This window comes from Cebus imitator, unplaced genomic scaffold, assembly GCF_001604975.1.
Source record: "Cebus imitator isolate Cc_AM_T3 unplaced genomic scaffold, Cebus_imitator-1.0 Scaffold78, whole genome shotgun sequence".
NCBI classification, from domain to species: Eukaryota; Metazoa; Chordata; class Mammalia; order Primates; family Cebidae; genus Cebus; species Cebus imitator.
The window spans coordinates 754,431-810,098 of record NW_016107393.1 but is presented as its reverse complement, the minus strand read 5'-3'; the positions used below and the strand labels follow the sequence as shown (position 1 = coordinate 810,098).

The following is a 55,668-nucleotide window of genomic DNA, read 5'->3' as shown; positions in this document are numbered from 1 at the left end:
TGAACCCAGGAGGCGGAGGTTGCGGTGAGCCGAGATCGCGCCATTGCACTCCAGCCTGGGTAGCAAGAGCGAAACTCCGTCTCAAAAAAAAAAAGAACTTTAAAATAAAACCAAAGAACCCAAACAAACTTTGAATAAATAGAAAGGCATACATGGGTAGGAAAAATAATAATTGTTCTAATGTAATATCTCCCTAAGTTAATTTAACATTTTAACACAATTCTAATAAAAAATACTATTTTTTTCCTCTTTCGAATTTGACAAGAGAGTTCTCAAATGTTTATGTGTGAGGGAGAATGTCGAAGGGTTAGCTCTACCAGTTATTAAAGCAGATTATAAAGCCTCAGTGGTTAAAACAATGTGGGACTAGTTCATACATGGACATACAGATCAATAGAACAGATGAAAATGTTCTGATATAAACCCAGATACACATAGGAAATAGTATAAAGGTGACATTGAAAATCACTAGGGAAAAGAGAGACTGACTATTCAATATATGGTATTGAACTAGTTGTAACAAGTCAGCCTAGTTCTAGGCAGGCTGTAACTAGGTAGCCATCTGGAATAAAACTGGATCTATACTTTACACTATACACTAAATTACAAAGACAACATATATTTAAATGTGAAAAACCAAACTGAAATTACTAGAGGAAAACTATGAGAAAATGTCTTTATAACCTTGGAAGGTCTTTGTAAATGTGACTTAAAATATATAAGCCATTAAAAAATTGATCAATTATGTAAAAATGAAAAAAAAATCTGTGTGGCAAAGAAACAAAATCACCATAATCAAAGTTAAAAGATGAATGACAAACTGGGTAGAGTGTTTTCAACTCATATCACAAAGTACTAATATCACTTATATATAAAGCATTACTAGAAATAAGATTTTAAAAATCAACAACCCAATAGAAAAATAGGCAGTAATATGAATATGTTTATCAGATTTTCAAAAATCTAAAAGTATGACAATCTAACTTATGGTATTATAAATTGGTACAGCTCCATGAAGGGTAATTTGGCAAGATCTGTCAGTCTTTTAAGTGTACATGTCCTTGACCCAAGAGACACTTTTAAATGACTTTATCCTGTGAATATACTTGACACATAAAATGACCTATTATTAATAATTAGATTTATCTAATCATTTCATTATATATATATATATCATAACATCACATTGTATCCCATATATATGTGTGTGTATATATATATATAAAATTATCATTTGTCAGTTAAAATAAAATTTTAAAAATCATTTAAAAAACAGCCGGGCACAGTGGTTCACGCCTGTAATCCCAGCATTTTGGGAGGCCAGTGTGAGCAGATCACCTGAGATCAGGAGTTCGAGACCAGCCCGGCCAACATGGCAAAACCCCATCTCTACTAATAATACAAAAATTAGCCAGGTGTAGTGGCGCACGCCTGTATTCCCAGCTACTCAGGAGGCTGAGGCATGAGAATCACTTAAGCTGAGGAGGTGGAGGTTGTGGTGAGCCGAGATAACACCATTGCACTCCAGCCTGGGTGACAGAGTAAAACTGTGTCTCCAAAAAATAATAATCATAAAATAAAAATAGTCATTAAAAAATAACCTAGGTCAGGGTTACTTATTGCAGCATTACTTGTAATAACAAGATTAGAAACAATCCAGTATTCCTCAATATGAAACTAGTTAAATAAATCATCATGCATCCATGTAATCAAATATTATTCAGTGGTTAGAAAGAAATATATAGAGAATGAGAATGCACCACATAGTATATTATTAATAAAAGTGCAGACCTCCAAGACATTTTTAATGAAAACCACAAGATGTAGAACCATATGCACTATTTGCTACTTTTTGTGTAAAAAATGAAAGAATAGAGCATATATTTGCTTATATATATATACATGAGTATATATATATACAGAGTATATATTACAGTATTATATGATAATAATTAGTATATGTAGAGTATATATTTGCTTATATATGAGTATATATAGATAGTATATATTACAGTATATAAATACAATAGTATTTAGTATATAGAAAGCGTATATTTGCTTATATAGATATATGTTTTGGGGGTGAAAAAGTGAGGAGATTTAGTGAATGGGAGATAGAGTAGGAAGATTAAGTTTTTGCTTTTCTATTTTTTAAATATTCAAATCGTAAGGATTAAATATTAGATATATAAAAAGTGCTTATTAAAAAATCAAACAATACAGAAACATGTAAGGTAAGAAGTAATGTTCCCCTATCCTTAAACCAGCCACTCAAAGAAAACCAATACGAATAGTCTTTTATATACCTTACAGGATTTAGTCATTGAGAAACAGGAGGCTTCAAAAAATTATGTACTGTATTAGGCAAGGAAAGCATTAGTTTCTGGCTCATGGCAGCCATGTTGTCCTGGCACTGCCAAATCCACTTAGACCACATATAAGCAGCTGACATCAATGCTGATCTCCTGCCGCTGGTCCACAGTGAGCAGCTGGGTTTACATAGCACACCCAATCCTCCGGGAGTTCAGTCATATGTAAAATAAGAAGTTAGAAATAATTCTGAATTTGAAAAGTGAATGGAATTTTAAAAGTGAATGGTAGAGGCCATTAACTCTACTGAATTACGTATTGTGGTAGATTTCAAATTAAGATATTAACATTTTAATAAATGAAAATGCTCGTGCAATCTGCAAATTCTTGGCAATAGTACCACAGAATTCAGCCAGTAAGGGCTCCTAAGTTACAAACATAGAGTCCCAAAGAACACTAAGAATTATTCTTGATTTTCCACTGCTCTTATTAAAAATATATTCTAGATGGAGACTGCTGGTCCACTAGTGCAATAAAGCAAGTCTCACATTACTGAGACCTCGTCACAATCCTGTTCCTTTGCCTCAGAAAATTCCTTGATAAGTAGAATATGAATGCTATAAATATTTAGTAACAAAATATACACAAAATGAAATATACAGCCTTCCCATTCTAATATAAATACCAAGATCTCTTGCCAAACCAGCAGTTGATATTTTAATACATGTGCCCTAACACAACAAAACAGTGTTTATACAACACACTCTTTCCCATCATCTTATAAAAACAGTCTGTTGATGTTGGAACAAACCTTAGAAATCAACAAGTTTACTCACGCAATTGTTCATTCAATTAAGGAACATTTACTGAGTATCTCCATATAGCAGGTAAAGTAAAAAAGGAACAGAGATAAGAAGATGAATAGCTCCATCTCTGGCTCTTGAATTTAAGTCTAAGCCAATTCCTTTATTTTTATATTGAAGAATCTCTAGGTTTCTCAAGTTCAGACGGGAACTTTACATTATGTCAAATATCATACATTTATAAAAATAACTAAATATTTTATATTTGTGCATTGGCAGTGGTTTATTATTCTATCAATGTTGTTTCACATAGTCATTTTTTGTTTTCAGATGATTATTTCAGAGGATTTAGCTGCTCTTCATCTTCATGAGTAAATACATTATGCCAGCTGGCCTCACAACAACCCTCATTTTACAGACTGGGAAACTTTTAGGTCAGTGACTTTCTCAGGCTCTCACAGCTAGTATCTAAACTCAGATCTGCCTGTCTCGTACGTACATTCTCTACACAATAGTAAACAGCAGGATTTGTAGAAATGTAGGCTAGAGAAATTGTAATTTGTATTAATTACATGATTGTCATTCGTTAAAACTTCAGCTGCTTCTCAGATAATTTCTTAGAGAAAAGTATACTATAATTGTAAACACAATGTGTTACTGAGGTTCATAAGACCATGAAATGATACTGGGTTACTGTTAGTTTCCATCATTACAATACTGTACATTAAAATGATCGATATATAAGTGAAGTTACTGCTATTTCGATTGTATTTCTTTACCTTTTATCATCAAACCTTCCTATAGGCTTATCTTTTGTTCATTTGAACTGCTTTGCTATACATCTTTTGACTATCCATATCGAGTCTATTATATCTTTAAAGATACCATCATATTTTTATATTATATTATGTTTTTTTTAAAAGATACTTGATCTTTCTTCTTCAGGAGAGTCACAGTGGTGTGACATTGGTGTGACTCTCCTCCTAACACACTCTTTCTACATAAACCTTCTGAAAAACAAGGCATTCACTCTATAGTGAATGATAATGCATAGCTCACTCAGAGCAGGGTACACGTATTTGAAATTATGAAGGTGGTCTGTAGTAAAAGAGATAATTTGAGTTGAATTTGATAATTTGATAGAATCTAGTACTGATTGTCAGCTTTGAAGACCTTGGACTACAGAATCAGACTACAAAATCTAAGAGTAATATTCTTCCAACGAGTCACTAGCAATCAGATAGAGGTTTCTAGGGGTCCTCACACTTTCTGTTTTATGTATTTACAGATTGGATCAAGGGCAGAGGGTTAGTAAGCCTCAATCAAGAAAGAAAAAACAAATACATGGAAATCTTAAATTGAATTCCAACATGAAAATTATGGCACAGTTTATACAACTTTATGATATCCCACTTGCATAAAATTATACTTCACCCTTCAAATAATGTCATACAATTAAATGAGGTCTATGGCAAATATTATCATATAGGTCACGATCCCTACAATGTTTAATTATTCACAAAGCATTGGGAGGAATCTTGGGGCCTAGCCAATTGAAAAGGGCAAAGGTTTTGAAACAGCCAAATCTAGAATTTCACAAGAGCTCTATCATGGAATCTTGGCCAAGTTACTGAATCAGATTGAACTCAGCTTTATCACCTGTAAAATGGTTATTGCAAGTATTAGTAATGACACATATAAGGTGTTTGGAAGGAGAGCTTTGTACATAGTGCTCAATAAACTCAAGTTTTACCTGAGGCACTTCACACAGTATACAACAGTGTTTTTAAATTAAATTGAATTGATTATAAAGAGATCAAGTGTTAGTATGATCTGATCTTCCAACCAGAGTGGGCAACTGAAAAGATGTATTTCCTGTTAATACAGTACTTATTTTCCCAGGAGTCTGGACTGGGCAAACTTTAGCAAGGAATGTCTTCATATATAGTATACAAAAAAATCTCCCTCTAGCTTATGAATCCATATTGTCACGAAACATCTATTTATTCAGTGTTTAGAGCTTTTTTAAAATAAATAAACTACAGTGACCTTATTAGGATAGATAATAGATATTTTAACCAGTTTGATTTAAATTGTTTACAGTGTCATCTAGGATTTTAAGGGAAGAACAGTCAAGAAAAAGAAGGAAACAGGTAATAGTTGTTGCATCTCAATGCAGTTCAGAAAACACAAGTAGGTCCACCTAATACGTGGTAGCAGAGGAAATGCTGAGGCACCAGTGGAAAGTAAAATCTTGGTATTTTATAGTTTCCTTTTGTAAGAACTCGTTTGTATTAAGTTGCGTATTTTATATTTTCTGGAATTTTGTGTCATTGTATCAATAGTTAATAATATGGTTTCACCATAACTCCTCTTTGATCATGTAACCAGCAAAGTTTCTAACAACAAAGCATATTTTAGGGATGCACACCTTCCTCTCAGTCAATGTATAGAAAATATTACTTTATATATTAAAACCACAGTGCCATGACAAGGTAGTCAACATCTTTAGTTATCAGGAAAATGCAAATTATAACTACAACTGTGTGTGTGTACTTATCAAATTGTGTACTTTATATATAAGTAATTTATTTCATATCAATTAAACCTCATTAAAGCTATTTTTAAAATATTATGTGGATTTTGCAGAAAATGAAAAGAGAAACCCCTGACCTCAGTCAACAGGTTGGATGCATCAACCACCTGCCTCCTTTGCATTATCAGCTACTTGCTGGCTATGGGCAAGTGTGATGCTTTATTACTGGACTGTAAGGACCTTCAGGGTGGAATCCATGTTTAACTCGACTGGGTCTTCCCTCAAACTCTCTCACTAAATATTTAACTGTTGTTTTTTAAATGAAAAACAAATTGCTTGGATAGTTTATGGTGAAACATTTCAGAAAACATTTCTACCCATATTGCCTAATGAACCCTTACAATTTTTTGAACTATGCATGAGAGGCAGCATGTATTCATGCTTAAGAACTTTAGTCAGTGACTTGTCCAGCTACTTACTAACTGCTTGACCGTAGATAAAATTATCTTGCCTCTCCAGGCCTCAGTTTCCTCATTTCTAAAGTGGGACAGTATAGGACCTATGTCTTTGGTTTTCTGAGAGGATTAAATGATACAACCCATATAAAGTACATGGCCCATATTTAGTACTCAATAAATATTCGTTGTTTTTGTTGTGTTGTTATTGCTTTCCATATCCCTAATATGCTGTAAAGAAACAAAGAATCTAAACATTCAGGTTATTATGCATAGTAAGTGCATAAGAACTGTTAGCAGGGAAAAAGGCAAGTGAATTCATACATTCGCCATTACAAATTGTTGAAAGTTTATGAACGCCAAAGACTGAAATATTCCATTTTTCATCGGGAGAAAGAAAATGTGATGAACAAGTTACCTGAATCTTACAGAAGGGATAGTTCTAAAGTGACATTAAAGTTACCTGCATGTTAACCCTTTTACAAGCATACAATTAGAGGAATTTGATTTACTGGAAGAAGCACAAGGGTTTCAATACCTTATAGTGTTGTCAGTACACTTTGATTCTTGCTCTTAGATCTTTTCATTACAAAAGAAAAATGAAAAACATGCCAGTAGGTAAAGAGGCTAAAGTTGCAAATGGCCCATTTACTTTCTCCCTACCCTTCACACTGAAGTTCTTAAATGTAGAAATCCTGTTCTCCTATTTGTTTGCAAGTTTTCTGTCTAGTGAAAAATACTTCATCATTTTGTCTATGGGGAATTAATCAAACAAAATTGTGGAAAAATGTAATCTTTAGGGAGCTTTGCTGTGACTACTCTCAGTAAATACAGCACAAGCCAAGAGACTCTACAGAGACCTGAGCTAGAATAGACGAAGCCTGGGCCACTGTCAGATAATCATTTCCTTGAGTTTTGAGCAAGTCACTTAATTGTTTTGTCACCTCTGATTTGTAATATTGGGCCTAATCACATTTTCCTGATTTGTAGGGAGTGTTTATAAAATATATGCAATAATTGTTATCATTAATAAACTGTATTATTAATTTCCTCCAAAAATAATGTACTAATATGTCAATTAAATTTACAACTTACCCTTTAGTCTGGCCCAGTACTAGATTTGCCTTTAAAAGTCCAAGTCAATTTGTTGTATGTGAAGAACATAATACCAGGAGTCAGGAAATGTTAATCTTTTTATTGTTCTGCCAGTCATTACCTCTGTGGTCATTAGTTGCCACTTCACTCTTCAGTTTCCTCAAATGTAAAAGTAGGAGTTTGGACTATATCAGAAAAGAAACATACCTGATATGTGCCACCACTCTCATAATTCTGTGCCCATGGCAGACATTGTTAATCAGTCATTGAACTTTTTCTACCAAATTGGGAAGCTGTTTCTGAACACCTTTCAGCAAAGCATTGTAGGCAGCCACTACCGATGGATCAGGATTGGCAATCAAAGTGAAATTTACTTCCCATCTCTGGGCCAGAAGATGTCTAAGGTTTCTTTTAATTCTAGTATTACTCAAAGGGCAAAATGAGAGTCCATGGAATAGAAAGTCCCAGAAGACAAATCTCATTTCCATTTTTTATTTTCCAACCTCCAAGAATGTTATAGACTGTCTGTAAGGCCTGTTTATGACGATGCTCTGCTCTTCCATTTATTGTAGTCTGCTTTTTGTTTGTTCAATGTGGAAATAATTTGCTTTTATCCCTTAACTCTAAAAATGCTTTCTGTAAAGATTTAAAAATACAGAAAAATACAAAGATGGAAATGAAAGTTATCTGATATTCTACCCCCATTATTAATATTTGAGAACTGGCCTTGAAGGCATAGCTTCAGGCATAACGTTTTTCTGCATTTTATTTTCCTCACAAAGCAATGTTATGTATGGGCCATTTTGCCTACTACTGAGAGGCTGCAGTTCTTAACCTCTATTCATAAAATTTTATCTCTGGTAACTCCTGTTCTGCTGAGTTAAACTTTGCAAATATAGCAGTAAATTGAGAGAGAAAGGATCTTTAGAAACTTAACCACAACCACACTTAAAGATGTGGTCAAATTCTCCAGGCTCCACTCAAATAAATAAAAAATGGAAAGATTACAAAGCTCGTGGCTAAAATTCAATTTGAAAATAAAACACATCCAGTGGCATGGGAGAAAAGCAAGCGTTCTTTCCTCACTCCCACCCCCCACTCCCACCCTTTTTCTTCTTGTTATAAAAGTAATGTATGTTGGCCAGTCACAGTGGCTCATGCCTATAATCCTGGTATTTGGGGAGGGTGAGGCAGGAGGGCTGCTTGAGGCCAGAAGTTTGAGACCAGCCTGGGCAACACAGTGAGACCGCCCCCTCCACAAAAAAATGTTAAAATTAGCTGGGCATGGTGGAGCATGCTTGTCGTCCCAGCTACTCAACAGGCTTTGGAGATATACAGCTTATTGTACCAGTAGTTTGCACAGTGAGGTGTACACTCCAGGGAACCAAGGATATGGGTCTGTTTTGCAATTATTACATCAATTATTTTGAACACTGCTATACTGGAGTTTATTTTTTGTTTTTTAATTTTTTGAGATGGAGTTTTACTCTTGTTGCCCAGGCTGAAGTGCAATGGCTCGATCTCTGCTCACCGCAACCTCTGTCTTCCAGGTTCCAGTGATACTCCTGTCTCAGCCTCCTGAGTAGTTAGGATTACAGGCATTCGCCACCATGCCCAGCTAATTTTGTTCTTTTAATAGAGACGGAGTTTCTCCTTGTTGGTCAGGCTGCTTTCAAACTCCCAACCTCAGGTGATCCAAAGTGTTGGGATTACAGGCGTGAGCCACCGCGCCCAGCATACACTGGAGTTTAGTTTATTCACTGGGCAGGTTGCTCCTCAAGTTCAAACTCCCTAAGCAGATATTCAGTAAGTATCTTACATAACTGGTACAAATGAGGTCATATCAAGGTCAGAACCTCTGAATGCATTTATACCTCCATCTACTTCATTGATGAAATATCTGTGTTCCTGAAATGTATTTTGATGAGGAGACTATTTCACCATCGTCTATCTAATAAAATGAAACTGAAGTATAGTGTGATAAGGTCTTTTACTTTGTATGTAACAATAAGCATATATTATGGGAAAGACAGCTTCCTCATTCCCAAGAAGTCAATTTCCTTCTGAGAGTCTGAGTCTTTATTAAATCACAAAGTACCATCTCCCTGTTTGTGTTCTCAATGCTGGCTAACAAACAAAAAGCAGCCAGGGGAACCCTGCCTTTGATAGTCAACATATAGTATGCTGTTTTGGTTATCAATTGCTATGAAACAAACCACCCCCAAATTTAGGGCTGAAAGCAATTTATTATAATTTCTCACAGTTCTTCCTGTTGACTTGGCTTAGCAAGCAGTCTTCTGCTGGTCTTGCTTACAGTCTCCTGTATGTGACTGCAGTCATATACCAGCTGAGACTGGAGTTCTCTGGAGCCCTGACTAGGTGGGCTTGAAGGTCCAAGATGGCTTCTTCATTCACCCTGGTGTGCTGGTTCACATAGTCTCTCTCTCTCTCTCTCTCTCTCTCTCTCTCTCCCCATTTAGAGTTTCATCTTCTATCACTTTTCCCATGGCCTCTCTTTCCATCAAGGTAGTCAGACCTCTTAGCATGATGGCTGACTTCCAAGAGTATATAATTAAAAGCTGTCAGGCCTTTTTCAAGCTTAGGTGAAGACCTGACATAAAGTCACTACTGGCCTCCTTCCATAACTTAAAGTAAGTTGCAGGGCCAGCCTTGCTTGGTTCCATATGGGGGGACTAGACAAATGCCTCAGTATCAGAGGGGTGATTTACTGGGTGCCATCTTTAGAAGCTTTCTATACTTGATGCTGGACAAAGTAGAATTTCAACTACAATTCTAAAAGATTCTGAATATTTTCTGGCTCCAACATGGAGAACAATTGAGAAAAAGGATCCCATGGCAGCAAGACAGGAGAGAAAAACCAGCACCTCCTCTTTCTTACTCCTCTGGAGCATCTCAACATGCAGTATCTGTACTCTCCTAACACAACAGGCAGATTTGGAGGGCAGACCAAGGGCTCAGGCTCTCATATGAAGACAATCACATTCCAGAGTCTGCCAAGACTTGGCACCTCCTTGACATGGGTGGTCTTGAGAATGAGATTCCCTTTATTTGTCTGAACCATGGTGCAATGCCTAACAGCTTTTCCTTAGTGTTTGCTTTTCTTAAACATGTTCGAACTTTTATCATATTGCTCCCCTCCCTTTGAAAATATGTGCTTTGCAGGTGCCCGAAATAACATACTCTCAGCAAATTGCAGAACTGGAAAAGTAAAGGTTATTTCATTCAGTCTAAACTCAATGGAAATTTTGTGGCTTAACAAGGAATTACCAAATACTTTATAAACTCCTTCAGAGCAGTAACCATGTCATATGACTTTGGTGTCTCCTACCTTCTAGGCTCATTGTCTACCTTCTCTGATGTCGTAATTTTAATAAGTAACTTGAATTGTTAACAATTTACAAGAGTAAATTGTTATTGGACTCAGAAATGTTTCATTATATCTCTGCATCTTTCATGTGGAGGTCCTTTGCAAACAATTTCTCCTAACTTGTTTTCATTGTGCAGATCATATTGCAGAGTTTTCGCATAACAGCTGAAAGGCATTAACAGGAGTTGAAGAAACCTGCTTCAATTACAAGTAATTAATTTAGGCTTCACTTATCTTAAGGAATATTTGAACATACAAATTTACACATAAATCCTGGGAGTGTCAAATTATGCAACCTAGGGAAAGTAAGCTCTGCAGTTTTTTTGGGCGTTGATCGCTATAGACGGGGGTGTGTGTGTGGTTTTTGAATGAAATAGTAAAACCACTGCCAGTATTATCTACTTCACCTGGTTTTGAATAATTCCAGGAAGCTAAAAACTGAAAACCAGTCTTGTTAAAGAGTTAGAAAGACTGTAAATGCATAAGAGGAAAGAAAAAAACAAAACAAAACCATTTATCTATCTTCTTTGAACCCTTATGAGAGTTCACAAGTTTCCTAGTTTCAAATACTTGAAGTTTTCTGTGGGCAATTTTTTTTAAAATAATTGTTTTAATGTAAGACAATACATACTCATTGGAGATTTAAAGCACACTTGCTAGTACCAAGGAGAAAGATAGAAATTGTTGATTCCACAACATTTAATATATTGGTAACTATTCTTAAATTTTTTTTCTAGGCACATGTTTTTATAAAACGAGTCAGTACTATGCAGACCTTTTTGTAACTTCTTTTTTTAATTTGTACTATTTTGTGAGTACGTGAAAAAGAAATGTGTAAAGATTAAACGATTATAGCATGCTGTGGTATTACACACTGTTGAAGGGCACCATCTGTGGCGTGGTGGCTGCGCTTTGGTGGGAAGAGTTTCTCATGGGGTTCTCGTTTTTCTCCCAGCTCTGGGTGGGCAATATTGACCACTCTCCAACCTAAACGGCCTTCTCCGTTTGCCTTTGACGACTTGGGCTTAGGAGAATGGAGACACGTGGGAGTATAGAGGAGGGCGTTCACGGTGACCGCGAACAGGAGCTCCCGGCACTGTCCACATTACAGACCCACTGGCCCCAGACCGGGAGGGCAGCTGGCGGTGGCACGGCCTGGATCCAAATCTTTAGCCCCCACCCCGGCTGGCGCCATTCTCGGGCGGTGGAGTGAGATAAAGCGGGGCAAGGTTCTGCAACTCCAAATCAGGGAGGCGCAGCTCCTACACCAACGCCTTTCCGGGGCTCCGGGTGTGTTTGTTCCAACTGTTTAAACTGTTTGAAAGCGCCCGAACTCTAGCGACCTTCGCAAACAACTCTTAATCTCCCGGGCGAGAGCGCTGCCCTTATTTGCGGGGGAGGGCACACTGAACGCCGACACCAGGGTGCTAACGGAGGCCTCCTCTCGGTCCCCCGCCTCCTGGGACCCCAGCTGCCAGTCCCTTCCCACCCCCGGACCGCGAGCTTCTTGCGTCAGCCCCGGCGCGGGTGGGGGATTTTCGGAAGTGCAGCCCGCGCGGCCGGCAGGGGAAGGAAGGGCCCAGGCTCTTGCCCCGCCCTTGTGGGGCGGGAGGCGGAGCGGGGCAGAGGCCCGCCGGCAACTCGGGCCGCGTCGCCGAGCAGCGAGTGCCGCGGAGCCCGGAGGAGCCGCCGTGTCCGCGCCGCACCTCGGCAGCCGGAACAGGGCAGCCGTCGGGGAGGCCCAACGCACGGTCCCCAGCTCAGCATGATGGACTTGGAGTTGCCGCCGCCGGGACTCCAGTCCCAGCAGGTGCTGCCTCGGTCCTCTCGGCTCTGCCGTGGTACCAGGACGGGGGCGGGGGAGCTAGGGAGCCGCGGCCGGGGAGAGACAGCCGCAGCCGGCTTCCCCAACGTCTGGCTAGAGCCAGGACCGCAGCGCTGGCTAGAGTCGCCGCCCTTGCGCTGGGGCCGGGCGGGGAGGGGCAGCGGGGGCGCGGCCGGGTGGTCTGACCGACCACTAGTCCGAGGAAGGCTGGGTGGGGAGTTGCGGGAAGGTCTGGGGATTGAGCCCGCGGGCGTGGGCCGTGGGGGCGAATCCAGCTGCGTCCCGGGTCCCCAGAGCTGGGACTCCCAAGCCCTAAAGTTTAAGCGGCCCCGCGGGCGGCGGGTAGGAGGGGGCGGACGCTGGCGGTCTGAGCCGGCGCGGCCCGGCCCTTCCGGGGCTGCGCGGCTCCCCCGCCTCGGAGCCGGCAAAAATGTGCCTAGTCACGGGGCCGCTCTTGGGGGAGCTGAGGTCGCCTTTGGGCTGGGACCCGGAGCCCCTTCGCTGCGCCCCAAGACCTCCTGCGGCGCAGCCTACGGGCTGCGGCGCGCTTACCCAATTGGGCCGTCTGTGGGCGCTGCTTTGCGAAGTCATCCATCTGTCGGATCACTCTCTGGCAGCCTTGAGCTTTCCTGAAAGCTCAGTCCCCGGGACGAGGGAGGAGCGCTTGAAGTGCCCAGCGGGCTCAGAAGCCCCGACGTGCGGCCACTGAGCCCGGCCCCGCGCACTTTCTTGGCCGGGGAGGGGTTCGGGCTCGGGCACCCGGAGCTGGCCCCTTGCAACGCCGCGGGAAGTGCGGGCGAGGGCAGCGGACTCTGAAGCTGGAGTCGGCGGCGCCCGGGGCTTCTAATTCGGACGCGGTGCCCCCTGGTGGCGCGCACCTGCGTGGCCTTGGCCTCCGTGACAGCTGCCCGTTGGCCGTCACGGCAGCCCTCGGTTGGCCCTTTCCTGCTTCATAGCGTGCAAACCTCGCCGCGCCAGGGCCAAGGGACAAGTTGGAGCTGTTGATCTGTTGCGCAATTGTTATTTTCCCCAGAGCAGCTTTGTCTTTGGATTTAGCATTTCAGAATTGCAATTCCAAAATGTGTAAGACAGGATATTCTCTTCTGTGCTGTCAAGGGTAAGAGTTGCCAGTGTAGATTAGAATTTTTATTGCTTTTAATCTGTTACTAAGTTTTTTGCTTTCAGCTATTATTTTACCCCTGAGTGCTTTATATATTTTTCCTTTTCAGTTGAGAATTTTCTTCAATTTCTTAACATGTTCCCCCTCTTCTGCAGGGGCAGAGAGTGGAACACTTGCGTTTCATAATACTTGCTAGTTTCTGTAAATTGTTATAAAAGTGAAAAAAAGTTTCAACTCATTCTTTGTAGAGACTTTAAAAGTAGATATTTATATTTCTAATTTCCTTTGTAAATAAATTATAGGAATGAAAAACATTGGAATTCAAGGAAATGTGTACTTGATGTACAGTAAATACGTTTATGATGTTAAATGTAAAGTTTTAGGCTAATTCCAAAGATCTGTAAAGTATTAAGTTATTGACAATGTATTAATTGTGCTTTTTTTTCCTTTAAAGTTGTTTGTCTTGAACTTTTCCCCAGTCTTGATTGGAATTGTATTCTGGTTCCAACTAGTGAAGAAGTGAATTGTACTTTCGGATTTATTTAATAGCTGCTGTTCAAGAGTTATCTATAGGAATGCTTGTTTGACTGAAGGATATATGATGAAAGTGAACTTTGGTTTTTCTAATTTCTGGAATTGTACTCTAAAGCCCTCTATTATTTTTAAATTTTTCTTTCTTTGCTGTGTAATATAACGCTCCATATACGAAAATGCGTAAAACACATGTACTGCTATAAGTGTGTAATTTTCAATTGTGTTTGATAAAAATAACTGCTTTCCTACCTTTGTAATCAGACATTAACTTGCATGTCTTAAAACTGAGAAGAACAAGAAAATTTAGAATTGATTTTGTTTATGATTCATATTAGGTCATTGTTATCCACTAAGATTTGAACAGAGTCAAACATTTTCTTGACCTTTTGTCAAAGAAATTCTCCAGGTGTGAAGTGGTAGTAGGATATAGTTTTTCACCTTGTGTGCAGAGGATGTGTTGATAATCAGGCCAGTAAGTAGAACCCTAGATTCAGTATCTCCATTAGGTGAAAGGAATCATCCATTACTCTTTGCAAGGGTGTCTTGGAGAAATAAAGCACTTTCCTAGATGAGGGATGAAATTGATATTGAACTAGACTGATAAGATTATTTTTAAGTCAAACAAAAGAGAAATAGGACAACCTCTCATCTCCTGAATGAATGTTAAACAAAGAACAGCTTGACTTTTTAGATAAGTGAAAAATCTCTAGAGAGATTGTGGAAGCAGCATGTAGAAGGATAAATGCATAACTCCTATCAGGCTTTTCTGCATTAAAAATAACTTGGGCCATTTTGAAATCTTTCTTTTTTGCCCTGGGTCCTTAAAAGCAATGCGGAGGGGAAAACTGACTCTGTCTTTAGGATTACCAGAAAAAGCTGAAAGTGAAATATATCATTTTTCTTAATATTTCTTTTTATTGAGGGTAAATCATGTTTAACAAAGTGCATGAAAAAAAGGAACCCAACAAGTATATTTTTTCTTCTGGGAGTTTCCTCTGTCCTGACTGAAGACATTTAAAGGGGATTTTGTGTCAGTATTTCCTCCTTAACTGTTCCTTGAACCTGGGTTAACTTTGCAGTATGCGGGAAGAATTTGGCACTAAGTTAATAACAATAAGTTACTGGGCACTTCCCTGGGTGCCAGACGTAATTGCTTCACATGCATAATTTTACAGTAACCTCACGGGAAATACTATTATCCCTGGTTTCCAGGTTGGAAAAACCAGGGAGAATAGTTAGATCAGGCATTAGGTTAGGAAAGAGGCATAGAGAAAGGCCAAGACCTGCTAGGGTGACCAGACTATTGAGTGGCCAAGGTAGCATTCAAACAGGTTTGACTCCTGGGAGCTCCAAATGACCACTTCCAGACTGTACCAAAACTCCTTAAACTTTAGGAAGAAAAGCTCACACATTCAAAAGTGGGTAAGTTGAGATTTGCCTATTCTGGGGGAAGGAGAGGCTGGAATGTAAAAGATGAATATCTGTAGCTTTTCCATTGAGTAAGACAGTCACTGTATGTGGAGGTAGGAGGTGGACCTTGTTAAATATAGGGAGAGTTAATACAACCCATCAACGGAATTACCCTCTGTGGTCCTTTTTAGGAAGACACAGAGGCCTTGGTGGGTTCAATTCAGAGGGGCAGGACTGTTTCTGTCTTTTTTTCTTTTTGACACGGAGCCTTGCTCTGTTGCCCAGATTGGAGTGCCGTAGCCTGATCTTGGCTCACTGCAACCTCCACTTCTCGGGTTCAAGTGATTCTCCTGCCTCAGCCCCCCAAGTAGCTGGGATTATAGGCACCCACCACAACGCCTGGCTAATTTTTGTTTTAGTAGAGATGGGGTTTCACCATGTTGGCCACGCTAGGCTGACCTTGAACCCTTGACCTGAGGTGATCCACCGGGCTCAGCCTCCCAAAGTACTGGGACTACAGGCGAGAGCCACCACACCCAGCCTGTTTCTTAGTAATAGTTTTTTAAATAATTACTTTGGCAATGTTCAGGATTCTCTCTCACATTTTTCAGGAATCGTTTCCCTTTTTTCTTAATTAAATCTCTTAGCTACTGAAATCTTTGGCTTTGTTTGCCTTGCTAGTTGCTACATTTCTTCTATTCCATTGGCTCTTTTTGTTTTGAAGTAGTGCTCAAAGATAAGCTTGGTAGTAAGAATATGGTGAAGAGTGTGACAGGTTTAAATCAGGTTGAAGGAGAGAGAGCAGAATGCGGAGAATTTGTATTGAAAACAGCTAGCAGAAACCTGTTGGTGCAAATTCAACCCTAATCTCATGTTTCTGCACTTCTGTACTGTAGCAAGCATAAGGGCCCAAGTCTTAATCTAGTCGAAGTTTACTTGAGTCTTTGAGAATAGTACCTCTCAAAATTAAACGCTTTCCAATGTCTCCAATGAGGCTGCAGGGAAGTTCAGAACAACAGCCCTGCAGCAAGCTTAGAAAGCACATTGTCCAGATTGGAGCAGAAGAGCAGAGAACACCAGGGGCCATGACTCTGGGGGGAAAAGGGGAGCTGTCCTGAGGCTTTACAGTGCTGGAGGATAGTTTGGGAATGAGTTTGTGATTGTCACAGATAAGAAAACCAACAAACAAAAATCAATTATAAACTAAAGAGAACACAATAATTAGATGAGCAATAAAACATAATTACAGCATTCTGCATGATTAGCAGTGATGCAATCTTAATGCAATAAACACATTACTGATTTAATTTAAAAAAAAATTAAACGCTTTCTTAGTCTTTATTGTTAAACAAGTTGGTTTTGGAATTATTGTCTTATTTGTCAGAATTAAGTGTGCTGTAGGACTTAAAAGATCTGATGGATGATTTGCCAGAAAGTTGGTCCAGGGTAGCCTCAGGGTATTTAAGTGCCTGGTCCAGCCACTTTCTGAAAATTGACTGAAATCTGTTGCACACCAGGGTAGAGGAGAGCAAGTTTACTAGCTGTAAGTTTTAACCTGCTTGCCTTCATCTCTGACTGTAGAAATGTATATTCATTAGAAGTTTACCATAAATAGAGAATAGAGTTTGTTTATTTATTTATTTTTAGAGATGGAGTCTGGCTCCATTGCCAGGCTAGAGTGCAGTGGCATGATCTTGGCTCACTGCAGCCTCCACCTGTGGGGTTCAAGCCATTCTCCTGCCTCCGCCTCCTGAGTAGCTGGAACTATAGGCACGTGCCACCAGGCCAGCTAATTTTTGTTTTTTTAGTAGAGACGGGGTTTCACCATGTTGGCCTGGATGGTCTTGATCTCTTGACCTCATGATCCGCCCACCTCAGCCTTCCAAAGTGCTGGCATTACAGGTGTGAGCCACCGCGCCTGGCCAAGAGTTTTTTTTTTTGATATTCTGATTTCTAGGAGCTATTGAAATGTCACTGCTACCTGCTTTTAAATAAGCACCAACAAACATTTATTAAGAGGGCTTTATGGTATAGGCCAGGATTTATTCAATTGGTAATGTTTTCTGAAATGATAGCAAAAATATGTTCAAGTGTGTAATATTAAATACTAACATTCAGAAACAGTGTTGGAGAAATACAGATGATTTTCTTATTCCAAACTCTACCTCAGATCTCAAAACAAGACTGTTAAGCAAAATCTTGTGCTACCTAGTTTGATCCTTCTATGTGTCAGCCCCTGCCATAATAAATACCTTTTAACTGTTACTATGAAGTATATTAACAACTTTGAGTAGGGGAGGCATTTTTAATCATTTGTTTTTATGGCATGGTTACTCTAATACCAGTGTGTTGCAAATCCTGGTGTTTAAAAGATTTTGTGTATGTGAGCTTGTTCATTTGGTCCAAACTGTTGGTACTAGTAAAGACAAGTCCAGTGTATAAGTAGGACTTAACAGCACCTAGTTCATCTTTTTCTTTTTTTTTTGAGATGGAGTCTCGCTTTGTCACCGAGGCTGGAATACATTGATTGGTACAATCTGGGCTCACTGCAACCTCCGCCTCCCAAGTTCAAGCGATTCTCCTGCCTCAGTCCTCCTGAGTAGCTGGGATTACAGGTGTGTGCCACCACGCCCAGCTAATTTTTGTATTTTTAATAGAGGGGGTTTCATTATGTTGGGCAGGCTGATCTCGAACTCTTGACCTCAGGTGATCCGCTTGCCTTGGCCTTTAAAGTGTGGGGATTACAGTCGTGAGCCACCACGCTCAGCCTCCAAGTCCATCTTTCAAAGGCCCTGTTGATAATTGACTCTTGAGAGTTATTACAGACCATCAACAGCCTGTATTCTGAATAGTTTTTTTTTTTTAAATTCTAAGGCAATGCTAAATAGCCATTCCAAATGGCCTCCAAGTCCAAAGGCCCTGTTGATAGTTGACTCTTGAGAGTCATTATAATCCATCAACAGCCTGTTTTCGGAATAATTTTTTTTTAAATTCTAAGACAATGCTAAATAGCCATTCCAAATAAGGTTAGAACTGACCCTTTAGGGCTTGTATTATCAGCTGTAACTGATGGGATCCAAACTCATTGCTTTTTCAGATCAGAGAAGAAGAATGAGTAAGAAAAAAAAAAATAGGGATCACTTTGGCTTTGATGCCTCCTCTGAGTTTAGTTTTTACTTTCTGTATTAGGTGATTCTCTTTAATAGCACTTTAAATCTTTCTTGTTACTTGTCTTACCTATGTATCTGTTTTTTTTTTTTTTCTCTATAGTAGATGGTAAGCTCCTTGAAAGCTGTGCATAGAATTTATAGACATAGCTGGGTGCAGTGGCTCACACCTGTAATCCTAGCACTTTGGGAGGCCAAGGTGGGTGGATCACCTGAGGTCAGGAGTTGAAGACCAGCCTGGCCAACATGGTGAAACCCCATCTTTTAAAAAAGAAAAAAAAAAGAATTTATAGACATATATGTATTTTAAAGTAAGATATAATTTACATACTATACAATTCACCCGTTTAAACCAATTTGGGGCTATGCAACCCTATGAACGTAGTGGTTTATTCATAGGGTTATGCAACCATCACTGTAATAAATTTTCATCACCCTCAAAAAAAAACCCATGTCCATTAGCAGTCACTTCCCATTTCCCCTCAATTCTCCTGGCCCCTAGTAACTACTCTGTTATTTTCTGTGGCTATGCATTTGCCTATTCTGGACGTGTCATGTAAATGTAATAGAATGTGAATGGAATCATGCAACATTTATACTTTTGTTGCTGGCTTCTTTTACAGCATTATGTTTTCAAGGTTTAAACATGTTGCAACATACAGCAATAGCTTCATTCCTTTTTGTGACTGCATACTATTCCATTGTGTGGTTATTCCACATTTTATTTATCCAGTTGATGATCATTTGTGTTGTTTCCACTTTTTATATTTTCATTTGTTTCTTACAGCAGTGGTTTTCAAACTGTTGTATGTTAGACTCACCATCAGTATTTTAAAAACTAATGCCCAGGCCATCTCCCTCATGAAATCAAAATTTCTGGTGCTGGGGTCCAGGCATCACTTTTTTTTTTTTTTTTTTTTTTTTTTTTTTTTTTTTTTTTTTTTTTTTTTTTTTTTTTTTTTTTTTTTGAGACGGAGTCTTGCTTTGTCGCTAGGCTTGAGTACAGTGGTGTGATCTTGGCTCACTGCAACCTCTGCCTCTTGGGTTCAAGCAATTCTCCTGCCCCAGCCTCCCAAGCAGCTGGGACTACAGGTGCATGCCACCATGTCCAGCTAATTTTTGTATTTTTAGTAGAGACAGGGTTTCACCATGTTGGCCACAATGGTCTTGATCTCTTGACTTCATGATCCACCCACCTTAGCCTTCCAAAGTGCTGGGATTACAGGAGTGAGCCACCGTGCCCAGCCAACATCACTGTTTTTTAAAGCTTCTGAGGGAATTCCAATGTGCAGTCAGGTTTGAGAGCCAGTGCCCTTGGGCAGCGGTCTGCAACCTTTTTGGCACCAGGGACTGGTTTTGTGGAAGACAATTTTTCCATAGAAGCGGGTAGAGGATGGTTTTGGGATGAAACTGTTCACCTCAGATCATCAGGTATTAGATTCCCATAAGGAGCCAGCGACCTAGATCCCTTACATGCTCAGTTCACAACAGGGTTCGGGCTTCTCTGAGAATCCAATGCTGCTGCTGATCTGACTGAGCTCAGGCAGGAATGCTGGACTGCTGCTCACCTCCTGCGGTGCAGTCTGGTTCCTAACAGGCCACTGGCCGGTCCACAGCCTGCAAGTGGGGACCCCTGCCCTAGGGAACCCACCTCAATGCTTGGTACCCATTGAAGTATATAGTGATTTAGAAAATCTGGTTAGGATGTCTTATTTAAATCATGAAAGCAAGTGCTTTTGTCTTTGATCACTGCCCTTCACAGCCTTCAATTATCACCTAAATTTGGGAACTGTGTTTCAAGGTGCCTGACAAGTGTTTGAAACTTACTAAATATATATAACTTGAGCTCATTAAACCCCTCTGGAAGATTTGGGTAACTTTCTTATGAAAGGGCTTCCCTGAAGTGGGTCAGTAGGATTGTTCGGTGTCTTTTCAGGAATGTGGCCTGTGATAACTTGCAATCTAGATTATTTGGAAATAGTGGTGAGAGCAGGCAGTGAGGACAGAATGCTCAGAAGCTTGGGATAGGTGTTGGAGATCCTGGAGGCCAGGACTGAACACTGTCTTACTCTAGGAAGCTGTGTTCCTGGGCCATATTATCTTCGTTAAAAACAAAAGACTTTTGAATCTCTATGACAACTTTTAGCAACTTCATTTTTTGGTTCTCTGTATCTGCCTGATAAAGTCCCACTATATGGTGGCTCCCACTTATGCTTACCTGAATGGCTTTTTGGCTGACATTATTTGGAAACTGGGGCTAACTTCCAAACTGTTGGCAAGTTGTATGTGGGTGCACATACCACAGCACAGCAGTCCCACTTGAGAGACTTGATGATATGGTGGTTGGAAGGCTTCTGAAGCTGGCTTAGCCCCAGCCCTATACACCCACCTCACAGACAGGGTGGGGATAGGCCCAGAGGGAGTGGAGAACTGTCCACTATGGCCTCCCCACACAAGGTTGCCAGGCAGAGCTCTCAAGGCCCAATTCCAGTCTTGTCTTTGACCATTGCCCCTTTGGTGGGGTGTATTTAGTCACCTCGCTGGAAGCATGTTTTTCTAATTCTAGTCATCAGTGGCTTGTTGCTTTAAGATTTAAAAAGTGGTATTCTGCTATTTTACTTGTTCTTAGGAGTTTTGTATTGAATGATGTACATAATATGATTAAAGTACCTCAAAAAAGAAGGATTTCAGTTAAGATGTAGGCCATATGCAACATATACTTCTTATATTTTCTTCAAGCATTTCTTTCATTAAATGTCCTTTCCTTATTTATTTATTTATTTATTTTTGCAAGAATGTAGCTGACATTCAGAGTAGATTAGTACCTTCAATGTCTATATGAAAGAAATGATCTTAACATGAGGACAGTATTGGCTGTGTTGGGAGGGGGGCCCACTGATGAAGCACATAGAATTTTGCTTTGTTTCAGACCTGACAATCTCTTGTCTGCTCTGCTTCAGCTTAAAACTGTAATACTGCACACGGATGTAGAACCCAACCTATTCCCTGCCTACGGGATTAGAAGAGAGGGAAGAATGACTATGGTTCTTTGTTGCCTCTTGTGAAGATAACAGACACAGAGGTATGCTACATGATGGAATTATATGCCTTCAGGTGCTTGAGGGCTGACTAAGGACCTGTACTTGTTTTTTGTTTGTTTTGTAGTACTGGGGCCAGGGAGTCTTGCTGTTACGTCTAGAGAGTGTTGAAGAACCATGAGTATTTAGCAAAAAAAAAAAAAAAAAAAAAAAATTTTTTTTAGCCATTAAAATCCTAGTAATGACTTCCTCTTGCAAGTAAAAAAAACTCATTTTTCTTAAAATTTTATTTGTTCTTAGGAGTTTTGTATTGAAATGAGAGTTTTTTTACTTGCAGTAGGAAAACTTGCCAATTTTTGAAGTTATTTTTATTCTTGATGATTCTCAATGAAATATAACTAAAATATACATAGCAAAAACAACCCTAGGCCGGGTACAGTGGCTCATACCTGTAATCTCAATGCTTTGGGAAGTTGAGGTGGGAGGATCACTAGAGACCAGGAGTTTGAGGTGAGCCTGGACAACGTATTGAGATGCTGTCTCCTCAGAAAGTTAAAAAATTATCCAGGTCTGTTTGTGCACACCTATAGTTGTAGGTACTTAGGAGGCTAAGATGGAAGAATTGCTTGAGCCCAGGAGTTCAAAGGTGCAGTGAGCCATGATCACGCCACTGTACTCTAGCCTCAGCAACAGAGCCAGATCCTGTCTCAATAAGAAAAGAAAAAAAAAAATCAACCCTAATGGACTGGAACACGACCTGTTTACTTTGTGCCAGCAGCAGTTCCCCCACTCACCAACCCACATGTTCTTTTGCTGGTTCCCAAGCGAAGACCAGGACCAAGAATAAGAATCATCCTGTGGGTGCAGGTTGTATCTTATCCTCCTGAGACAGCACTTCACCCTCTACTAGAAACTTCTTTACCACGCTGCCTGTTCAGTGAAATCCTTAGGGCAGTGACTTCCAAACTGTGATCCAGGGGCCACCCCTTGGTGGCAGGGTCAGGAAGGAGGGGAATGCATCTTAAGAAAAGTTGGGGGAACCTCATTATCTCTTCTCATTGATCCTGAGAAGTAAAGTCTTTCCCCCTCAGAGAGATACGAGTAGACATGACTCCCTTAGAGAGAAACTCGTTCATCTCGCTGCCTTGGAAATCTGGGGCCCTGGGAGCATGCTCTTGCTCTGTGCTACAGGTTTGCAAAGTTCACTTAATAGCAGTACAATTATGCTGTAAATTGTGCAATAATGGAGACTGAGGAAGCAGTTCGTCTTTCACCTTGATTCATGTTACCAGTTCACTTCCTACAGTATGAAAAGAACCAGCCTTTGGAGTTAGGAGACACCTGAATACAGACAGAACTGGCAGTATCATGGGGAAGAAAAGGAAGAGAAATGAACATTTTCTGAAAAGCTGCTGGCACTATCATCAACCCTAAATATGTTCTCTTACTTGATCCTAAAAATAAATCTGTGGAGATGAAGGTATTATCTCCATTAAATGGACAAAGAAACCTGTTCAAAGAAGTTAAGTCATTTGGCCAAGGGCACACTGCTTGCAGGTAGCGGAACTGGGATTTTGACTGTCCATAATCCCTGTTCTCTGCTTGTTTTACTCCTTCCCTTCTTTCTTTTTTCTTTGTCTGAGTACCAGTGGGGGCGCTGTTGGCACATGGGCTGGACTTCTCTTTGGAGTGGAGTGCTGTTCCACATTATAGGATTGTTGTGACAACCAGAAAGCCCCCACCTCACCTCCATACAATTCCAAATGCTCCTGGGTGGTGCACCCACCCCAGTGGAACCACGGTGGTACATGGACTTCTAGAGACCATTTGAAGCCAGGACATTACTGCTTGTTCTCAGGAAATCTCAGAATATTACTTCCTTGTTTTTTGTAGGGAAAAACAAAAAACATCTCTCCAGGTGGCAGCCTGTTTATACCTTTTATCCTCAACTAAAGCGAGTGATGGGACAGAGGTCAGGGAATGTAATGAAAGCTCCAGAAAGGTAGAGTCTGGGTACACTTTATTTACTCGGGTAGAGTGACTTGTCCAGATCCCTTCACACAGAGCAACATTTGATATGGTGATCGTTACTGCTGAAATTTGCCATTTCTAAGACCTACGGCTGCAAGGAATTGGTTCCAAAAGGATAATCTAAACATTGTTGTTACTTTAATCTTTAAAGAGATGAAGTTAAAGTCATATATGTCATATCTCTCTGGGGCTTAACCACCTTTTCTGCTGGGCACTTTTTGAAGAGGCCTGAACACTGAGGTAAGAGAGTAAAGTTCAGCTGTGGAATAGCTGAATAGGTTGTGATCATATAATAGTGTAAGGCTTTAGAGAAATTCTAGAAGGTGGGGCGGAAAGTTAGTTTGCCCACTTGTCCTTTCTCTGACTGTCAGCTTGAGGGAAGTGGCTACTATCCTCTAAGAAAATTCACTTAATCAGCAATTGAATGATTGATTATTATATTGTCCATATTGCAAAATTCTTTAAAGGACATTTAAAGGTGATCACATTTGTTCTCTTACAATCTATTTTATTGTTTATTTGAAGGCGTGTTAATAGTTCTTAAGATATACTTTATTTCCAGTAGCATATTCAAAAAGTAATTTTGAAGTATTGTTAATGGGAGTGATGTTAAATAATTTTTTATGACTAATAGTTGAGTCATATATGATATCTTAGTTACTTAAGTAATTTGAATTCTAACCCCATATATCTTAGTTACACAATGAAAATACTGAATTGTGAGTCTAAATAATATACACTTACTCATTCCACAAATCTTTATCAGGTATCTACACACCCTAGGAAACTTTCAGAGCATGAAGCTTTAATCTTCCAAGATAATGCAGCATGTATCCTTCTTTAGGGACATTTGTTTTTCAAATTCCTCCTCTGTCTCCTCTGTGTAGGATATGAATTCCTCTAAGTAGTGACTATTTTCATCTTTTGTGTAATTCTGATGTCTAGTTGCTCAGTTAATGTGAGGGTAAGTCCATTAACTGCCCTCTAGGAGCTTGCTATTGAATATAAACTAGTCGGTGATAACGTGGCAAGGCCGTGACAATGCAGATGAGAAAATGTGACTTACAACTGGGGTTCTCAGAGAGGATATCCTGGAGGAAGTGGCATTTTAACTAGACTTTCCTTTTAAGCTGGTAGATTTTGTTTGGTTCAGGCTTCAGCTGGAAGTCTGAACAATGGTACAGGTATAAGCTGGACTATGGCAGAATATTGGGCTAACAGGGCTGACAAGGTTAACTTGGTGGTTGCTGTAGAGGGCCTTCAGTCAGTGTTCATGTGCACTGTTTTAAGTTTGTACAGGGCATCTGGAAACCATGGAAGAAGGTTCTGGAAAGGGTGAGGCACATAAGCTGGATGTGGATAGGAAGTTATTGTGACAGATGAATTGGAAGATGGACAGGTTGAAGGCAGGGAGATGGTGAGTGGGCTCCTGCCAAGGTATGAGCATTGTGATGGCCTAGTTGGCTTGGCATCAGCACACATATTGAGGATCTGTCATTGTAACTCTAAATTGTATCCTTGCTAGACATGTAAGAACTTTTTAGAGCCTCCTTTTTAAAGGAGGGAAGTGGATTGTGCTCAAGCTTGCATGCTCCGCTGTTCCTGTGCTTTAACAGAAACTCATCCACCAGTGTGTTCATGGAGGAAAGGAAAGGAAAAACCAGCCAAAAGTTGCCATTTTGCTTAAAGAATGGATTCTCTTCTTCCTCAAGGTGGCACAGAGAGGGTGTCTTTTTGCCCTTCTCTAAGATGGATTTACTGTTTTCAATAAATTATAACAGTCTGATCGTTGGCTTCCAGTTACAATGATTAGCAATATTTGCCTAAGGAAAGAAAAAACAATTTCCTCTTTTTACTCTCCTGTGGGCTTTGCTTGTGAGCCCAAGCAGACAGAGGTGGACAGCTAGCAATGTTGGTAACAACAGCGGCAGTCTGTTACACTCTGCAGCTCTGGGCATAGTACTAAGTGTTCGGACAAACCCTTCTGCCCTTTGCAATCCTTACTACACCTGTGAGGTGAGGAATGTTCTCCCTGTTTTATAGGTGAAGAACTGAAGCCAAGAGAGGTTATGTCGTTAGATTTTACAATGGGGTGTGCTTCTGTTTCATCACCTTTAGATTGATATTACTGTGACATAGTCTTCCCAGAATGAACTAAGTGAACTGGGCACAGGAAATAGCATATGGCATGCCTTCAGTGAATGATGGCTATGATCATTATCATTCCATTTCTTCTTGAAAAAAAAAAAAACCCTCCTTGAATTCCAGCGTTAAATACTCATGCCCTTTTTTGCTGTTAGCTATAAACCTCCCATTCTCCTTAGTCTTCTTGGCCTTGTGTGAGATCCTGGTTGTTGTGGAGACTGATGTCTTCTGAGACAGAAAAACAAGCCATAGCAAGGCCTGGTCTGTGCCCTAGAAGAGCACAGGCCCCACACGCTGCCCGGGCTTCTCTGGAAGACCCTCTAGCCTGTCCGCTGGATTTCTTGTACTTACGAGGATTGTTAAACCATCTCATAGGGTTCCTTTCCAGACTCAGCCCTTCACTTGTGGCAGCATTTCTTACTCTGAGGCTCTGGGCCTAGAAACCCAGTGTCCACAGGCAAGGTCTATGGACAGAGAGAGTTTAGAGTGGGAGCACATCAGTGGAAGGCTAAATCCAAACATGAACTGAGCTGGCCCAGGTGGCCTTGTCCTCTTGCCATCCTCTTAACCCTTTAAAGGCTTTAAGGTACTTCTTTTGTAATAACTATCCCTATGTAAATTTGGCCATAAACAAATGGCAGAGCATGAAGGAAACGAAAATCTAAGACCCTTGAGGGAGATGACAGCCAAATGTTTTACATTTTTACTCCCTTGGTTGTTGTCATGCACGGCTGATAACATAAGTATTGGCCTCATCTTCTATTTTTTTATATACTGGTTAGACCCAGAACCTTAAAATGTGGATGTTTCTCATGGTCATTTGACATCTGCAACAGGAGTTGAATTTATTAATAGTATGAATACCTCATCCTCGAGTTGTCCGATATTTTTAAGGGGCATTTACTTCCTTTGCTTTTCACATGGAAAACTTTCTGTAAGGGCTGGTATTGTCTTGGCCTTTTATTGCAGGAACAACACAGGGAAGTAAGGGGGCTCGGCCACAATTACCCCATACAGCCAGGTAGCAGCAGAGGCCCCACCTGGCACCCGCCTGGCTTCCTAAGCTGCAGTGCTTCCCACCTCACTGTGCAGCCTCTTCGAGGAAGCCTGGAGTGGAGAGAAACTCTGGTTCTTTAAGATAAACCTGAGTTGGATCTCACTGTCACCATTTATCAGATGAGGAGAGGCAAAAGTACTTAACCTCTCTGTTTCCTTACTCAAAAACGGCAGTGATCGTACTGCTTACAACCTACCTGGGTGGATTGATGTGCGTATGAAGAAGGTCACAGGACAAGTGCTTGGAAGAGCGTTGAGCACATAGAATTACAAGATAAATGCTGGCCGTTACGTTACTAGTTAGACTATATCATACTTGTCTTTATCTGGGCTTAGAATCTTGACACTGTGATCTTTCATTCTCAGATCTTAATATGAAGGCTTCCCAGGTAACCACTGCCCCTACGTAATTATTTAGTGGGTTCATGCATGTGAAAGCAGTTGAGATACAATTTCCGAACTCAGGGTTAATTTATGTCCTTAGTTGGAACAGGTGGTACTCTCCCAGCACCTAAGGCCCCTCAATTCTAATTGAGGGGCATCTGTACCATAACATTGTTGAATTTTAAGTTTACGAGGACAAAGTGATACATTCAGCCGTCATGAGCTCTCCTAGTAATTCCGACTCACACCAGCTCTTTCAGGTTATTGAGGTAGTTTTTACAAATGATTGCTAACAGTACAAATACTGTCTCAGGTAGTTTGGAAGGGCGAATTTTCCCTTGGTATTCAGTATATCCTTAGGAAGTAATTTGCAAAACAGAAGAGTTTGGTTCAGTGGAATTCACCCCTAAGGAGTGTGGAGGGCCCACTTTGTAGGCTTATCCTGCACTGTCCCTCAAGCTTGAAATTTGGCTCATGCAGCCAAGGAACTGAATTTTTAATTTTGTTAAATTTTCATTTAAATTTTAAAGCAAGTAGTATAGAATATTATTCTGTTAAATACACGTTTCTTGTTTTGGTAAAACTACATTTTATGTTACCATATTGGGTCAGATTTGTTGTAGTGTGTATTGTGTTTTGTCACCTCGTTAATAATTTTCTTATTTTGGTTGCATGTTAAAATAATTTGGGATATATTGTGTTAAATAAATATCTTGTTAAAATTAAATTCACTGGTTTCTTTTTTGTTGGTGAGGCTAGGCTGCTAAAAAATTCAAAATTACCCATGTGTATTGTATTATATTTCTGTTAGTGCTGCCTTATATGAAAATAGCCTATTTTTTTCATCATTATTTTCAGAGTTACATTTGTACTTCATAGAATCAGCCATTTGGAGGAAGAGACTTGGGGGTCACCTGACCCAACTCCAGCCTTTTGCAAGTGATAAGACCAAGGCCAAAGGCTACTATAAAATGACTGACCTCCCAGAAGGGGACTTGATCTAGTGGCTTTATAGCCTTTGCTTTGGATCGTGGTTTTACTTGGCATTGGAAACATAGCAGACATCAGAGCCTCAAAGAACTTAAACTTCTACCAGATCCAGACTGAAGAAAATGGCTTATTTATTTTACTTATGGAGACTGGGTCCTGCTCTGTTGCCTAGGCTGTAGTGTAGTGGCAGAAACATCCAGCCCCAACCTCCTGGGCTCCAGGATCCTTGTGCCTCAGCCTCTTGAGTAGCTGAGGCTACCATGCCTGGATAATTTTTTTTTTTTTTTTTTTTTGTAGAGACTGTGTCTTCCAGGTTGCCCAGGCTGATTTCAAAACTCTTGGGCTCAAGCAGTGGTCCTACCTTGATCCCCCAAAGTGCTGGGATAACAGGTGTGAGCCACCATGCCTGTTTCCGCAGTTTTTAGGGGGACACACTACTTTTGAGCCAGTTTTGCTCCTGATAGTGTAATGCTGGAGGCTGGGCAGGGGAGATGATCTGCCTGAAGGGGCTGAGAACTAGGATGCTCTTACTCTTATAGCATTGAGCAAAGACACAGTCTTAGAGAACTACACAGTATTCAGAGTTTTCGGGTAGGAGAAGGAAAGTCCTTTAAAAAAAAAAAAAGTACAGGGGCTGGGTGCGATGGCTCATACCTATAATCCCAGCACTTTGGGAGGCCAAGGCAGGCAGATCACCTGAGGTTAGGAGTTCGAGACAAGCCTGACCAACCAACATGGAGAAACCACCGTCTCTAATAAAAATACAAAATTAGCCAGGCGTGGTGGTACATGCCTGTAATCCAAGCTATTCAGGAGGCTGAGGCAGGAGAAACCCTTGAACCCGGGAGGCGGAGGTTGCTGTGAGCTGAGATTATGCCATTGCACACCAGCCTGGGCAACAAGAGCAAAACTCTGTCTCAAAAAAAAAAAAAAAAAAACAGAGTACAGGTCAGACATTGGGCAATTTTCTCATAACAGAATTTCATATGCCATTAATTTGGTTAAAGACTTGAATAGCACAGAACAATTCTGTAAGGGTCAGTTTTCAAAGTAATTCCTAATATTTAATGAATTTTTAAGCAATAGAAATTGCAATAGTAAAGTCTAGCTTGAAATCTAATTTGTAATAGGTTGAGCAGGTGACAACCACCACCCCCTGGTGGTGAGATGAGACCTAGGTCCTTCAGATGAGACCTAGGGCCAATTGCCCATTTGGCATCTCAGGTCTCAGGATCCTCATTTATAAACCTGGGGTTTGGACTGGGGTCTCCGTGATCACTGTCAGCTCTCCTTAGGCAGTTAGATGTTCTATATGTAGTTTAATGGCCAGTAAACACCTGTTCCTGACTGATACATCTTTGGTAAGAAAGCCTTTTCCTGGTCTTTAATTAAGGAGCAGTTAGATGGGTCAGGCTGGCTGGACTAGCTTTTACAAGTCTGCCTTGTCTGTTAGAAAGGCTGAGCTTGCAGATTGTGCCTGTCACGCTTGAGTGTTCCTGAGACTTTGCCCAACCTCAGTCTTATCTTCAGGTACCCCAGCCTCTGCATTCCTTGCCCCTACAAAATGTGCTGCCAGTTCCAAAGGCACAAATGAAAATCATCTTGGCTGGAGCATGGCTAGGCACACACCCGTGGTTAAAGAAATGCTGTTGGCTGGCTGACACTTCTGGAGTGGAAGTTTCTTTCTTTCTTTGGCCTCAATTTTATTGTTAAAAGATAGTGGAAAAGGCCTGATTTTGAAATGATCCTGGAATTAATGTAGGAGGCCTTGTATTAAGCAGTTAATGTGTATTTATTGAGTGGGTACCATGTGCCAATATGATACAAGGCGTGAAGGACACAGGAGTTGGGAAAGGCGTGGAGAAATGCACGCCCACACTGCTGGTGCAAGTGTAAAAGTTACAACCTCTATGTAGGGCTATTTGACAGTATATACTCTTTGACTCAGCAATTATTATCTCACAGATACCTTCACACATTTGTGAAATGATTGACATACAAGAATATTCATTATAGCATTATTTGTAATGGCAAAAAGAAAAGTCAGATGGGGGACTGATTAATTATGTTATTAAATAATGTTTTAGTACATCTGTGTAATGAAATAATGTCCAGTCATTAAAAATAGTGAGACAAAGGCTGGGTGCAGTGGCTCATGCCTGTAAATCTCAGTTGTGGCTGGAGGATTGCTTGAGACCAGTCTGGGCAACATTGTGAGACCCTGCCTCTACCAAAAAAATAAAATATATATATATATTAGCCAGGCATACTGGCACATGCCTGTAGTCTCAGCTATTCAGGTGGCTGCGGGGGGAAGATGGCTTGAGCCCAGGAGGTTGAGGCTGCAGTGAGCTGTGATTGTGCCACTGCACTCCAGCCTGGGCAATAGAACAAGACCTTTTTTGTTTGTCCTCACAGAAAAAAAAGGACAAAACACAGCTTTATGCCCTGATGTAGAACCATCTCCAAGATATATTAAATGAGTGTGGGACACTATGATTATATATGATTATGTGTATAAATGGTTTCCTAAGAAAACAGAAAAAAAACTGATACTAGTGATTGCCTTGGAGGAACATAACTGGAAGATTACTTTTGCAACTTTTAAATTTTATACCATGTACACTTGGTATCTATTTTTAAAAAGCCATTGTTAGACCCTAAAGTAGTTTAGTCAGACCATAGTAAGAAAACCCTATAAGACATACAAAATATGGGGTAATTACTGGCTTTCTGAGGATTGATTTCAATGTGAACCTCTCCTTATGCAAGTGAGTTGTCCTGATTTCAATGCTAAGCTCTCCATGCAAGTAAGTTGGCCCGAATTGCCTGTTAAATTGTCTGGGGCAGACAGGTCTGAGAGTCCGGAGGGCAGACCTCAACTCTTTGTTTCCCACGTGGGGAGACGGCATGGGGCTTAAGTGGTTTCCAGACTGTGTCTGTTGTGGTGTGAACACCAAGGAGCTGTGGACGAGCTTCCCAGGCTCAAGGTCAGAAGGTCTGGGTTGGAGTCCTGTCTCTGCTACTTGACAAATATGTGATTTGGGGCAGGTTGCTTAATCCCCGAAGACTCAATGTGTTCATCTAGAAATGAAGATTACAGGCCGGGCATAGTGGCTAACACCTGTAATCCCACCATTTTGGGAGGCTGAGGCAGGCAGATCACCTGAGTTCAGGAGTTCGAGACCAGCCTGGCCAATATGGCAAAACCCTATCTCTATTAAAAATACAAAAATTAGCTGTACGTGGTGGCAAGCACCTGTAATCCCAGCTACTTGGGAAGCCATGGCAGAAGAATCGCTTGAACCTAGGAGGCGGAGGTTGCAGTGAACTGAGATGGCACCACTGCATGTACTCCAGCCTAGGCGACAGAGTGAGACTGTCAAAAAAAAAAAAAAAAATGATTATAATGCCTGGCCCACCTTCCTCATGCTACTGTCGTGAAACTCAGATAGTGCCCACGAACACTCCTATAAACCTATAAACCCCTATAAACACTTCTATTACAGCTGCAAACACAAGCTGTAATAGAAGCTGTTAGGTACCTATGAGGCCAGCAGGCTACAGCAAGAGATGCTAATTAAAAAAGAATTGAGGTGAAGCAAAGATCTTTTCCCTCTGCCAAATAACTTGACAAGAGTTGTAAAATTAAAAAAGTAGACCCTAGGTAGTTTGATAATCCCTTGACCTCTGACCCTGCCAGATGCTCTCACCCTCTAGACCTGTTTCCTTATTTGCAAAATGAGAGGGGCTGTCTGGGTAACTCCTGTGGACCCTTCCAATTGTAGCATTCCGTGACAGTGTGGCGTTAACAGTAATTCCCATCTTGGTTGAGATGGATGAGTCATACTAACTAAAAAGTCAAAATAGGAGGAGGAAGTCTCTTTACTATGAGAATTTTCCTTGAGCTGGAGACTCAGAGCCTCTGGGGGGAAATGAGGGAAAACATTGCCACCACCAAGAGGGGAGACGAAGGATGCATAAAGAGAATGGAGATGTATTTACTTCTTGTGTGTTCTTGCCACTTCCATAGCCTCCTTTGCTTTCAAATGCCCAGTTGGGCTGGGCCTTTGGAAAATAGGCTTAACCATTGTTTATTGGAAGGATATTGACACAGTGGGCCAGTTATACACTTTATGGCAGTGGTTAACTCCTCTGTGAGGTCTTTCTGTGCAGATTTAGTGGCACCTCCTCCATGTTGCCTGGGCTTCTCATCACTTTGTCTTATAACTCAGATCAGAGACTGTCTCTTACTTATCTTTGTAACCCTGGCACATGAGGGGTGGTATTAAATGGGTAGGTGGATTAATGATTCACTTAGGGTATTTACACTAATCTTGTTGAATTTGACCACTACCTTTATAACTACCACCATTCTGTTAGAAGGAAGTTTTAACTTTTTTTTTTTTGAGACAGGGTTTTCACTCGTCACCCAGGCTGGAGTGCAATGGCACGATCTTGGCTTACTGCAACCTCTGCCTCCTGCGTTCAAGCAATTCTCCTGCCTCAGCCTCCCAAGTAGCTGGAATTACAGGCGCCTGCCACCACATATAGCTAATTTTTGTATTTTTAATAGAGACGAGATTTCACCATGTTGGCCATGCTGGTCTCAAACTCCTAATCTCAGGCGATTCACCCACCTCGGCCTCCCAAAGTGATGGGATTATAGGCGTGAGCCATGGCACCCAGCCTGGAAGTTTTAACTATTAATAGCTTATTATTTCAAAAGTTATTTCATACTCAAAAAAATCCACACTTAAAAAATTTAAATATATCCCTTGGTCTACTGGGGATCTTTTCATTTAAGCTAAGTGTTTTATTGTAATAATAATAATTAATAATAATAAAGTTAATAAAATCTATCTAAAATTCATACCACCAGCACCCAAGGTCTCTGGCTAGAGTAATAAATGGCATTTAGTACTTACTTAGCCCCCAAGCCTGGATGACTGACTGTATGGACTTATTATTGCTTTTAGCTATTTATGTAAGTAACATGAAAATTGGCCAGGCATGGTGGTTCATGCCTGTAATCTCAGCACTTTGGGAAACCAAGGCAGGAGGATCAGTTGGGGCCAGGAATTTGAGACCAGCATTAGCAACATAGCAAGAACCATTTCTACAAAAAATAAAAAGAATTAATCAGGCATGGTGATGCATGCTACTTTGGAGGCCAAGGTGGGAGGATCACTTGGAGTTAGAAGCTGCAGTGAGCTAAGAAGTTGCCGCTGCACTCCAGCCTGGGCACCACAGGGCAAGACTCCATCTCTTTTTAAAAAATCTGAAAAGGACCTCAAAGATTGAACTAATAATTTATCTTTACAAATGCAGGACCAAAAGGGAGGGTAAAGGATCACTTGGGGAGTTTAGAAGTGGCAGAAGTATCTTTAGAGAGCCCTATGGTGTGGATGTGCTGGTGTGTGTGCCTATCCTCATAGGGGACTCCCTTGGAGGAGGAGGGCACCCCAGCATGGGCAGCAAAGCTGTTTGACTTCAAGGTGGAGATGTGAGGCACCTGGTTAGTCCGTGCTCAGTTAATTTCTATGGAGGTTAGGTAAAGTAGGTTAGGGAGTTGGATCCAATGTTCCTGAAGGTTCTGTTGGTAATATGGCAGGGGTCGGGTTGGGAGCGGGGAGGGTTGGATCATTCTAAGAGCAGTAGAAGACCTAATTCCAAAGGTGAGGACAGCATTTAGAACTCCATACATACATGGCTTGTTCAAAAATGGGGAAGAGATTTAAAAAACTCTCCTAATGTTCGCTTGTCAAACCAAGCCATTCTCTCAGCAAAGTCGTGAAACCCTTGCATAAGTCCTTTAAAGCTTAGCAGCAGTATCCTACTCAAAAAAAAAAAAAAAAAAAAAAAAAAAAAGCAACTCCTTGGGGACCCAGATGTGAAACCTCTCATGGAAAATTCAGCACCATGTGCTTTTTGTGGCAGGTAGGATCACCTGCTGTTTTGGAAATTAACTGGTTTTCTCTGACATCTTTTTGACTGAACTCTGTATGTGCCTCTTGAGAAAATAATCCAAATTTTTGCCGTCTCCACTTTCCAGTTTTGCTTTATCTTTGCATCATGCTCTGTAGTTTCCAGGCAAGCATAACGGGTGAGAGTTCCAGTAAACTGGCTTGATCATATTTCTTAGATTGAGTCATGACCGAGAAACTTGTTTTGGAACAGGAAGCAGCCCATGAAAACGTCTGCACGTGGTAACCTGCCAGATTGAAGAAACTGGACCGCTTTCTAGTGGAAAGATAAAAGGGTGGAAAAATGGTTCTATAACTCAGGGAATGGTAAATTTGCGAACTAGAGTTTTAACTTGTTGAATAATATGTCTTTGTGTGTATTTGGGCTTCTTTATGCTGTTAAAAGTCTAGTTTTTCAAGATTAGGGAAAGGAAAATTTGGATTCGTGTTAACTGTTACCGCCTCTCAAGTGTCTCTGCTATGTATACAACATGTTGCTAAGCCAGTTATTTTTCTTTAAGGAGCTTTAGTTACATAGAAATAAACCTGGCAAAATTTACACTTGGCCTAGAGGAGCGTAAGGCCTCTTTTGTCTCCAGTATTCTGCGATTCTGTATTTTAAATACTTACTTTGCAATTACTGTAGCAACACAGTCAAGACAGCAAATCAATCTAGTAAAACCAAAAGTACTAGAATGTGGGCAAATAGAATGGCCTAGAATTCTTGCTGAGAAAACAATTGGCTTTGCTATATTCTTGTAATGCAGTGTGAGAGAAGCCAGAGAAGTAAATAGGCAGGTAAATATTTATGAACCGTAATAGTCATCAGCACGATGTATTTTAAAAGCACATCTGCTCGGGGTCATTTTGCTTTAAGGATTATGACTGCAAGGTAGAGATTTGTAAATGAAGGAGATCTCTGTTGTTGTGTTTTTGTTGTTTTGTTTTTGGTTTGAGACAGGGCTGGAGGGCAGTATGTGATCATGGCTCACTGTAACCTTCATTTCCTGGGTTCAATTGATCCTCCCACATCAGTCTCTCAAGTAGCTGAGACTACAGGAGAGTCCCACCATGCCTGGCTAATTTTTAAATTTTTTTGTAGAGTTGTGGTCTCACTATGTTGCCCAGGCTGGTCTCAAACTCCTGGACTCAAGCGACTCTCCCACCTCAGCCTCCCAGAGAGCTGGGATTACAGGTGGGAGCCACCATGCCTGGCTGTTATTTTATCAATTCTTCAAAATTCAAGGATGCCCTCAAATGTTTTTGCAGCCTCATATAGCTCTTAATTTGGTTTATATTCATCCAGATGGTAGGATATGATTCATGTTCCACCAGGTTTTATTCAGAAATACTCGGGCAGTGTCTATGGAAAAAAAACACTGAATCAGATTTAGCTTTTAGGTAAATAATATCACCTGGGCATAATATGAAGAATGAAATGTATGAAAGAAAAATATAATCAAGTGTAACTTAGACTTTGAATGGGGGTAACTAAGATTTGGATGAAGGAGGGATCTCGGGAAATAATGTTAAAATGTTTATTTTTTTAATGGAAATACATGATTTTAAGAAGGAATAACTTAAGACAGTCCAACTTTATACTACATTAAAGTATAAAGAGCAAGGATCAGTTTCGCTTTCTGTTTAGAGTTACTGTGTATAATTAATTTTTTAACAGTTTACTGATGAAATTTATTTTTAGAAGGAAATCTCCTACCACCTTCCTGTCATTCTCAGGGCAAGGTAGAGGGTAGGAGAGGGAAGGGAGCCTCAGGGGTAGTGGGAGGTGCAGGCCTTAATTACCCATTTGAGTGTATAAAGAAACCATTTTATCTTTCATTTCAAATACTTTGTCTCAGTTTAATGAATACCGTTAATTTAGGACAAGCATTGTATTATCTTTGCTTTACTTTTTCTGACTTTTTGGATCATCTAAGCGTGATAAATGCTGGTTTATTCAAGGCGCTAAAATTGACTTGCAAAAGACATACTTAGTATGGATTCTGCATTCAAGTCCTTTCTTTGTTTATCCTGGTACAGAGATGTTTGTTTTAAAGTGGTATGAGTTAATTGTCCAACTTCAGATTTTCCCTGAAATGTATAACAGATTATCCAGTTGGCAAATGATGATATATATTTTTTAAACATGAATATTTCCCGTAGGCCAGATGGTGATTTAACATGAATTGTCCAACATTTGTGTTTCTTATCAAATTGTCTTCTTTTGTCTAAGCCAAGCTAGCAACATAATTTGGAACACACTCAGGAATCACCAAGGACAACAGCAAAAAAAAATATTCAGACATGAAGTGGCAGACGACATTTGCTCCATATGCCTTGCAAAGGCTCATGGCCAGTGCTCACATAGCCCTTAGAAAGCTTTCTCACCCGTTGTAAGGAAGTACCTGTGGAGTGCTGTGCAAACCATCTACCTGCTTTCCTCTCTCTCCCCAAACCCTACTTATCTAACACTTATACTGTGGCCTTCCTCCTCGGAGGACTTGCACTTCCTCAAAGCCCTGGATTTATGTGCAGAAGAGCAGTTTTAGTTCTTCCTTAGGCACTTCCCTTTCCTCCTTCCAGTGTCACGTTCTTGTTTGGGCTCCATCTGGAAGATTATTTCCTCTTAGATGATGTGTGAGCCTTGCAGAGAGCTGGGTCATTTGCGGAATAAATCATGTGCCCGGTCACAGGGTTCTTTACAGGAAATGGTCGCTGCATATTAGCTTAGCACAAAACACAATAGTGAGCTAATGGGCCTCTCCAACAGTAAGTCTTCAGTTTTAACTTCTGCTGGTTTTTTGTTGTTTTTTTTTTCAACATAAAACTTTGAAAGTTTCGTACAACATCAAATTTCTGCAGCATTTTGCTGAAACAGATGTGAAAATCTGAGTCGCACAGAGTATGACATTAAGGCCATAACAAGAAACCCATTGTTGCTGCATTCTAAATTTGATCAAGATGTCTGTGTTTGGGAATCCAAAATAGTTGCTTCAAACTCAGCTCTTTTCTTTTATGAAGCAGGGTCTTTTTGTTTGTTTTAGAGATCTCTCATAGCAAGAAAAAATATTACATAAACTTTTTTTTTGAAACAAGGTCTCACTTTGTTACTCAGGCTGCAGTGGCGCAATCTTGGCTCACTGCAGCCTTGACCTCCAGGGCTCAAGCAGTCCTCCCACCTTAAACCCTCCCCCCCATGTAGCTTCTAATTTGCTTATTAATTTGCTTTATTATCTGCAAATAATTCAGAATCTCTCTGAAATCAAAATCCGTTTTTATTAACAGCATGTTAATAGTAGTCTAATTCAGACCTGCCCTGAGGAAGAACCAAGCAATGAAGTTGTCCATGATTTTGGAAGTTAATTGGTTCATTCTTTCTGATCATCTAGATAGTCCCAATGTTATTTTAGGCTCCCCCTAGTTAGGCCCACAACTTCATTATTATCCATTGGCTTGGACTTTGGTCTCGCTTATGCAGCAAGCAGTAGAGCCTATATCACTGTCGACATGTAAACATTTGCATATTTTACATTTATAGAAAGATCTCTTTCACATGTCTCATTTGATCCACTAACATCTGTATGCTTGGGTAGGATGCAATAATTAAGCAATGTATAGCTAAAACCATCCAAACCCCTCAAATATCATCTGATGGGAAGGAAAAGGGGGGAAAAGGAAATGGAATGTAGTTGTTTCAACTCCTGGCATGACTGACACTGACAATTTTAGAGTAAATTCCATTAGGGATTTTATTCCAGTTCATGAGGTTCTAAGGATACTTTGCAATTCAGATTTGTGAGATGTTTGCAACCTAAATTGCTTCAGTTGCATGAAGCAATTATTCTGGGATCTTCTTAACAAGGAGAAACCTCAGGCCCGGGAAGTCTGGGGTAAGTGAGGCAGGGATGAGCCAAAGTGCACTTTTTCCAGATGCAGGGACAAGTATTTGAGTTTCTTTTACTGACCTTGCAAAGAGCTTTGCACACTTTGCACATCAGTTCTTGAGATGGGTGGGAACATGGACTGCCTATTTTATAGAGAGAAATGAGTTCAATTACGATTGCAGGATCATGCATTCTTTAATTTTTGGTGCTAGTACTTAGTAGATGGGAATGTATTGAACACTTAATACCTTGCTTGGGCAGATAGCTCCAGTTTGCACAAAGTCTAGATACGATACTCTGCTATATATCTAGATTTACTGAGAAGAAATGGCCCAAGCTAATTAGAATTTCAAAGCAGGTTTCTCAGCCGGGCGCAGTGGCTCCCGCCTGTAATCCCAGCACTTTGGGAGGCTGAGGCAGGCAGATCAGTTGAGGTCAGGAGTTTGAGACCAGCCTGGCCAACATGGCAAAACGCTGTCTCTACTAAAAATACAAAAATTAGCTGGGTGTGGTGGCATGCACCTGTATGTAATCCCAGCTATTTGGGAGGCTGAGGTGAGAACCGCTTGAACCCAGGAGGCAGAAGTTGCAGTGAGCTGAGATTGTGCCACTGTACTCCAGCCTGGGCGACAGAGTGAGACCCCATCTCAAAAAAAATAAAGTAGGTTTCTTAATACCTTGGAATGTTCTGTCTCCATGATGACCTCTGAGTAAACATGTCCATCAAAATGGAGACAAATCAATTTTTAAAACAGAAATTATTCTCATGCCTATTTCAGTGGGGATGCCCCTGAGAAGATAGCCGTGTGTGACTGAATGCTCTGTGGTTGCTCTTTTGTTGCTCCTGGCCAGAAAACTCATCTAGATGACATGCTTAATCCACCCTGCAGACTGGCTGTTCCATACTACCAAGATTCCAAAGCAAAGTGTATATACAGTCGGCGCTATGTAGCCTCTGGTTCAATGATGCAACCAATGGCAGATTGGTTCAAAAATATTTGGAAAAAGGCCAAGCGCAGTGGAGTGGTTCATGCCTGTAATCCTAGCACTTTGGGAGGCCAATGCAGGCAGATCACTGGAGCCCAGGAATTCGAGACCAGCCTAGGCAAAATGGCGAGACCCCATCTCTACAAAAAATAATTAGCGGGGCTTGGTGGCATGTGCCTTAGTCCCAGCTCCTTGAGAGGCTGAGGTGGGAGGATTGTTTGAGCCAGGTGAAGGCTGCAGTGGGCCATGATTGCATCACCACACTCCAGCTTGGGTGACAGAGTGAGATCCTATCTCAAAATGAGTAAATAAATAATAAATTTCAAAAAAAAGTTGGGAAAAAAAATTTAAAAGCATAATATGCAAATAAAATACACTATAACAGGTATTTACATAGCATTTAAACTTTATTAGGTATTGTAATCCAGAGGTGATTTAAAGTATGTAAGGGGATGTGCATAGGTTATATGCAAATGCTACGCCATTTTATATTAGTGTAGGCTCATGGTAATAAATCATGAACCCGAGTGAAGCTGCCAGGCTGTGTGTCCTTGTTCAGCCGCTTTCTGGTAGTATCTCTTCTTTCTAAACCTCAGTATTCTTATACCGTAAAACAGGGATATTTTATGTGTATAAGGCTGTTTTGAGGAATAGTTTTTATATGTAAAGTACTTAGAACAGTGCATGGCATATAGGAAGCCCTTAATAGACACTGGCTTAAAAATAATTAGGTATATCCTAGCAAGGTATACCTAACTACAGGTGCTGTTTTAACTCTGCCTACTCTGTGTGCTTTACACTATATATTGTTGAAGGCTAGAATAATGAGGAGCCCCATGAGCAGGGTTTCATAGCATTTAAGATTCCAACACCAACCTTCAGTCATGGGTACAGGTGGCCTGTGCCATCCAGCTAGCTGTGCTGCCTCCAGGCTGGGTGGCCTGCTCCTCCTCTGTTGGATAAAAATAGCCTGACTCCTCACTGAAACCACCACGTTATTTGTGTCCTTGGGAAGATGAAAGTAATAGAGCTGTAACCCTGGCGTTGCCAGCTGTCAGCAGAACTGAAACACAAAGTGTGACGTGTATCCACACTGTGCCCACTGGCCTTCAGGTCCCAACTGCCATTCCCCCATCTTGATTTTTTTCCATTCTCAAATTCATTATTTCCCCTATAGGTGATTTGTGAAATGGAAACAGATTTAGATTTCCTACCTATTTAGATTTTTCCAAAGACTAAATTTTGGAAATTTAGAATTTCCAAAAATTACAAATCAGAAAAACTGCTATTGACACATACATGGTTAGGAAATTCTGGATGTGGTTCCTATGCCTAGCCTAGTCATATGAATTCTCTCCCCGTCTATCTCTTTTTGTATGTGAAACAGGGTCTTTCTTGCTTGTCACCCAGGCTGCTGGAGTGCAGTGGTGCAATCATAGCTCACCATGGCCTTGACTTCCTGGGCTCAAGTGATCCTCTCACTTCAGCCTCCCTAGTATTTGGGACTATAGGTGCGCACCACCACGTGCAACTGATTTCTTTTGGTTTTTAGTAGACACAGGTGTCACTATGGTGCCCAGGCCAAGGTCAAACTCCTGGGCTCCGGCAATCCTCCTGCCTCGGCCTCCCAAACTCCTGGGAGGAGGAGGAATAAGTCACCAAGCCCAGACTCTCCTCATGTATCTTTTACTAAATCAAAACCTTCACTGTTTGTAAGAGTCTTCCTGTATCTTAAAACTTAATACTTTCGATCCTTCCCTGGAGCCAGGGTTTTATTTATTTTTGAGACAGGGTCTCTCTTTATTGCCCAGGTTGGAGTGCAGTGGGTGATCATGGCTCACTGCAGCCTCAACCTCTTGGACTCAAGTGATCCTCCCACCTCAGCCTCATGAGTAGCTGGGACTACAGGTGTGCGCCACCACACTTGTTTCTCCTCTCCCCGCCATTGGTAGAAATAGGGTCTCTTTATACCCAGGCTGGTCTCAAACTCCTTAGATGAAGCGATCCATTCCCCCCTCAGCCTCCCAAAGTGCTGGGCTTGCAGGGCGTGAGCCACCGCAACTGTCCCTGTCTTTTTTTTTTTTTTTTCATCTTTGAGATGGAGTCTTGCTCTGTCACCCAGGCTGGAGCACAGTGGTGTGATCTCGGCTCACCGAAACCTCTGCCTCCTGGGTTCAAGCGATTCTCCTGCCTCAGCTTCCTGAGTAGCTGGGACTACAGGCGTGCACCACCATGCCCAGCTAATTTTTGTAAAGAGGATTATTGATAATTTCTCAGGAAGGAAGCTGGTGGATTCTCATCCCTTTCTCAACTTTTTGTTAAGCAGTAGACAACCCTCGTCTTAAACTTTTTCATGTCTCAACTAAAACTCAAGTCAAAAGGAAGTTATTTAATAGGTGAGCCACAGAGATAAGAGTAGCAAGCAGTGATGGGAGAAGATAATCTAGTGTAGGAAAGATGGAAAGAATGGTGATATTTCACAACTGCTAGATTGATCCTTTAACTTGGGAGTTATCCCTCTATAAACTGGATATTTTCTGAGCAAAGTTTAAAGAAAACTCCATATATTTACTCAGTAGTGTTTTCCAAACCCTACTTCTCATAAGCCAGTGGCTTAGAGTGCTTGCTCTAATTTCTATTTTCCATTAAACAAGAGTGGAATTTCTTTTAATTCAAACCATTTGTGACTTTGCCCTTTAGTGACCTCTACCATCACCCAGTCATTAATGATCCAAGTGATTTGAATGGATGGCTATGTGTTTGTAGGTTGTTTGTTGTCTTATGAATAGATTCATTGAATGGAATTAACTGTGCTCTTCTAGAACACTGGACCTGTGTTCTCATTTAGATTGTATTTGTAATCTCCCCACTCCCCACCATCAACAGTGGCATAATGTGAATTAATTTATGTGGTATCTGCCATCATAACCATGGTCTCTCTCCTTCCTTTTTTTGTTTTAAACATAGGACATGGATTTGATTGACATACTTTGGAGGCAAGATATAGATCTTGGGGTAAGTCGAGAAGTATTTGACTTCAGTCAGCGACGGAAAGAGTATGAGCTGGAAAAACAGAAAAAACTTGAAAAGGAAAGACAAGAACAACTCCAAAAGGAGCAAGAGAAAGCCTTTTTCGCTCAGTTACAACTAGATGAAGAGACAGGTGAATTTCTCCCAATTCAGCCAGCCCAGCACATCCAGTCAGAAACCAGTGGATCTGCCAACTACTCCCAGGTACAGAGTACTCAGTTCTTGGGAAAGTTATGGCAGGGTTTAAGTAAACACTGACCAAGGAATTAAAATATCTGGATTTGCATTCCAGCTTTGCCTTTCACTGTGTCTTTTACTTACCTTGTCAAATCTACTTTTGAGTTCAGTACCCAACGTACTAATCTTACAAAGTTATTGTGAGGATTAGGAGGACATAAGTTACATGAAAGAGTTTTGTAAAATTCAGAAACCTCCTATAAGGATCAAGTAGCAACAGAAGCAGTGGCAGTAGAACCAAGTAATAGGGATTACATACAGTACTGTGGCAAGCACTGTTTTAAGAACTTAACATATACTGACTGATTTAATCAACACAACTGTATGAATTAGGTACCATTATCCCTATTTTATCTACGAAGAGCAACTGAAGCTCAAAAAGGTTAATTTGCCCAGAGCACTCAGAAAATTGGAGGAGCTAAGATTTGAACCCAGGTGGTCTGGTTCAAATTGTGCCCTGAGGTGATCTCTGAAATAAGATATTTACTTAACTTGATTGTAAACATTTTATGAACATCAATTATGAATATTTAGCTTGGCAATGGAATAATCATTTTTGTCTTCTTTTGTGTCATTCCCTTTTATCAGGTTGCCCACATTCCCAAATCAGATGCTTTGTACTTTGATGACTGCATGCAGCTTTTGGCGCAGACATTCCCGTTTGTAGATGACAATGAGGTAAGGTATAAAACAACTGATTAATAGCAAAACTCCATAACTATATAATAACAATCATATTCTATGTAAGTCCCTTCAATAAGTCTCCATTTAAAAGAGTAAACATATTTTTAGGAGAAAATTTTTTTTTTTTTGAGACGGAGTTGTTTCGCTTATGTTACCCAGGCTGGAGTGCAATGGCATGATCTCGGCTCACCGCAACCTCCGCCTCCTGGGTTCAAGCAATTCTCCTGCCTCAGCCTCCTGAGTAGCTGGAATTACAGGCACGTGCCACCATGCCCAGCTAATTTTTTGTAGTTTTAGTAGAGACAGGGTTTCACCATATTGACCAGGATGGTCTCGATCTCTTGACCTCGTGATCCACCCGCCTCGGCCTCCCAAAGTGCTGGGATTACAGGCTTGAGCCACCGCGCCCGACCAGGAGAAAATTTTTTAACCAAGGAAATACTCTGTCAAGGAAACCTTAGTCTATAGATAACTTTACAATTAAGAAAAAAAACAAACAAAAAAACCCTTCACATAATATAAAACCAAAACCATTTACTATCGCATAGCCAGAAACGTGGATAGTATAACCATGGAAACAAATAACTCATTTGTTACAAGTACCTAGGAGGTTTTGGTGAGTAAAGAACAAGCTGGGCAATGAATGAATACTTGTTAACAATTTTAATAAATCTGTTTTATCTAGTACCACTGTGCTAGATATTACATAAACTAAATCCTAAAGATTATACTTAAACATTTTACAGTTTACTTTCAAATGCTTAGGCTGAAACTATTAGGCCAGCAAATAGTAAATGTGAGTCAGTAGGGTAGGAAAAAAAGACTTGTTTCATTATTTACAAACAGGAGTCATGATTGGTTAGTAAGTAGAGACACGGAACTGCAGCTGATTCCACTTTGTATTGTGATGGTGCCTTAGAGCTTACTCATCTCGTTGGTGGAAGACTCATTAATCAATGACTTATCAATTTTAGGTTTCTTCTGCTACGTTTCAGTCGCTTGTTCCTGATATTCCTAGCCACATCGAGAGCCCAGTCTTCATTGGTACTAATCAGGCTCAGTCACGTGAAACTTCTGTCGCTCAGGTAGCCCCTGTTGATTTAGACGGTATGCAACAGGACATTGAACAAGTTTGGGAGGAGCTATTATCCATTCCTGAGTTACAGGTAACTAAAATAGAATGTAATACTGAAGATATTATTTTATATTTAGTGCCTTTAGTCATTCTGATTATTTATATGCCACCTATTTATAGGAAGGATTGGAGGGTGCCTTTAAATTAGTCATGAGTGCTGCCCATGCTAGTTAAGTGGGTTGGATATCCTGAGGAATTTTTTTTTTTTTTTTGGAGACAGACTCTCAGTCTGTCACCCAGGCTGGAGTGCAGTGGCGCTATAACTGGGACTACAGGTGCTCACCACCACGCCTAGCTAATTTTTGTATTTTTAGTAGAGATAAGGTTTCACCATATTGGCCAGGCTGATCTCGAACTTCTGACCTTGTGATCCACCCACATCGGCCTCCCAAAGTGCTGGGACTATACGCATGAGCCACCTCGCCCAGCCAAGGATAGAATGTTATAAACCTGACATCTGATGTGGGAACTCTGAAAATAATCCATATACTTAGGCATAAATATGTATTAGAAATGAGAATTATGTATCTCTGAACCACAGAGGTAATAAATTATAGAGATAAGCCTGAAGAGAATGTGGATAGGAAGTTTATCTAAATTTATTGCATGTGGATTAACTTTGATTTATATAGTATAAACTTCTTTCTCATGCAGTGTCTTAACATTGAAAATGACAAGCTGGTTGAGACTACTATGGTTCCAAGTCCAGAAGCCAAAGTGACAGAAGTTGACAATTACCATTTTTACTCATCTATCCCCTCAATGGAAAAAGAAGTAGGTAACTGCAGTCCACATTTTCTTAATGCTTTTGAGGATTCCTTCAGCAGCATCCTCTCCACAGAAGACCCCAACCAGTTGACAGTGAACTCATTAAATTCAGATGCCACAGTCAACACAGATTTTGGTGATGAATTTTATTCTACTTTCATCGCCGAGCCTGGTATCGGCAACAGTATGCCTTCACCTGCTACTTTAAGCCATTCACTCTCTGAACTTCTAAATGGGCCCATTGATGTTTCTGATCTATCACTTTGCAAAGCATTCAACCAAAACCACCCTGAAAGCACAGCAGAATTCAATGATTCTGATTCTGGCATTTCACTGAACACAAGTGCCAGTGTGACATCACCAGAACACTCAGTGGAATCTTCCAGCTATGGAGACACACTGCTTGGCCTCAGTGATTCTGAAGTGGAAGAGCTAGATAGTGCCCCTGGAAGTGTCAAACAGAATGGTCCTAAAACACAACCAGTACATTCTTCTGGGGATGTGGTACAACCCCTGTCACCATCTCAGGGGCACAGCACTCCCATGCATGATGCCCAATGTGAGAGCACACCAGAGAAAGAACTGCCTGTAAGTCCTGGTCATCAAAAAACTCCATTCACAAAAGACAAACATTCAAGCCGCTTGGATGCTCATCTCACAAGAGATGAACTTAGGGCAAAAGCTCTCCATATCCCATTTCCTGTAGAAAAAATCATTAACCTCCCTGTTGTTGACTTCAACGAAATGATGTCCAAAGAGCAATTCAATGAAGCTCAACTTGCATTAATTCGAGATATACGTAGGAGGGGTAAGAATAAAGTGGCTGCTCAGAATTGCAGAAAAAGAAAACTGGAAAATATAGTAGAACTAGAGCAAGATTTAGATCATCTGAAAGATGAAAAAGAAAAATTGCTCAAAGAAAAAGGAGAAAATGACAAAAGCCTTCACCTGCTGAAAAAACAACTCAGCACCTTGTATCTCGAAGTCTTCAGCATGCTACGTGATGAAGATGGAAAACCTTATTCTCCTAGTGAATACTCCCTGCAGCAAACAAGAGATGGCAATGTTTTCCTTGTTCCCAAAAGTAAGAAGCCAGATGTTAAGAAAAACTAGATTTAGGAGGATTTGATCTTTTTTGAGCTATTTTTTTGTATTATATACTAAAAGCTCCTACTGTGATGTGAAATGCTCGTACTTTATAAGTAATTCTATGCAAAATTATAGCCAAAACTAGTATAGAAAATAATATGAAACTTTAAAAAGCATTGGAGTGTCAGTATGTTGAATCAGTAGTTTAACTGTAAACAATTTCTTAGGACACCATTTGGGCTAGTTTCTATGTAAGTGTAAATACTACAAAAACTTATTTATACTGTTATGTCATTTGTTATATTCATAGATTTATATGATAAACATGACATCTGGCTAAAAGCAAATTGTTGCAAAACTAACCACTATGTACTTTTTTATAAATACTGTATGGACAAAAAAAATGGCATTTTTTATATTGTTTAGCTCTGGCAAAACAAAATTTTAAGAGCTGGTACTAATAAAAGGAATATTATGACTGTTAAAATTATTTCTTTGGAATTCCTTTGAGTTTATTCACACAGTAGTGTTTTCCATAATCATCTATTTAATACATTTAGATGTTTTGCATCTTTAGAATGTTTTCTTTGAAAATATAAAAAGAATTTTATGCTAAATTTCTAGTAACAGGGTTATGGAGAAAGAAAGTATATCAAGAAGATACTTTGCCTCTTCTTCAATAGCAGGTACATCTAAACCCAAGAAAATGTTATACACTGACATGAAAGCATTGATTCATTTATTCCCATAAATAATACACCCACTATACACTAGGCAGAGTTTGAAGTAGAAAGGAAAAAACCAATACCCTACCCTGGAATTTGCATTCTAGTGAAGAGGAGGTAACAAGCGTACTCCACTGTTAGAATTGGATGGGGAAAAACAGTAAAAAGCATCACAACACAAAAATAAGGCTGTAAATTGGAAGAGCTTTACTGAGGTGGCAATATTTGAAGGTGGGGGAGAAGCCCTTCTCATAGCTAAGAGCACTGCAGACAGGATACAGCAGGTCCAAAGGCTGCACATTGGAGAAGAGAACAATGTGACTGAAGAAAGGGATGGGGGTGGAATATGGCAAAGCCTCGTAAGTCTAGAGGTGAGGAGCTACTGGTGCTGTTCAGGAGTAACATTCAACTGGTTTTTAAAAGTTCCTTCTGGGGTTTGTGACTGCTGGCAGTGGCAGCCTAGCTTTCTGATAAAGGAGTGTAGTTAGTGGCAGGTGATTGTACCACTCTGGATGGAGGCTAAAGAAGCTGAGCTGGAGCTATCGTCAGTGCAGTGGTGGCAGCTGGACTGGCCATTTCTGCTGCAGGTTTTGCAAGCCAGGAAGCACATGCAGCAAGTAAAACAGGTTTTTCAAAGTCTACAAAAATCTGTCTTCAGTGGTGGCTGTTAGAGAGGTGGGTTTGAACTCAAAATGACAAAATAGGAAGCAGCCTGTAAGCCTTAGAATACTACCTGTAAGCCTTACTGCCAATAAGGGAAAAATAAGATGCTCGGTGACAAATATGATCTTAAATCGCCGAAAGAAGGATCTCCTTATATAGCAACCAAAATCACTAATGCTAAAGATTTACTAGGTCAAGCTCAAAAATTAGACATGAATTTTAGGTTCCTACTTTTTATGTATATGAGTATCAACTTTCTATAAAATGCCTCAGAGCTACAACTTTTCACGCTCCCTCTGGCTTGTGTGTTGAGAACAGTATAGTGGGTTAAGGATGGGGGTAGGGAAACCAATTGGAAGGTTCATGCATTATGATGATGGCTTGGTCTAGGAAGAGAGAAGAGGGGTAGTTAGGGACACTGGATTCTGCCATGTCTCAAAGAACTAAAAGGATTTTCTGGTAGAATGGATGTGAGACAAGGAGTTGAACATCTTTAAAAACTAAGCTGTCCAAAAATGAAGATTGGATAGAGGAGAGGGATCCAGATGGAAAAATCAGTTCTTTTTTGGACATACTGAGAGATCTATTAGACATAACTAGAGTATACAAAAACAAGTCCCCTCAAAAACCTTTGAAAATCTGCATGCTCATGGTAGTGGGTGCCTGTAATCCCAGCTACTCAGGAGGCTGAGGCAGAGAATTGCTTGAATCCGGGAGGCAGAAGTTGCAGTGAGCCAAGATCGCGCCACTGCACTCTAGCCTGGGTGACAAAGCGAGACTCCACCTCAAAAAAAAGAAAAAAAAGAAAAAAATCTGCATGCTTTCCAATGAACCAGTTATCAATTTCTTCACCTAAGCAGATTTCCTTTGTTCATATTATTTTGCCTTTTTAAAGTGAGGAAATGGAGATTCATTTAAGTATGCTTAAAATAAGCATTACATGTGTAACTATTCAGTGAAGACTCCTAGCAACCCATTAGGAGCAGTGTAGTGTTAGAAATCCTGTCCCTGGAACCAGACTGCATGGGCTTGCTGCTAATTCCTAGACTGATCTTTGGCAACTCACTTTAGCACTCTCAGGCATATTTTCTCATCTATAAAGCACAGTGCAGCACTGGTCACAGTAGCAGACTTGGAACCAACCTAAATACCCATCAATGACAAAGAAAATGTGGCACACATAATACCATGGAATACTAGGCAGCCATAAAAAAGAATGAGTTCATGTTCTTTGCAGGGACATGAAGCTGGAAACCATCCTTCTCAGCACACACACACAGGAACAGAAAACCAAACACTGCATGTTCTCACCCATAAGTGGGAGCTGAACAATGAGAGCACATGGACACAGGGAGGGGAACATCACACACTGAGGCCGTCAGGGGGTTGGGGGCTAGGGGAGGGGGATAGCATTGGGAGAAATACCTAATGTAGATGATGGGTTGATAGGTGCGGCAAACCACCATGGCACGTGTATACCCATGTAACAAGCCTGCACATTCTGCACGTCAGAACTTAAAAAAGCAGAGTGGTACTCAGTGGGTCACCCCACAAAAAGCACTGTGCCTAGCTCATACTAAACACCGTATCAATGACGGGTGTTTTGTCATTTTCCTTTAGCCTTCTATGATGATGGTTTTTGGCTACAAGTAAATCCAGTCAAATTAGCTTACAAGAGAATATAACTGTTAAAGCTCAAGATTGAAAATGACTTGAAGGACTAATGGATCTGAGAATTCAAATGTAAAGATCTTGGTTTTCTTTTTCTTGAGACGGAGTCTCACTCTATTGCCCAGGATGGAGAGCAGCAACACAATCTCGGCTCACTGCAACCTCCACCGTTCAAGCGATTCTCCTGCCTCAACCTTCTTAGTAGCTGAGATTATGGGCACCTGCCACCTTTTTCCACTGAAAATACAAAAAAGATTAACTGGGCCTGGGATTACAAGCCCCCACCATGTTGGCCAGGCTGGTATGTAACTCCTGACCTCAAGTGATCCACCTGCCTCGGCCTCCTAAAGTGCTAGGATTTTACATGAGCCACTGTGCCCAGCCAAATGTGATTTTGTATCCTGAGTATTTTTTCACATGCTATCAAGGAACTTCCTCTGGTGGTGTGGTGACAGGGCATCTTGGGAGGAGACATCACTTTTCCAAACTCAGAACATAATCCCAGGTCTCGAATAAACTGTCTATTCTTAGATCAAACTGTGAGTGGGAGAGGGTGGCAAGAATTTCAGCAGCAGCCCTATCTGGAGCACCTAACATTGACTGATACTTGAAGGAGGAAGAGCACTGCTGGGCAGACAAAAACAGACATTCTTCATTCATCTGCATCCTTTGGTAGCAAATGGGTTCAAAGTATTCTGTCCAATTCATACAAGATAACTGGCCACAGAAACTTACAGTACCTAAAAATATTACAGTGAAATATACAAAACATTATGAGAAATTATAAATTTCAAATAACAAATCCCAACTATGCCATGACTAATAAAACCAACTGTTCATTTCTCTTGATCTGTGTTTGAATTGAGAGCTTTATACCTGACTGTCCTCAGTAAAATTTGGCTATTCAACTGTAATTGCACAACACTGTTTATATAAAAGTCTATCTTCTTGCCAAGATCTCCCAAGTTCCTGTTTTTGAGGGGGACACTGCTCAAATACGCTTGCCATACCCGTATTTGTGACTAAGCCTCAGAAGATTAAGATAATTCTCATTCCTATTTTAAATATAGTTATCAGGATGCTTTTAGTTAATGTCTAACACTTGAGAACTGGAAAAAAAGACTACAAAACTTCAATCCTATGTGGGAGGGAAAAATGCTTAAGACACTGGCATAATTTTTATTATCACCCATTAAAATGTTAGGTATGTTTCAGTATATCCTTGTAAGACAGTATCCAGCATTACCAAGACACTATCTTTAGGGTCCGTAAGGAAGGTTCTAGCTCAAGTTCTTTAAGCTACCAAATTTAACCCTGTGATTTATTGAGGGAGGAAACTGTAAATCCATTTTACCAATTAAAAAAAAAGGGGGAGGATTAGGTTAAAACGGAAATTCTTAACCTGGAAAGAACTTAGGTCTGAGAATTTTGATGGGAAGAAAGTTTCTTCTTCATTTTCACTAACATTTAACATTCTCTTTGGTATTCCAGGCAACAAACCACTGATATTTCAAAGTACTTGTCTTAAAGTACAATTTAAACCACATTTTCATTTATGCATCACAACTTCAAAATATTACAAATCAGACCCACCATTAGACCTAATTTAGTGTTTCAAGTACATTAAGTCACAAACTTAGTATTTTGGTAATATTTTCATGTAATGTTTAAGTAATACCACCTGTATCTCATACATGGAAAAATCAACATTCTAAGGGGCCTGCTGGCATACCAATCTGCCAGAGCATGACATTAAAAAGAAAACAAGTAACCTGCCCAAGCTCACAAAGCTGCTTTTTCATTCTGTATTTAAATTTCTTCCCAATAAGCAAAATCTGACACAGGAATCAAAGTAACAAAAACCTATGAAATACAGAAGACAGACCACTGACTTCAAATAGACAACCCATCAGAATTCTTTCGATATATTTTAAAGGATGTAAGTTTACTCAGCATTTATTGAACAGTATAGTAATACAATTTAGAAATTAAAAATTACCTGGAGCCTCCAGATATAAACATTTTACACAATTCCCTTGAGTATTACAAGTCCCTCAAGTATTAATTAGTAGCTATATACATATATGTAGTGAATATAAATTAATTTCATATCTTTTAAGGTATTTTAAAGCTGTCAACATCCTTGTGTATATGTATCATTTACTCAATTACTATTTCTATACCAATAAATTCCTATTTCCTAACTTACTTTCAGAACTGTGCTCATACATCCCCTATCATATCAATGTATACTTCAATGCACCCTTCCTATTACCTGGTGTTAGGGTCTTTGAAAATGTCTTAAGTTTAAAATAGCTTATTTTACCTATTACCACCTTACATCCCCCTAAACCTTGGCACTGTAGTATATTCAATCCAAAATTAAAAACCAACCCAATGTGCAACAATTCCATTTTTTGCAAAGAAAAACCATGTTTAGAACGTTTACTGCCAGTCTGTGATGTGCACGTGAAGACTCAAATTTTATTTCATTTCCTCAATATTTTGGAGTTTATAACAATGTGCTTTTATTGTGAGAAAAGGGTAAATACACTTATTTTGTTGGAAATAAGTCCATACTCATCCTTTATTATTCCAGGACCTAAGTATTCAACTGAAATTATAAGACATGACATTAAGATTACTTAACTGCACAAAATATGACACAAGGGTTTGAATACAAAGAGTTTGCATTAAGTTTAACAGCTAGCCAAGAATCCTTAACTGGCTTCCACTTACCAATTATTTCACTTGAAAAAACTATATCGGGAAAATGTGCTTAACAGCCATTAAGGCCAGATATCCAAATGGAAGTTGTCATTTTAGAAGACTTTATCAAAGCCCTACCCTCCTCCCTAAAAAAGAATTAATCCAACAAAATAGAGGGCCATTGTACACAACAGATTTTCTTGTGTGTTAAATAGCAGCGTAGTTTAAGACTACTTCATGTCATGAAGGTTTTCCCCAACTTACCCTCACCATACAATACTGAACCACTCCACTGCCTCTCAAGATTTAACAAACTAGTTACTTTCGGACAGGTGCAGTGGCTCACACTTGTTAATCCCAGCACTTTGGGAGACCAAGGGGGGTGAATCACGAGGTCAAGAGATCAAGGCCATCCTGGCCAACGTGGTGAAACCCCGTCTCTACTAAAAACACAGAAAATCAGCTGGGCATGGTGGTGTACAACTGTAGTCCCAGCTATTCAGAAGGCTAAGGCAAGAGAATCGCTTAAACCCAATTGGGCAGTGAGCTGAGATGCCACTGCACTCCAGCCTGGCAACAGCGATGCTCTCTAAAAAACAAAATAAACTAGATTACTTCCAACATCTGCAATACCCGCCTCCTTTCCCTCCTAGCAACCACCTTTACTTTTCTCCTAGTTTGTTTCTATTTACTAATTCACTTATTTTGGTTGTCTTCCCCCTCAAAGGTTCAGATTCCTCACATGTATCACCCAAATACCTCATTTATTGTCTTTCAAGATCTAAGTTCTTATAGGCAACAAGTGCTGGTAACTTTAAAAAATATTTTTCTTCCATGCCTATTTCCCATGGCTTGTTTTCCATATAATAGAATCCACATCTTTTAAAATAACTCATAAAGGCTCACTCCAAGTTTCCTGTTGTTTTATTATTTACTGGTAAAGTAACTCAAAAATATTCACCTATAGTGTTTAAGTCACATGAACACTGTGAAGTACAAAACAACACACACATTTCTAAAAATATTTTAATGAAAAAGTTATCTTTCTGTAAACATTTCATTATACTACAAATGAAACATCTGAATCCATTACAGAACACTTCTGAATTCTTAAAAATTAGAAAACATACTGAAGTTTTATAATTTTGAATATTTAGATAGGCCAACAATCCTTACATTACCCTTGCACACTGGCATGCTTATTCACTATTTTGTGACATCAATTACTGGAACTCCAAGAGATACTGTCATTAATTAGGTTTCAAATTGTTGACTATTATATACTGGAACTCTTAAAATCAAGCCTATTTCAATTATTAACAAATACACTTTATTACCACAGTCTCCTTTAGAACATGAATATAAAATCAGCTTTTTAGAAGTGTAATATTAGAAGCATTAACCTATAAATTGGTTTAACAAAATCAGTTAAATCTGCCTCAACCACTTATATAACAATTTTTTTTTTTACTGCTGCTACAACTTATACTGTATTTTTCAGAAACGACAATGGAACTATGTTTAAATAAAACAATTTTATTTCATAAAGAAATGAACTAGAAAGAACAATGCACTTAAAAAATAAAAACGTTTCCTTTCTTAGGAAATTTGCTTCACTAAAACCACGTTGTAAAGGAAATTCAAAGGCTGTTACCTTACTCAACATGTGTAGAAATTGGGTTCTCATTTAGATAGAGCCAACAGCCATTTTCTAAGAACACTGGCAAACTGACTGCTCTTCACGTAGGAAAACTGATAATTTGGAAACTAGTTTGCATTTTCAGTATTTGTCTCCAAAGGCTGCTTTTTAAGGTAAACTAACCACCTAAATTGTTAAGTCCTTTTGGGACAGCAAAAACAGCCCTTATTAACCATCAACAACCAGTATGAACAGTAATTCAGTATTCTTTGGAAAAATGTCTTTTTACAAAGGAGCACTAATTAGGCCCCCATTGCTTCTGGTTAACAGATGAACCTAAACAAAAAAAGGAACCAAAATGTAACCTATCCAAGGAATTCCCTGAATTTATATGAGAGAACTTATGAGGCCACTTGAAGACCAAATTTCATCTGTGACATCTGATAACTTTTCTGAGATGAGGTCTGTCAACAAGGCTGGAACACAGTGGGGCAGTCAGCTCACTGCAGCCTCAACCTCCTATCAAGGCATCCTCCCATCTCAGCCTCCCAAGCTGCTGGGACTACAGATGTGGAACACCAAGCCTGGCTAATTTGTCTGCTTTTGTCACCCAGGCTAGTCTCAAACTCCTAGACTTGGGATCCATCTGCCTTAGCCTCCCAAAGTGCTGAGATTACAGGCATGACCTATTGTGCCAGGCCCTGTTAACTTTTACTGTTCCTTTGAAGGTGTTTTTCCTAACATGAGGATTGCCAGCCTACTGAGTCTGTGGTGTGTAATGCTTATTAAAAAACGGTTTTTACCAAAGCTGAAGCTACCTTCTCTTACCAAAAATTGAGTTTACCCTGAAGACACTAATAAAAAATGGTATACACAAGGGGTCACAACTGACTCCAGATGAATACCTATGACTATTACAGGAGAATTTTTAAAACTAAGGTTTAAATGTGTTGGACATGGTACCAAGGTAGTTTTCAGCTGAAGAATTTTACCAATGTGCCTACTAGAAAAGGACAAAGTTGTGAAATTTGTACTTGTAGGGAAACAAATGGTGTCATCAGGTTTTACTGTCAACTACAAACCTTACCCAGCCAGAAACCTTCGTATTTTAGATGGTAGGAAAGACATTCCGCATTTAGGCAAGTAGGGTTCTCATTCAACCTGCAAATCAAAAAGATTACTCTTACCTTGCTTTACAAAAAATTACTCTTTAATTAGTGAAAAAATTCAAATTCAAGCCTTACCTAATGCTTATTGCCCTTCCTTGCAGGTCTAAATGCTAGACCTAGTGACTGTGGCAACTATCTCTCATTGATGTTCCAAAAGGCGAAGAGCTCCTTCCTGCTAGACTTTCTTCGATATTTCAGTTGTAATAAGCAGATTTAACTAGCTTTTGAAAAGTTGCTCACTATCATCATAGTATCTTATGCCTTCACTTCTCTGTAGTTGAAGCTCTTGCTGCTGCCTTGTCATTCTTTATTTATGCTGACTTGTCCATACACAAAAGGCTGCTGAAGTCCTGTCTTAGTGAGTTTCCTTTGATCCACACTGTGCTTAAAAAGCACATCTTAGGTCCTTTAAAGCTGGTTAAATCGCTCTCCTCATGGCTTACTTTTCCACACTGTTCACAAGAGCTAAGCTAATACAACTTATAAACAGGTCACATACACAGATTTCACCTGCTTATAGGTTGTAAACATCAACTTACTGTAAATGTTTTCACTATAATACTAGTTCCAGAACATAGAAAGTTGGTTAACAGTACAATTAACCTTATATGCCATTAAAGGATACTGTCAAGGTTGTGTCAAACAATTTCACAAACATAAAACAGGAAATGTCAATCTCCCCCATTCCTTTAAACTTTATTTATATGAATAAAAGAACTTGAGACAATTTAGCTCAATTTTAATGTTTCCCAAGCATTATTTTGACCAGGTACCCAGGTTTAAGTTATGAACATTGACAGTGTCCATTATATAACCACACTTGAAGTTATTAAGGACTTAACCATTTTCTAATATTAGCCTATTTTCTACACTGCTTTTTCACATATATGCCCATTAACAAATGGAATATCTGTTACATTTATTGGTTTGTGAGTGTTTCTGGAAAACTGCAGTATGTGTGAAGACCAATTTCCATGCTAGCATTGCATGCATCCAAATATTAATGCACAGAGGCACAGAATTAG

General features: G+C 40.1%; 1 protein-coding gene, 1 long non-coding RNA gene and 1 pseudogene across 4 annotated transcripts; 2 read left to right on the top strand and 1 right to left on the bottom strand.

Annotated features, from left to right (window-relative positions):
* The first annotated feature begins 11,363 nt into the window (after nt 1-11,363).
* On the top strand, nt 11,364-46,554 carry NFE2L2 (nuclear factor, erythroid 2 like 2). 3 transcript variants are annotated; one of them, XM_017532645.2, is made up of 5 exons: nt 11,364-12,397; nt 42,092-42,358; nt 42,980-43,069; nt 44,050-44,241; nt 44,865-46,554. In XM_017532645.2, the coding sequence occupies exons 1-5, from the start codon at nt 12,353-12,355 to the stop codon at nt 46,089-46,091; spliced, it is 1,821 nt and encodes a 606-aa protein (XP_017388134.1). In that variant the 5' UTR covers nt 11,364-12,352; the 3' UTR covers nt 46,092-46,554. The 3 variants fall into 3 exon arrangements, with proteins under 3 accessions (XP_017388134.1, XP_017388136.1, XP_017388137.1); XM_017532647.1 differs by lacking the exon at nt 11,364-12,397 and adding an exon at nt 12,605-13,529; XM_017532648.2 differs by lacking the exon at nt 11,364-12,397 and adding an exon at nt 21,705-21,725.
* Nucleotides 46,555-46,693: 139 nt separating this feature from the next.
* On the top strand, nt 46,694-48,696 carry LOC108307321 (annotated as a pseudogene).
* Nucleotides 48,697-52,845: 4,149 nt separating this feature from the next.
* LOC119471898 lies at nt 52,846-55,662 on the bottom strand. Its single transcript, XR_005200994.1, has 2 exons — nt 54,719-55,662; nt 52,846-54,635 (listed from the first exon to the last, which is right to left on the bottom strand). It is a non-coding gene; the product is annotated as an uncharacterized LOC119471898 (long non-coding RNA).
* Nucleotides 55,663-55,668: the final 6 nt, after the last annotated feature.

What these genes read in the sequence shown, in the direction of transcription:
- NFE2L2 (XM_017532645.2), top strand. Translation starts at nt 12,353, where the DNA reads ATGATGGACTTGGAGTTGCCGCCGCCGGGACTCCAGTCCCAGCAG. An exon ending in CGGGACTCCAGTCCCAGCAG is followed by an intron (nt 12,398 to 42,091) that starts GTGCTGCCTCGG and finishes TTTTAAACATAG; the next exon opens with GACATGGATTTGATTGACAT. An exon ending in TATCCATTCCTGAGTTACAG is followed by an intron (nt 44,242 to 44,864) that starts GTAACTAAAATA and finishes TTTCTCATGCAG; the next exon opens with TGTCTTAACATTGAAAATGA.